General features: G+C 51.8%; 1 protein-coding gene across 3 annotated transcripts; it reads left to right on the top strand.

The window, feature by feature from the left end:
• Positions 1-32,203: 32,203 nt before the first annotated feature.
• Positions 32,204-67,179, top strand: Adcyap1r1 (ADCYAP receptor type I). 3 transcript variants are annotated; one of them, XM_042695059.1, is made up of 14 exons: positions 32,204-32,313; positions 33,569-33,674; positions 44,298-44,405; positions 49,696-49,805; positions 50,334-50,431; positions 50,849-50,981; positions 51,842-51,995; positions 52,340-52,400; positions 52,866-52,935; positions 55,952-56,043; positions 61,032-61,115; positions 64,010-64,139; positions 65,459-65,500; positions 66,934-67,179. In XM_042695059.1, the coding sequence occupies exons 1-14, from the start codon at positions 32,263-32,265 to the stop codon at positions 67,120-67,122; spliced, it is 1,428 nt and encodes a 475-aa protein (XP_042550993.1). In that variant the 5' UTR covers positions 32,204-32,262; the 3' UTR covers positions 67,123-67,179. The 3 variants fall into 3 exon arrangements, with proteins under 3 accessions (XP_042550993.1, XP_042550995.1, XP_042550992.1); XM_042695061.1 differs by lacking the exon at positions 61,032-61,115; XM_042695058.1 differs by lacking the exons at positions 32,204-32,313; positions 61,032-61,115 and adding an exon at positions 58,789-58,872 and having other exon boundaries at positions 33,578-33,674.
• The last annotated feature ends 2,991 nt before the right edge of the window (positions 67,180-70,170 follow it).

Here is a 70,170-nt window from a genome sequence, read left to right as displayed (position 1 = left end):
CCTACCTGGACTCTGGACATTTTTGTTCCTGCAGTCCGAAAGTAAACAAAAGTGTACAAAGAACAACAGAGGCATTCTAAATTCCAGGTCAGAACTCAGCTCCCCCTCCGCCAGCTGTGTCACCTCCCATCACTGCCTGGGGATTAATTTCTTCCTCTGTAAAATAAGGACAGATCTACCCCCCCGAGGTGGCTGGCATGAAAGGCCACCGAGGTCACCTCCCAAAGCCCCCATACAACATCCAGCAATGGTAAGTGGTAATTAGCTATCACAAAATTCAGCTCCTCTCAAACCAGTGTGAACTGAAAAGAACATTAGCTATTCAAGCACTATGCAGACGTTTAATTTTCTTCCTCAGAAAATTGAAGGGTTCTGTGTCAAGGGACTACTTAGATGGCTTTTCCAGAAAAGAAGGTTGTGCAAATGTCTGTTTTCTCTTTGTAGAGGCTTCTCAGCACAGGGCAGGGGCAGCAGAGTCAATCTTCTTTTCTTGAGACCACCCCCAGGAAGCAGGGGAAGCTACCAATCTGGCTACTGGAAAGTCCCCAGATGCCCGGGGCTGCCCTGTGCCGCTCCCGCCTCAGGTCTAGGTGTGCAGTATGTGGAGCATAGTAGAAACCCTGCTCCACATCCCAGGAGACTCAGAGCAATGGCTGTGCCCCTGGTGTGCCCCAGTTAAAATCCTGGTAGAAAACCAAGATGTGGATGCTTCCCAGGATTAGGGAAGAGGGAGTGTTCACTTACTCAGAGTGATCTGTGTAGAAGGCACTGCAGGCTCAGTCCAGCAGTGTCCTCTCAACCACAGGAGTCAGCCCTAACCCTCCACACAGAATGTCCCTAGTTCTTATCAATTGGGCCTAGAGAGAAAGAGGGACAAGTATAACAAAAGTGCTAGACATTCAACCAATGGTTAATGGTATATAAAGATTTCACTGGGTTCTGGATTGGAGAAGTTATTCTAGTTGATATATGCCCCTACACCAGCAGCTCAGCAACCCAGCTAACACTCAGTCTAATGAGATACAGAGAATAACCTATCAGCTAACACTTAGTCTAATGAGATATGGAGAATAACCTATCAGGGAGACTTCAGGCAACTAAAACCCCAAGCCACAAAGAGCCCTTAAATAAGTAAAATCCAACACAGAAGCACAAGAAATATGAGAAAGCAAAGAAACACACCTTTGAAAACAATCACACAACAAGGTATTAGAATGACAATGAAACCTCATGTAATGAGCTGAAAGAACTGCTGATAAAAGAGTTCAATGGAAGAGGACACCTACAAGTAATTACACAAACACAAAAAGAATACGAGCAAAGAGATACTAGAATTCAATGAGAACACAGTGAAGCTAAATGACTGCCAGGTGAATATGAATAAGGAGCTAGCTGAGCTCAAAGAGAATACTGCTAACCAGCTAAAGAGAGTGAAGTAGACAAGATAAGTAAACTAAGGAAGCAAGGAAGTCAATGCAAGACATGAAAAAGGATCTCAAGAAAAAGATAAAAATCCAGGAAAATGATCAAACTGAAAGCCAACAGAAGAAAAGTAAAGTAGAAAGCTTCTCCAGCAGAGTGGATGCTTTAGTAGACAGAATTTCTGACTTGATGACAGAATAAATATAGTAGAAAAGGTAAAAGAAAATACAGAGAAAGAGCAAAGAAATATGAAAAGAACTTGCAAGAATTTCAGGGCTCAAATAAAAGACCAAATGTAAGGGAAGGAAGACAGAAAAAATAGAGAAATGGTTGGAGAATGCAGTCATAATATTCAATGTACACATCTGAAAATGGAACTAAGTAATTTGAGAGGATGATGTACATCATAAGTTGATGACGAGAAGATGTAACAATTCCTAACATCTGTGCACCAGATGCCAGAGCACACAGCCTTGTTAAGCAAACATTATTGAACTTAAAAACACATAGAGACCACAAAACAATGGTGGTTGGAAACATCAATACTCTATTCCCACCAAGAGAATCAATAATTGAATAAAAATGGGCAAAAGAGCTAATCAAACACTTCTCAGAAGAGGTGCAAGTGACCAATCAATACGTGAAAAATATGCTCAATATCCTTGGCAATAAAGGAAGTGCAATCAAAACAACATTGAGATTCCATCTCACTCCATTTAGAACAGTAATCATGAAGAATACGAACGGCAGATGCTGTCAGTGATATGGGAGGGAAAAGGACCCCAATGCGCTGTTGATGGGAATGTAAATTAGTGCAACCACTGTGGATATCAGTGTGGCAGTTCTTCACAAAACTAAAACACAGAATCACTCTACGATCCAATGATAAAGATTTCAACGTCTAGTTAAAAGTCTGCAAGTCACCCATGTTCATTGCAGCACTATTCACTTTAGCCAAACTATGCTAAATGCCCTACAACAAATCATATATTTGTATATATGTATATAGCATGTATACAATTGTATATCTACAGGATGTATACAATTATATACAATACGTATATGTATATATATGAATTTTATTCACTTATTAGGAAAAATAATGTATGTCAATTGCAGGGAAATGGATGAACCTGGGAAAAATGGATGAACCTGGAGAGTCAAGGAATTTATATTTCTTCTCATATGTGGAATTTAGATCTATATCATAAAGCTATATGAGAGCACATCCATACACACACACACACACACACACACACACACACACACACACACACACGAGCGATACACAAGAGCAAAGCTGACTAAAGGTCAGTATGCAAGGGTGAGTTTCCACGGTGTAAGCACTTTGAATAATACCAGGGAGCTGTAATGTATCTTGACTGATGGTAGACTAAAAGAAAGAGGGCAGGTGAATGGAAAGATGAATTGTGAGAGGATACAGTCATGATAGGCAATGAACATATGTGAAAATGGAACAAGGAAATTTATGGGGATGGGTGAGGATGGGCTAGATGGGGTGGAGAGAGAATGTCGGATGGGTGACACTGGTCATGAAGCATTGCACACACAAATGGACAGTTAAACTTAAGCCCCTTTGTATAACTATTTGATAATAATAATAGTAATAATAATAATAAATAAGATAGGAGAGATCCTAAGAAGGTGTCCCTATTTCAGACAGAGGCACTAACCATGGGACAGGAGAGTCTGTGCTTTGTCTAGCTTGCCCCTGAGGGCTCTCCTGGAGGTCAGGGATGACAATCTCAATGCCATTCTTCTGAGATCTTTCCTCTGGGCTGGTTAGTTTCTCATGAGACTTCTCTATGTTCCTCTCACAGGCATTTAGCCTTCTGCAGATGGAGTAGCAGCTGGGAGCTGGTGTTCCATCTTACACAATCCACCATTTTCTATTTGATGCCTGTCCTCTATTCCCCTCCACAATCCCAGAGTCACCAAGCCCTGGGTCTTTGGGTTAATTCTCTGCCCAGCTATGTGGGAAGGGTTCAGGGCCGGGATAGGGGACAGGGGAGGCAGGGCTGGCTCCTTTGTAAAGGAGGTGCTCACCACTGGCTCTATGTTCAGCTCTAGATGCTCCATAGCTCACACTCTTGGGGCATCCAGCTAGGGTGGGCTTGCTCCCTCCTACCAAGGCTTACCTTGGGTAAAGTTGGTGCTGATTTGTCGAACATAAATTAATTCTACAACCATTGTGTGAACTACAAATTGATTCATTTAATGGTACATTAAATGCATGGTGACCACTTATTAAATTAATGAATCCATACATGAATAAGAGAAGTCATGGGATCTGGGCAGGGGGCAGGAAAGAGCCACCTGTGAAGTTTTCAGAAGTCCTGGAAGTTACTCTGTTTTGGCCTCAGTGGGACCCTAGGGAAACCTGGGGGCATCATGGCCTTTCCTCTTTCCAGAGGATCCTGGGGGGTGGGGTGGGGCATCGTGGCCTTTTCCTCTTCTGCAGTTGATTGCCCTTCCCATCTTCTTGTCTCAGCTGCAATGGAGAGGCTGGCAGCCCACCAGGCTGGAGAGAGTAGAGTGTCACCATCTCTACCCATTCCTCTGCCTTGCATCCATTCCACCTGGGCCTCAGAAGGGAGCCAGAGAGTCGACCCCATATCAATGGAAACCAGACAGCTTGGCCAACGCCTCAGCCCTTGACTCTTTGCCACCCTCCTCTTGCTTCCTACTTGCCTTCTCTGTACCCAACACTTATATTCAACACCTTGGATGCCTCCTCAGTTGTCCATTCTCACTATTACTACTACTACTACTAGCTGTAATAGTAGTGAGAAGGGACAACTGGCCCAGGTGGGGGCTTAGTGTTGTTGGGACCAAGGTTTTGGCATATTGCCCCTCCATGGAATGGTGAAGAGCAATGATCCTTGGTTGTCTCCTTGAGCATGCAAGAAGAGTCTTGCACCTCAGTTTTCTTGCCCATAAATGTGCATGCATTTTGTTGCTGTATAGACTAAGTCACTTAATATAAGAAAAGTGCTTGAACGTGTGATTGGCCCACATGAGCCTTGAGAGTGCTGTCTTATCATTAAGTAGGAGCTCTGGGAAGAATTGCTAGGTGGAATTGTATCCCGCTGTCCTATCCACTCTGGACAACAGCCTCCATGACCCTAATCTGCCCTCTGGGGACACCATGATTTTGAGCAGCCTACACTTGTCATGCTTAGGCTGTGATTACTTCTCTGCCTTCTGCAACCATAGGCACATGTATACACATATACTCACATATGCATATACAAACATGCATGTATACAGAATGTGTGCACATAGACATGCACAGGCATGTAGACACCCTTCCCCCTGGGCCCAGTGCTTGGGCTGAATGTGCTCATGCACACAGAATGCACACATATGCAAACATGTGTACAGACAGATACTTTTCCCCTGGGCCTCTTGCTCCTCCACAGCATCTCACTCCTGCAGTCCCTTAGCCCCTCAGCTGTTGGAACATTGCTTATCAATAGTCTGCCCAGCAGGATGAGCTGGGGTACAGAACAAGGTGTGGTTTCTAGCTGTCCTCAGGCTCAAGTCCTTAGTCCCTCAGGCAGTGGACCTGAATGCATGAGGTGGGTCCCAGCTGAGTTCTGGAGCCAGTACCCAGAACTGGCTGGAGGATTTCAGAGTGGGAAATACCCCGCAGTGCCCTACCTGGCTTCCTGAGACTTGAAATGCCACTATTGCATGCCTGTTCTGCAGGTTACTTACTGATCATTACCCTTCACTTACTTCAAGAGACCCCAGATCTACCATGAGCTCAGCTTTGAAGCATGGGGGAATGGGTACAGGAGGTGAGAGAAGGCTTTGTCTGAGGCCATGTGGCCACCCAGACTGAAAGCTGGTACTGGTTTTGAGCTGCATTCCAGGAAGATACCCCTTCTTCTCACATTCTGCCTGTTACCCCTGAAAAGGGACACATGAGGTAGACATGTGACACAGGGTCAGATAGGGGCTGTGAGTGCGTGAGAAATGAGCAGCCCTGGGGCACACACAGTCCCTCTGGGGTTGGCCCTCATCTGCTCTTTGCCTCTGGCCCAGCATGGATCCCACATTCCCAGGCTGTGCTTCTTTTAGGGGTGGAAGAAGGGGCCCTCCTTACCCTAGTCCTGAGCCTGGTCGGTGTCTGCCTTCCCTCCTGAGGGTGGAGTTTTCTGTGTTGTTTTTGCAATGTTTTTGGCATCAAGGGTGAACGCTGGTTGTCATGGCAACTCCAGAAGAAGGAAGAAGGGAGGGGGGCCTAGGGATGAATTTGTTCCACCATCAGCTGGATTTTCAAGTGGGGACCTGTAGAGGGCTCAGCCTGAGGAGCCAGAAAAAGTTTCCTTGTCCAGCACAGTCTCCTAGTGCTCCACATCTCCCCAGCCAGTTCAGTGCCGTGCTGGCTTGTTGTTTTGGAAGCATTCTCTCTTTTGGGGTGCAGCATGGGTTCCCCTCTGTACACCAGGGTACTGGGCCTGGCTAAGGGAGTGCTAGAATGTAGTGGGGAAGGAGAGTGCTGGATGGGAGCCTGTGGGTAGACACCTGTAGAGTCTGTCCTGTTGGGAAGCAGCAAGCAGGACAGGAAGTCCCTGGGCATCCTGAGAACTCAGTGTTTAGGCCTCAAGCATCAGACTAGGATGCCAAATAAAAGCCCATCTGTGGCCACTGGGTAAAATGCTATCACGCTTTGCTTTCCAAGGAAAGACCCTGCCTTTGCTAGTTTGTAGAAACACATCCTTTCATCCTCCTATTCAGTGTTCAGCTTTTGACAGTGATATAGTGACAGAGAAATAGTTCTCTGTTAAGATGACAGGGCAAAGCTGATAGGAGGGATGGAGAGCAATGGGGATCAGTGAGGGTTGTGGCCAAGGGAGAGCTTTTTTTCTGGGGGGGGACATGCTGTCAACTGTCCATGCTGGCCCAATGCTACCAGATTGCCTAACTGCTCAGGATAAGCCAGAATTCAGATCCAAGATTGCAGACAAGGGGACACATGTTATTACTTTGAATATTTAAAAATAGATAGATGAGCCTTTAAAAATGGCCTTGTCTGCCTCATCGTGCTGCCTATGGGGAAACTAGGCCTTTGCCACACAGGGGACCCGGGGGTGTTCTGGGCAGCAGCTGTGTCACCCTTACAGCTGGTGGTCCTCACTGGTTAGATGGGCTTGTGTGGGACATCCGATGCCAGCTTGTTTGTACACAGATGGTCTGGGGGCAGGTAGGCCTCTGAAACTGTGGCCTCCTGGCCTGTTGTATAAGTCTTGAGTCTTATAGGCACAGAGGGAAACAAACGGACCCTGACTTCCATTTTAGCAACTTCTACCCAGAGGAAGGCACTCTCTACTGAAGCTCCTTCCCCAAGGGGCACCCCAAGGGGCTCCCAACCTGGGCTCTAGCATCATTCTGAGATTCTGAGGACTACTAGGCTAAGTCCAGAGCTGAGGCCTGCTGAGGAAGGCCACTAGCAATATGGAAGAGAGGCAGAGTGCCAAGAATGTGTTGTCCTGTGCCAGGCACCTGTGGCTCATGCCTGTAATCCTAGCTGATACTCAAGAGGCTGAGATCTTACCAGATACTCTGTGACAGATGAAAGAAGTCAGTCTGATTGTATTGGGGGAGGGTGGTAGCTGTGGTCACTAACTGACCTCTGTTCCCCTGCCTGACTCATCAGCTGCTGGATTGTCCTGGGGCTCAGAGTAGCATTTGAATACTCCCAACGTCAGCCTCCCTGCATGCTTTGTTTGGACTCCTGTTTGACAGGTAGAAGTCAGGAGTGACTTACACAAGATTGCTGGTGACATAGCCAGGATCTAAACCCAGGTCCTGCATCTCAACCTAATTTCTATCAGCTGCCCGAAAGAACCATCTTCCAGTCTGCTGATTGGATTCCAACAGCCCTGTTTCAAAGAATAATTTTATTGACCTCATTATGCATTTCAATATTCTAAACCACCTTCCATCTGCTTTGGAAGAAGGCAGAGAGGAAACATCATAAATGTATACATAAAATCATTAGACTACCTTGTGTTCAACTCTGGTCCCTGATCCTTGGTGGGGTAATAAAAAAAAAGATGAATCTGAGCCTTAGATAGGGTCACTGAGAGCATGAGAAGTTGGGGGTAGGGATGGCAGGTCCTGTGTTCAGGAGTGGGTGACAGCATGGAGGGGAGAAACAGCATGTCCACCCATGGTGGGCATCCTGGCTGGCTGCAAGGACAGGTGATCTACATGTCCCACCTGCCAGCCTGAGTGCTCAAAGGGGATGGGATGTCATATGATTGCCATGGTCTCTCAAGCTTGTGAACTGTGCACCCCAGTTCCCTCCTGTGCTATGTGCTGATGAAAGCTCTCACTTAAAAGGCTGGTTGTGAAATTTATGATGTGACTGTTTACCTGGCACACTGTAAACTTCTAGAACAGGTGGCTGGTGGTAATGTTAGGGTGGAGGGTGCTGTGATGGCAGGGGTCTGGCAGATGTGGCCCCCAGCATCCCTGCCCACAGCAGCTTCCAGGCCACATGTGGTGTCTAGACGATGCTCCGCTAGGGAGGGTCAGGGTTTGGTTTTGTCTTGTTTTATGGTTAGAGTAGCTAGAAGAAATGTAGGCCTGCCAGATGGATAGAAGGCCTCCCTGGGGAAGGGGAATGGATGGGAGGCTCTCCTGGGGAAAGAGGATGGATAAATGAGAGGCCTCTCTGGGGAAGGGGGATAGATGGAAGATCTCCCTGGGGAAGGGAGCCTATGGCAATTCAGGGGTAGGAAACCACAAGGGTGTGGGGTCAAAGTGGAGGCACACTGGATCTCTCATTAATAGTGACATCCTGACTACATTCCTGGGATACCCCTTCAGCAAGAAAGACTTCTTTCCCCTGGAGCACCAGCCAGTCTCCTGGCTATCTCTAGAATACCTCCACAGCAACCAAGTGCCACCAGTGATCTAGTTTTGAATTGGAGGCCACATCTCTGGGCCACACAGGGAAATGCTGCCCAAAGACTTCAGCAGGGCCTGGGAGGTTGAGTTTGGTGAGCCGATGGCCAGAACGCTGGGAGCAGGTGAGGGCCACACTAAGACAGGAAGTTGACCTTCAGCTTCCCATGGCAGATGGTGAATGAGCAGGTCTTTGTCCTTGAGTTTTCTCTCAGGAAGGAGACAGGCCTCTTCCAGGCACCAGCTGACATGTTTTGTTTTCCCCAGATGGGGATAATCAGCCTGTTTGCTAGTTGGGCTGACAGCTCAGGCTGCAGGCAGCTCCCAGCCCCGCCTGGAGTCCCACTGCTGCCTGCGTAACAACCTTCAGCAGGTGGGGATTCCGCTTAGGCCAGTGAGCAGGCTGTGGAGCAATTTAGCTCAGTTATGTGAACCCTGTGAGCCAGCCCCGCTCTTCTCTCTCTTTAATTTATGCCTGAGTGTCAGCGCTGGAGAACATCAAGCCAGCTGCCTCTGCTCCACAGGAAGATGCTCCCCAGGATCCCTGTGAGCACTGAGCTGGGCATTTCCAACACAGGGTGGGCCTGGCTTCCCTTTCTCTGGGAAGACCGCCCTACATTCTGGTGTCCCCAGCCCCTCCAGCCTTGCCTCACACCCATGCCCTCCACAGAGGCTCTGACAGCTGTCCAGGGAGTCAGGTACCTGAAAAGGGCAAGATTCTTCCCAAGTCCTGTCTCTTCAAAGGCAGGGCCTGTTCTGCAGGCAGACTCCTTGCCAGTCCCCTTCCCTCCACCAGGTCAGAGATGCTTTTCTGAGAGGGCTGACCTCTCTCCCCATCCTCACACACTTGAATTTCCTACTGTATAGAACAAAGGGGCTGGACCGCTCAGCAATAGGCCCAGCCAGCTCAAGGTGTTCTGGTCACCAGGCCCCACTTCCACCTCAGCATTTGCTCACTGTTCCCCTGTATGTCCAGGGCTGGGAATCTGCCTCAGGCTTGGGGCCACACAATTAAGATTGCTCCTGAGAGTCATGTTTGTTAGAACCTGAGCCGCAGAGGCTCTCAACTAGTTACCCCTCTGACATTCTGACTGGGTACCAGGCTGTGGCTCCTCAGGGCCAACAGAGCCAGGATGGCAAGCAGGGATCCTGGTTGTCCTCAGCTATTTGTCACCTACCTTCTGTGTGTCAATCAGTCAGACCCTCTACCCCTCTGTGCCTCAGTTCCCCCCTCCACCGTGGTGGTATGTAGACAAGGTCATGATCCTAAGGTAAAACACTGCTGGAACTCTGGGTCATCTGGCTCTCAGCGACCATGTGTAGCAGCTTTCATCCTCCATCCTCTGTGGTCTCCCGGGCAACGCAGAGCCGCCTGCCAAGCCTGCTGCTGGGGCCTGGCGCCCAAGCAGGTCTTTAGTGCCTCGCAGAGATGGCTGATGGCAGGAGCCAGGGCAAGGCCCAGCCTCCCCAGCTGTCGCAGAGAGCAAATCAGACAAAGGCTGAGGTGGCAGGGGTGGGTGCTAGGGCCAGGAGGGCCTGGGAAAGTAGCTCCTAGGCTCTGGACACACCCCTCCACTTCATCTTCCCCACCACTACCCTCACAGTGACACTGCTTTTCAGAATACTCTCTGGAGAGTTCATAGTCCTAGAACTCAGTTTCCCTATCTATTGAAGAGGAAAGGCTTAATGCCCATCCTTGTAGAAAAATGGCTGAGACAAGTCCAGCCTGAGTGTCCGAGGACTATGGAACAGTTGCCTGTGGCTTGGTCTTCAGTCATTGCCCAAACAACCCTGTAGGTCTTGGAGGTCTGAAGGACACTTATGCAAATGTCTCCAGGACTTTTAGATGCCAGGTCCAGAAGCCACCTTCTGTCCCCTGCACACCACAGGTAAGCATTCCTCCCCAGGCCAAAGGCTTCTGCAGTGCATACCTGGGCAGGTCAAGGTCATGGGGAGGAGATGCCCCCATCAGTAGATCCCTAGCTCTATAGCAAAGATCTGAGCAGTGTTCATCCAGGCAGGGTCCCATGGGTGTCCAACCAGCTTGCAGAGCCAATGGGAGTCCTGGCTGCATCCGGACTGCAGTCTTTTGGACTGGGCAGCTGGCACCAGCAGGCAGCCAGAGTAGCAAGATACTGTCAGTCTTGCGGCCCCTGTGTACAAATTAGAGAAAGAGACCTTGCTTCGCAGACTTGCCCTATGGTATGCATGTTCTAGTCACACCCCTACAGGTGTCACTGAACCTGACTGCATGGCCAGCCATGACAGTTGTCAAGCAGAGTGAAGGACAGTGTCTGAGTACACACCCTTGTGTGTACCCATGGGACTCTTGCTGATGGACAGGGAGGTTCTGTTGATCTTGAGTCTGAGAGGCCAGAACCAAACAGGCTTCCTTTGATTTCTTCAGTAAATATGAATCCAGAACATCTGCCTCCTTCCTGACACTCTTGGATTCTGGAGAAAGAGAGAACCAAGACAGGAAAGATGCCTGTGGTCCTGGGACTTGTGTTTCAGAAGGAAGAGACTAAAAATATCCTAGAGTGAATGCTGAGGGGGTAGATTTGGGAGATAGGATGTATTTGGCAAGACTCATAGAGTCCCAATCTGAGTCCTGTGTGCAAGACCCAGCAGAGGGAGTCAAGGGACTCATGTGGCAAATGGAGAGATGAGCAGGGCAGAGAGAACAAACTGGGCCTATCTAGGAACTGAGCAAGGGGGCTGGGGCTGGTGGGCAGAGGATGGAGGAAGGGATAGACTCAGAGGCAGGAGCAGGTCTTGGGGTGCTGTCAGCCACAGCGAGGAGTTGGGACTTGATGCTCAGTGCTTTGCAAAGCCATTAGAGCAACTTACACAGAAGAGTGCCTTGAGCAGTGATCTCCCCATTCCTACCACAAGGCAGTATTAACAAGGAGAGGTGCCACCAGCAACTAGAGGGTAGAGGCTCCATCTACAACATACAGGACAGCCCTTTCCACAACAGAGAAGTGTCTGATCCCAAAAGTTGACAGTGCTGGCTTGAGAAACCCTGCTCTAAATACTAGTGACCCTATGTGAACTCTTTTGACTTACCCAGTTTCACGTGCCCCTCCTCCCCTTCACTGGTTCTTACAATACACATGTCAAGTTCAAGTTCTTTTTCTATCACTTGCCCCAAATGTGAATGGAACAGAAGTTAAGCAACTTGCTGTGGATGGAATATGAAACAGTGAAACAGTTCAGACCTGTGCTGGCCACTGCAGCCTGCCCTCACTGGCCATGAGTGTCTCTCACATTGGAAACATGGCCAGTCTAGACAGCCAGATTCTGCCAGTCCAAAACACACACCCACATTCAGACTTGGCACGAGAGAAAGACTGCTGAGTAACTCATCATCTTTTATTCTGATGCTACTTCAGAATGATAATATTTTGAATACAGTGGGTTAAATAAAGTACATCATTACAATGAATGTCAAAGGTTTCTTTCTTTAATGTAGTTAGGAGAATTTTAGACATTCACAATATATTTCTATTTTGTTTTATATAATCACATAATTTTCACAAGGACCTCATAAGTGCTATATTGTTCTTATAGTCTTTTTATATAGGAGATGGTATGGCTCAGAGAAATGAACTTATCCAAGGCCACACAGGCAATAAGCATGGAGTTGGCTTTAGATACCTTGCTTGAGGATTGGCAATTGCAAGACTGGTGAGCAGGAGGTAAGAGATGAATCAGAGTCTGTGGGAGCTCCACAGGAACCCCCCCCCCAAAAAAAAAAACATGCACACAGGGAAGCAGAGGGAAGGAAAGGAGGGAAGAATGCATAAGACAATCTTGGTGTGAATAATAGGTAGAGGAAATGGCGTTTACTGATATGGGATTGCTAGGAGAAGGCTTGGAATTGGGGCTCAGGAGTCCTGCATTGGTCCTGCTATATATATGAAGCAACCTTGGATACTGCGCTGGAAATGTCATGAAGGCAGCTGTGTTTCCAGAGAGACCCCAAGGTGGAGCGAGACACTGGGGTCAACAGTGTGTGGACGGGACTTAAATCCACTGAAGGGGAAGGTAAACAGAGTCATCTAGAGAGAGCAGTGAGGAGAGGAGGTTTCTAGGGTGAACTGGAACATACCAGCATGTAAAGCAGGCCACGGGCTAAGGAGCAGGGCAGGGGAGGAGACAGCAGAGGATAGCCAGGCAAACCGAGAAGATGTGTGTCTACTCTCAGGTTCACCCAGATGTCTATGAGCCTCTGGCTGGAGGGAGCAGAATATCACACGAGCTTGACCTAAGGTAGGACAACCAGGAGTGGGGTTCCCTTGGCCTGAGCTGAGCAGACTACCAGCTTCATGCTGTCTTCCAGAGCTAGACATATCTGGTTCCTGAAAATAAGGGAAGGACTCTGGTGAGGAAATCTCTGAGGAGTGACGAGGTGACCCAGGTAACTCTGGCAGCCACGAGGTTCCTCCCTGTGTTGGATCATTAATACTGCTTCTAAGTCTTTTCTTAAAGCTCATCTAAGTGTACTCCCTCCTTGACACCTTCTTAAGGATAAAGGTAAAATTCTTGTCCACTCACCTCTTCTCTTAAACCTATAATTCCCTTTGAGAGGTTCCTATTTTCTTAGCCCATAGAGACATTTCTCTTATGATAGCCCTTTGAGTTTAGCTATGAGTAAATGCTAATAGTGTGGGGCTCGAATCTCTTATTTGAGCCTCTGGTGTCCTGCCTTAGGGGTCTCAAAGACTTCAGTTGGCCTATGTTCCTAATTCCTAATCCCTTCCTTCCTCTCTATCTCCCCCCAGCAAGGTCTTTTTCAAGGAATATGTCCTCAGGACAGCTTGTTTCTGTTCTGTCAGTATTCTCACAGCCACCTGGCTCCTGGTGCAGCTCCACCTGGCTTCTGATCATGGTCTCCATTTGTGGCTCTTATGGTGCACCTTGTCCAGGCCAGGACTGGCTTTGGCCTCTCCTGCCCCCAATCAGAGCTCACTAGGCTCCTATGTACCCAGTTACTAATCTCTCCACCAGTGGCTTCTCTTCACCCACTCTGCCCACAGAAACAAGTGCTTCATCAGTGGAAAGTCCTTTAGGGGTAAACACAGGAAATTAAAGACTGTGCACTGTAAGAAAATCCATTCTTTCTCATGGATTTCTGGAATCCGATTGCTTCAGCTTTTGCTGAGTACCTGGGACCTTCTGGCCATCACTCATACCCACAGGCGTTGGCCAGTGCATGCTATTCACAAAGAAGGCCTCTGTGTGAGATTCTGTCATCCATCGTACAAGTCTTTTGCCTAGTAGACAGCTTTCCCCAGGGAGGGGAATACCTATCCCTCTTGCCTTCCAGTCCCTGATCCTATCTATAAAACCCGAGGTGTTGGGTCTGATGATGTTTGAAGTGCTGTCCCTGGATAACATGAGTACAGCTCCAGCTCAGTCGTAAGTGCTTCCTCTTGTTTTAGGACCAACCATGGCTCAGAGACCACATGAAATCTGTAGCCCAGTAAGCCAGCTCCTGGTCCAGTGTTTGAAGCCCCTTTTAGACAAAAGGCTCAAGCTGCCATCTTATTTGTGGAAAACCCAAAGACCTCATTGAGGACACCTTGATGTGATGGCCAGGATGCACTTAGAGAGGTAGAAAATTGTCTACTGGAAAGGCAACCAAGGCCTGGGCAGAGACAGCTGTTGGGATCCCAACTTGTGAACCCAGCAGAGGCTGGTGGAGAGAACATGGAGGAGTCCTTCAAGTTGTGTAATCCCTATCCCCATGTCCCAGTGAGAGGCTGGGAGCTGACGGTGCAGCTAGCCCTGGAAGAGCCTCCAGACTTCAGGATGGTAGGCACCATCTAGTCAATGCCATAGAGCAAAGTAGACCAGCCTGGCCCCACTGAAGAACAAGTAGGTAGGTGCTCAGCATCCAGATAGCTGAGTTTGCCAGGCCTTGCACTCCTGGACACAGGGAGTTCTGATTTCCCTCACCAACCTGTCCATCTATGCTGCTTAACAAAAATACCAGACTTGGAAGTTTACAAGCAACAGAAATCAATTGATCACAGCTCTGGAGGCTGGAAGTTCAAGGTCGATGAACCTGGAGGTCTGATGCTTGTCAGACCCTCTCTCCACTACTATGCTGATCCCTTGGAATGTATCCTACTGTGTAGGAAGGCAGAGGTCAAAAGTGACCAGACTCCTCACTATAGTATCTCTTAAAACCTGAGTTCCAGGTATGAAAGCTCCACTCTAATTGCTAAAAAATCACCTCCTCAAGGCTTCTTCATTCTCTACAATCTTGTTAGCATCAATTAACTGTTCAAGGCAGTCTCATTCTGACATGTCCATATGTGCATACAATGTACTCACTCTCCCCAGCCTTAGTCTATTCCCTGCTCTCAACAAGCTTCATTGTTCCATTTTCATACATGTACATAAATGTTTTAATCATTCACCCTCTTGGTCCACCCTGCTAGCCCCTTCCCCCTCCTCGTACTCACACTCTGGCAAGGCCTGCTTACAATTCCTATTATTCATTGTTTAACTGTATGATAATATTCTTAGGAGTTCACTGTGGCATGCATGCACATAAAGTAGTACTTTAATCAGGTTGATTAATCCAATGAACCCTCACTTACTTGTACTTTCCCTGTTTTCCTTATTATTGTTAGGTTACAACTTTCAGTGTTCTTGGTTTTGCCACTTCCATTTGCAGATGCAACGTATTTTGGTATTGTTCTCTCTTCAGAAATCTCTTTTCCTCTCTCCAGCACCTCAAACCATCCACAATCATAGACATGCTATACATATATATACACGTATATATGCCTATGTTCTCTTATGTGCATTTCCATACAAGGCCCTACCTCACATATTATCACATTGTCACTGCTGGCCTCTAGGACTGCATTCACACCATATGACCAAGGGGAACGTTTCCTAGTAGATCATCCTTTGCTTCTCCATTCCCATTGGCCTCTTCTTAGCATGCACCTCCATTTCCCAGAATGCACTTCTTCCACCCATGTAGCATAGACACTTACATCGCAGTCTTCTAATGCCATGTCAGGTAGCTCTTCTTGGCTCTATGTCTGTCCTTTCCTATTCAATCTGAGACCCTGGACTTGTCACCTGTGTATATGGGCATCTAGCTCTATTTCACAGAGTCCTTCCACTCCCCCTCCACACAACCATGCTGTAATCTAGAAACTTCCTAGACCCCATCCTCATGGATTCTATCCTTGTGAGCCTCCAGTTTTATTTCTGGTGTGTATCCTGGGTGATACTATTTTTTTCTTAATAGAGATGACAACGGAGCCTGTGTTCTGCTGCTTTCCTCCACTCTGGGGATAAGACTCAAGGCTCAGTGGGCCCCCCACCCAGAGCCCTTTCTATTTGTCCTGGCCTCTCTGGTTCAAGTCTGGCCTCTCTCCCTGGCTGTCTGCTCCCAGTCTATGGTTTGAGTCTAGTAAGGGTATATGATGTCCTAATGCTATCCACAGTTTTTGATTTTATCTCTTTCTCTGATTCAGCCTCTCTTGTACCACCAGGGTGGCCATGCTACTCCAGCCCTTTCCCTTGTTCTCAGATCTATGATTAGGTGACTTCTCTGTGACATCTATCTGGCCCCTGACTGAGACCAGGATGTCCTGCTACTCAGGCTTCTGCTGCCTTATTCTACATTCCAACAACCCAGATTGTATTATATCACACGTGTAAATTCTGTGCCCTCTATCTGATGACAGGCTCTAAGATGACAGTATCTGTCACCGAAGCTGGCTCATGGGAAGTCCTTAGTAAAGGTTGGTTGTCCCCATAAATCATGAGGACTGGCAAAGCTGGAGATGGACTTCCAGGATTGTGCATCACCAACAAAATAGATGTGATAATGCCTGGAGATGGAGTCTAGGGAGACCATGGAGGTGCAGGGGTCTGCATTCTAGATTGGAATTCTGGCCTGGAAGTGACAAGAAGTTGCTGGTGCCACACAGGTAAAGCCAAGGCATGTTCCTCCTTCCACCCACAGAAAATGAGTTTCAGTGGAGAAATTTCTATAAGGCTGTAGACAAGGAAGACTTCAGGGGGATGGTCTTCCCTTACTCTCTGGTCATGCAGGCCAGATGAAGCAGACCACACTGTGTACAACAGCCACAGCATCCTGAATCTGAGCCACCATTTCTCACTTGCTCATCTGGGGGACTGGAGTTGTGAGAAGCCAAGTCCATCTGTCCTTTCAAGACAGGACTCCATTCCTGGAGATGGTGAGCATTTGTTTGCCAGCTGTGTCTCCGTGGGAGTCTCCAGCCTATGTGTTGCCATATGGGCAGGAAGAAGGCAGCTGCCCTTCCACCTTGGAGATGTTAGCAGGAATGGCAAAGAACACACAGACACATACTCAGGTCTACCTGCTGTTTGAGTTGTTAGAGCTCATCCACCATTTGCTCTAGACTCTTGTGCAAAGAGAATAATGGGATGACTTGCTTGGGGCATGAAGCTAATGCCACTTTAGGATAGCCACCTGGATCTCCAGCTGATTTGTTAACATTGCCAAGGGCAGTATACCAATTCCAGCACCCCTAGGTCCCAGATGCACACTATCATTGTGCTCAGGGTCTCCATCTCCAAAATAAGTGACTTTGTCTCTGGCATATATGTCTGGACTCTGGGTCAAACTAACTGCCCACTGGTCTCCTTCCTGACTCATGTTGCCATGCTAGACAGCCCATGTGGGCCTAGGCACAGAGATCTCTAGAACAGGAGACCCCTATACACCAGAGCAGGGATGAGTCTGCTTGATGGATTGTGAGAAGATCAGCCCAGGCTTTTGTCACTGCTGTTATGTCTGTATCATGCTCTTCTGTCAGGATAATCCCATTTTTGGAGCTCCGAGGAGCTCTGTGGACTTCGATGACATTCAAGGCCACTCACTGAGGAGGAATTTGTGGCTGGGGACAGCCACAGTCCTCTATCTTCAGTGAGGACTGAAGGTCATCTGTGGCCTGAGCAGGGCTGACTGTGGACCAGGATTAGACAGGCCAATATGAGACAGGGCTGGGGTCTGGCAGGGTCACAGAGCTGGCTGGTTGGGGTAATAGACCCCACATTTCTTATGAAGTCTTGTCATTCTGGATGATGGGAACCTTCCAGAATCTAAAGCCCTGTGTAGCTTGAGCCTATGATTGGGGGAGGAGACCACAGCCCTGGGGCCTGGTGTCCGGCCAGGGCTGGCAGCTGGGCGAGCAGCTGTAATGGGATTAGGGCTGGCCATGCCCACCTCCCTGCAAGCTGCCCCAAAGTCTTTCTCCCGCTGGAGACCTGATTAGGATGCAGCCTGGGGTCTACCTACTTCAGCCAGGCCCGGCTCATTGTCCTCCCTCCCTAGCTCTGCCAGAGCCTAGCAACTCTCACAGGGGAGCCCTTTCCCACTGCTGTCCTGCCCCTCACCCTGCCCCCTCCACTCCGAGCAACGCAGAAACACTTGCCTTTTTATTGCTAGGGGAAAAAAGCCAGTGAAGGGAGCCAGCTGGTCTCACTAGATTCTCCTGATGACCCATCCTCATCCTTCTGAAATTCTAGACTCCTTTCTAAGATTCCTAGGCGTACCCCCCCTCCCCCAGCAGTGCTTGGATTGCATTACATGTCTGCAGTTTGATTCTGGGGTTCTCTGACTCCAAAAATCCATCCCCGGAAGCTATGAGTTCTAGAACTGTAGTGCTTTGTGGCCAAGGTTGCAGCCCACCGGCTATTTCTAGCATTTGGTTATTGTATGATAGAGGAGCCTGTGCTATGGACATGGGGTCTGTGGAGAAGGATCAGAGTGACAAGGGTTCAGTGATGCTGTGGACACAGTGATTAAGGTTTCTGAAGGTACAAGGAAGGCAGATGGGATTCATTCACCAGTTCACAACCACGGTCTGGCTGGCCTCCATGCTGGACACAGGACAACTAGCAAGTTGCAAGTGCTTAAAAGAGTGCTTAATGCACAGTACGGGGCAACACAGTTGTCCACAGTACTATGTAGCAGAATTTTGGCCTGGTCCTCTTTGACCAGATCTTCTCTCCAGACTCCTACTTCCCCATGAAGATTGAGTGAAGATAGGGCTTGGTGACTTACTGGATTAATCAACAGGAATTTCCTGGGCACAGACAAGTGTTAGAGAGGCAGCAAGATGGGCCAGGCTCTAACCACAGGGAACTCCTGTCAGGTAGTGGCCTTGGACCTAACAACCCTCTCATCTCAAATGCTAGAAGGTGAGGGCTTTGGGGCTGAGGTCTAAGGCCTACACAGTTGCCAGCCCTGGGGCATGAGGTCCTCAGCTTGAGAGTGAGGCAGGACTTTAAATAGGGGGTGGATGTTGGGGATTTTGCCTCTCTGAATTCGGCCAGTTATATGGCAAGAAGGAAGGGACTTTGTGGCTGACATTTAATCGATAATGCATCAACTTTAAGCTTATGCACAGGTTGTTTATCCAGAGAGGGCCTGAACTAAGCCTGTGTAGACCCCTTTGAAAGAGTGTCTAGATATCCAAGCTGGGTGGGCCGCTCTGTGTGTGTGTGTGTGTGTGTGTGTGTGTGTGTGTGTGTGTGTGTGTGTACATGTTTTACAGCAGTGACTGGTGGACAAGCCTTAAAGGCTGAGGTCTTGTTCCAGAATTACAAGGAACTGAGTTCTATCAACATCTCCAGAAATACCCCAGGCCTGGCTGAGCCTTTGATGTCAGCTTTACAGGACTAAGCAGGAGACCTCATTTCTGCCACTTAACTGTTGCATAGACAAAAGCACACTGTTTTAAGCCAGTATGTTGGCATAAGTTGTTGCACCACAGTTTAAACCTACTACTGTACAAACCCACCTCAAATGTTTTAGGGCATTGTGTGGGCCCTGTTCTGTCAGTGCAGGTGCCAGCCCTCGCTCAGGGTCTAGAGCCCAGGTTCTCCAGTGAATTTCTTGCAGACATGTCATCGGCCATGGCAAAGGATTATTTCATCAACTGCCAATCTGCGCCTAAAGTTGATCATCAAAGCATCTTTTATTTGCCCTACTTCTAATGTAATGATCAGCATTTAGTGCATGACACCAAGTCAAGGCTCAGCCTGTTGTCAGCCCTGTATTCTCCTGAGCTGCTTTTCTGGAAATGGCTGTATCTGTGCTTCATGCAAGCTGCCTCCTCCCACACAAATTATCTGTAATTTCCACACCTCCGTGCTTTGCTGAGGCCCCTATGTGGAAGCCAGGGCTGGTGTGGGGTAGGCACTTCTTGTCATTTGAAAGGCAGTCTAGCCAGGCTCTGGGACGCTGCAGAAGCATCAAGAGGTACCTGGATTTGATGATGGATCCTGAAGGAGGGGGCAGATGGGGGAGGCAAGAGACCAGTCTATCCCATTGGGAGCTGGAGTCAGACCCCACAGCACACTTGCCCCCAGTGGAGGGCAGGGTGTGACACAAAGTGGCTCCGAATCATACACTACTCTGTGAGCTGGTTGGTACAAATTGGACCACTCTTTCCTACAGCAGAGGAACCCTGGGCACAAACTCCACAGGGCAGAAGATAGAGGAGCAGTGTTCAGGAGAGAAAAGGAAGGGGGGGGGAGAGGAGGAGAGGGGGAGAGGGGAAGAGGGGGAGAAGGGGAGAGGAGGGGGATAGGGGGGAGAGGGAGAGGGAGGGAGGGGAAGGGAGAGAGCCCATGTACAGGTGGGGCGAGAATGGAAGTATTTCATCCTCCTTCAAGCAGCAGCTCCCCCCTGTCCCCCCCACACTGTAGCACATTCAATTCCCAGGAGTAAATAGCCAAGTCCCCAGGGAAGAGACTACAGGATGAATTGGAAATGTCATTTGCAGACAGACAAGAATTGCCTGACAGTGATGAAACTATACCTGGCAGACAGGCCCACTGCTGCGGAGGTTCTGCGGGAGAGAAAATATCTCTTCTCCCTGATGGAGAAGATGTGCCTTCAGACTGCAGATCTGTGTGCATGTGCATGCATGTGCACATATACACCCTTTATGAGTACAGTGCTGGCATGTATCTTGCATGAAATGCATGTCAGTATTCAGTATTCTCATGTGAGTGTGTGGACATGTGTATGGCTCTCTGTGAGTGCAGCGCTGGCACACATGTTGCATGGAATGCTTGCATGGATGTGCAGCCACGAGCATGTGGATTTGGGCGTTTGCCTTGCTCCTGGTCAGGAGGAAGTCCTTGAACATTTATACGTTCAAGGACATTTATATATGAGGCGATGCAGGGCCTTTGACTCGGCACAGTGTACTTTTACTCTGGGCTTCAAGGAATGACGTCTTTCACCTGCCTCACCCCAACACACTCACATTTTCTGGCTCCCCAGAAGCACAACTTGCTTCCTAAGAGTTACAGTCCAGGAGAGAGAGAGCAGAGGATGAAAACCTGGAGGCTGACCTCCACTTGGGCTGTGGTGAGTCTTGTTCATGAACATAACATTTCTGGTCCCTGAGCTTCATTTTCTTCCTCCAAGAGTGGTGCTAAGTGGTCAGTTCAGTGGTCAGAATTCAGGGTCCCATATTCCTTGTTCCTTGCCCGTTTCTGAGAGGCACAGGCCTGTTCCTGGAGACATGCTGAGCCATGGAGGACAGCACTCTCTCCGTCCTCTGCTCCTGGGCTCTTCTAAGGCAGCTGTGGATAGAACTGGACCCCATACGACAGAGACCTAATCTTCATTGCTTGCTTTCCTAATGTATACCATGGTCCTGTGGACCAGGGTCTGTGGAGTGCCTGTTCTGGACAGAGAGCTTGCCACTTACAGGTGCACATGGGAAGCAGGGATCAGAGGGCCCAGAGGGCTGGCAACAGTGGTTCAGGCTGCTCTGACTACACATTAAAACCCCTGGGGAGCTTTCAAAATACTTTTGCCCAAGCCTTTCCACAGAACAATTATCTAATTATCTCTGGCAGTGAGGCCTGGACAGGGACATTTAAAAAGCATCCCCTGGAGAAGGAAGGAGGGTGTCTCTGTGGTACCAGGATTGGAAATCCCTGGTTGGGGGGTATGACGAGCAGACATTGTGATATCGCACATGTTGGCTTTCTACCATAAAACACCTGTGTCCTGGAAGGTGCTGCTGCTGCTGAGTGGCGCCAGACTGGGGCTGGGCTGGCATCACTGGGGCCCAGAGTCCTGCAGGGAGTTGCTGCTAGGAAGAGATGAATGCAGAGTTAGGGAGGCCTGGCATTCATCTCCCTCAGCCATGTCTCAGAAAATTGAATTAAAACCCATATATTTCAGTTGCTGCCTGCCTGCCTGGCTGGAAGAAGGCAAGGCGGTGAGCACCTCAGGGCAGGGAAAAGTGGGTGAGACCCCAATCTTCTTCAGGGTGGAAGGCAAACCAAGGGGCCTCTGGGAGAAGGCCACTCCCAGGGGCAGACGTGGGCTCCAGTCTGCCAAACGCTTGGCAAATGGGGTAGGGATGGTGGGCTGGCTAGCTTGGAGCATCAAGGTTTACAACTTGACTTTTTGGATGATGGGGACAGAGAAGAGGGCGACCTTGGCCCTGTTTTTAGAGGTATTCCTTTTAGGGAAATGGAATGTATACCTCTTACTCAAGACAAGCCACGATGGTCTGGGAGGTCAGAGGTGAATGTGTGAGAGGCAGCCAGGAGCAGCCAGGGCACAGAAGCCTAGCCTGTGCTGTCAGAGGGGTGGTCTAGTCCCAGGTGGGAGGACACAGCGAGTGTCATGAAAGCCATCTGTGCATCCTTGGATGGTCCTGCTGCCCTCCAAGCTCCTGTGTTCCCAAAGAAGGGCTGTGTGACCCACCATCCTGAATCCTGACATGTCTTCCATGCATTGATAGGTGTTCCATGCACTGATAAATCTTCCATGAATGGATACGTCTTCCATTAGCTGATATGTCTTCCATGCCTGGCTCTGTCTGTGGTTTGGGGGTAGGGTGGGGCTTAGGGCATGTCTGGCTTGGTGGACAGTGGATTTCTACCCCACTGTACCCTTGCTTGTCCCTCTGGGTAGGGCATTGTTATACCAGAGCCTTGCCTGCCATCTAACTATGGTCAGCTAGGGCTTACCTTCTGGCCATGGGCTCTGAAGTCAAGGGAGAGCCAGTGAAGGGTTGGATACTTCCTGAGGATGGCTGGGCTCCTCCCTCACATGATGGACGCTGTCCAGGCAGAGAGGACGGTGTGTTCCAGGTGCACGCACGCTGTGGCTCACCATGTATGTGAGCACATAGAACAGACAAGGATGTGGACCCTAGACTAGGGCCTGGGGAGCCCAGATGACAGAGCAGGGAGTAAACCAGGAAGGAGAGGCAGAGCTGCAGAGTGGAGGGCCTCTCATCAGAGAGCCTCACCATTCACACTTCCAGGGTGCGCTGTGGGAGATCCTGATTCCACCTTTCCAATGGCTCTGTGGGTCAGGTCCTGTGTGCCTGCTCTCCCTGATTCATTCGCCTTCCAGGGCATCTGCATGGTGTACAGAGCATGTTCACCCTTGATCTTCCCAGAATCCTGGCTGAGGCTGATGAAGGAAGCTACCCCCAACCTTGTTTCCAGAGGAGGTCCTGTCCATTTGACTCCAGCTCAGCCTCTGGCCTTCCTCTCTCCACAGAGCGCTTGTGTATTCCTGGGGACTGGCTCACCTCTCCTCTGGGAGCAGGAGACATCTGATTAACAGTCTAACGGTGAGGTGGGCAGCAGCGCTCACTGAGTGGCAAGGAGGAAGCTGGAACTTCCTGTCTGCCTCTAGGGAACTGCATGCACCTTCCTGTGACCTCGGATCACCCTTGCCCGTTCTCTGCATTCCCTTGCTGAGGTTGGAGTCCCCAAGGGAAGGCAAGTCTTCTCTTTCCTTCCTCTTCTTCACTGGGGATTCCTCAGCTAGATGACCATTTAGGGACTTGGAATCGGATCCCAGTGTCCAGTGGCAGAACTGGGGATTGGGGATGTGGAGGGAGCTATGGGGCTACTGTTGCCGTGAACAATGAGTGCAAACAGTGCAGAAGCAGGCAGGTACCCTATGGTCTGGGGGGTGGGCAAGGACTCTTATGGGATGAGGTGGGCTAAGGATTGCATTGCCTGGGGGAGGTGACCGCTCTCAGCTAGACATTGGCTCCTCCACAACTCCCCCACTTGCTCTGCTCGGTCCCCTCATTAAGCCTCAACCCACCCATTTGTGCTAGGAGAATCGAGCAGGACCACAATAATTAACCACGGTAATTTATTCAGCATCAATAGTAAGTGTAGCCTATTATGGGATGCAGTACTACGCTAGTTTAAAGCTGTCAGCAAGACCCGGGGTGTAGATGCCAGTGGGGCAGCTCTAGCCGCTTATCCTAGCTCGCAGTGCTGGTACACCACAGTCTGGTTCATTTCGAGACACCAGTGTCCTATAGACACCCCACCCCCTTATCTGGCTGTAGAAGTGGTCCATAGGACACCACGATGGTGGATGTCCAGGTACCCTCCCCTACCCCGGCTGCTGGCCGAGAAGAGATGGAGGAGGGTCTGGGACTTCCTTCCCTGAGCTGCAGTATGGAGCTCCGGGACACGAGTGGAGGAGCAGGAGCGCTTTCTACCTCTGAGCCTTGGGCCGAGGGGAGGAAGGAGGCGAAGGCCTCACCAGCCGGAAGCTCGATACGGAGCTAGGGGCGACTGTGGCCTCCACCTCCGCGCCTGGGGGTGTGTGTGTGTGTGTGTGTGTGTGTGTGTGTGTGTGTGTGTGTGTGTGTGTGTGTGTGTGTGTGTGTGTGTGTGTGTGTGTGTGTGTGTGTGTGTGTGTGTGTGTGTGTGTGTGTGTGTGTGTGTGTGTGTGTGTGTGTGTGGCGGGGGTGTCCGCGCGAAGCACCCGTGGGCGCAACGCAGAGGACGCGCCGCGCCTGCCCGCAGCCGAGGCCTGGCCCCGCCCCCGGCGCTCATTGGCCCGGGCCCACCCCCAGCCTGCGGGGGCCCGCGGGGTCCGCGGGGAGCCGGTGGTCGGTCGCCTCCCTCCGGCGCGGCCCGACTCGGCGGCGGAGGCGGCGCCTGTCCCGCAGGACCGAGCGCGCGAGGCGACCGCGAGGCGAGGGGCGGGCGCGGGCGGCGTGGGGCGGGCGCGGGGGCGCCTTGCTCGCCACTGGGCAAGCCCTGGCGGCGGCGGCGGCTCCAGATGAGCGCGGCCTCCGCGTGCGCACACGCCACCGCCGCCGCGCAGGGACGCGGACCCTGGCCTTCAGCTAGCCCGCAGCACTCGGAGCCCCGCGCGGTGCGCGCCCCTCGGCTCCCGCCCCATCCATCCCCGCTTCCCCCCCGCGTCCCCGCGCTCCTCCGTTTCCGCTCCATCGGTCCCCGCGCCTCTCGTCTCCCGCTCCATCCATCCCCGCGCCGCTCGGCTCCCGCTCCATCCGTTCCCGCGCCCCTCGGCTCCCGCTCCGTCCCTCCGTGCCCCAGAGGCGCAGGGCGCAGATTTGCCGGCTGCGCGCCCTCCCCTCGGGGTTTGTCCGGTGCCAGCCTGAATTCCCGCGGCCCTCAGCCAGGCCCCGCACGGAGCAGGTAAGAGCTGCCCCTGCCCATTCTCGCCCTGCTCGGGGTCCCCGGACCCGCAGGCACCGCGGATCGGGCCAGTGAGGCGCAGAGCTGCGACCCCGAAATAGGCGTCTCTCGCATCCACTGCCTGCTGCGCCGCGGTGTCACCTCACCAAGTGAAGTGTCCGGAGGCTCCTGCTCGAGAGGTGGCCGGGGGGAGACCATGCCTACAGCCCATTGGAGCGGGATAGGCCTAGCCCGGTGCCAGGAGGGGCGGCCAGGGACTGGGATGGCACTGTGACCCCAGGGACCCGGGAGCCCTGCCTCTCCACCCCAAATCTCCATGCAGACTCAGAAGAGGAACTGGAGGGGTCCCTGAGGCGGGGTGCTGAGTTCTGAGGGGCTTTGTGGGCTGACCAGTGAGGTCCTGTGCAGGGTAAGTGGGGGGGGGGGGGAAGGGCCTCGCAGGATGCACCCCTGTGGTGATCTAGTTGGGATTGTTCAGAAAGAGCTGGTTCCTGGCTTTCCAGAAGCGAGGCATGCAGAGGCTGGAGTCTGATGTCTGATCTTAGGCAGTCCCAAGGAAACGCCTTCCCAGCCTTCCCAGGCCTTCCCAACCTGAACTGGAGACCCTGCCGTCCTCCTTAAATGCCCAGGCTTCTGCAGTCATAGTGGGATGGAAGCCGGCTGAATTCAACCTGGATGTCTTGCCAGGAGGAGGCCTCAGAAAAGTCGGGGATAGATCAGGACCCTAGGGAGGTGGTGGCACTTTACACCGAGCTGGAGTAGAGCCTGGAGCCTTTAAGGTGCTCAGGCCACCTCTGGACCAGCCTAGAGAGGGTGATGGGCCTGCTGATTCTTCAGACCTTTCTGTGTTTTAGTGAGGTGTGCCAGCCTCTCATTCTCTGTCTCCTCCAGCTTCCCAGTAACAAAAACAACACTAAGTGAGCCATGGGCTGGAGGATTGGAAGGGACACTCAGGACGAAGGAGGCAGGGGCAGCCAAGCACCCTGAAGGGCAGGATGGAGGATGTGGACTTGGGATGAGGATGAGGAATCATTTCAGCCTCTGTGTGTGTGTGTGTGTGTGTGTGTGTGTGTGTGTGTGTGTTTACTCAGGAGACTCCTCTCTGAGTTTGGTACTGGAAAAGGGCAGGCTGTTAGAACCCCCAGCCTCAGGCTTACTCTTCTCAGTGACCTTGGACAGGGCAGGCAGAAGCCCCAGTGCAGACACAAGCTGAAATTGAACATAGGAATTAGAGACAGGATGATCTGCCATCCAGTACATCAACAAGTGTGTGTGGTGTGGTGGGCCTTCCCTCTTCCACCCTCAGCCACATCTCCTGGGTCGGGGAGTGTCTGGGGCAATACCATAGGGTTCTTCCCTCTATGCAGTGAGGGGGGGGTGGTTTCCAGGGGAGCTGAGGGGAGCTGGAAGGGCTGTACTCTGGGGACTAGTTGAGGCTAGAGGCCCTGTTGTGTTAAGGTTCAGGGTGGTGAGGGCTGAGTGAAGAAGCATTTTGGGATCCATCCTTCTTCCTAGGCCCCTGTCTCTGCCATGTTCCTTCTTTAAGTGTATGTTGAATACCTGGATATGTATAAATCAGTACCCCTGGTGAGATGCTAGGAAAGACAAGACACAAGGCCACATGAGGGCTTTCCCTTGTCTCTAGATTGCTGGTGTCTGAGGGACAAGCATTTCATTGAGTGGGACTGGCATTGATGAAGTGGAGGACACCTTGTGCTGTCTGTCAGACGACAAAAGCTGCGTATGCCAAGTGCATCCTATGAGCTCAGATCAGTGCCAGGATGGCCTTGTTCACCTGAGAGAGGTTCATTGGGGAGCTGCTGGGGGCCATCTGGTGACAGAGCATGTGCATCTTAGGGAGGGAGCTAAGTAGGGGTACGACCTATATAGGGGAAGACAGGGGTTTTCCTTCCTGGGAGGGCAAGAGGCCTCAAGAAACCACAGCCCTTCCTGAACTAGAGAATCTGCAGCCGCTGGGGCTGATGCATTGGGCCTGGTGGTCCAGCCACCTGGTAACGAGGCTGTAAAATCCTCAGTGGTGTTTGTGCTGAGCTCTGGATGCCGTCAGAGGCACAGTGACAGCCTCCCCCACAGTGACACAGAGAGGGAGTGACACACAGCTGGGAAGCATGCAGGCTTCCGGTGACACCTGCTGAGGAGCTAGGACACAATGGAGATGTATACCAGAAAAATAAGCACCTCTTACCCAAATCTGGGCACAACTAGGGACTTAAGGATGAGCTTGAAGTCAGCAAAACCCTTCCTTAACGAAGGTGCAGATGTGTGGGGTTGAATGGGAGTGAGTGTGTATGTGTGTGTGTGTGTGTGTGTGTGTGTGTGTGCACACACCTGCATGTACAGGCATGGGCATGCATTTGAGTGTGCATGTGCACACTGTATGAGCCTAGAACAAGGATCGGCAGCCTTTTTCTGCAAATCCAGTCAATTTTTTTAGCCTCTGAGGCCATCAGACTGCTTGACAGTGATTTTCTTCTGCGGCTATCACTCAGAAGCAACCACAGATGCCCATAGAGAGGTACAGGCAGACTTTACTTATGGATGCTGGATATTTGAATTCAAGGTGATTTGCATATACCTGAAATAAAGGGTTAAAATAGTTATTCTCCACCATTTAGAAACAGACAAGCCATTCTTGGCTGCTGTACAAAAATAGGGAGTTAACTGGAAAAGCTCGACAACTCCTGGTCTATAAGGTTAAGAAAAAGGCTAGGAAGTAGGAGGCTTGGTGCTGGGGGCTGCAGGTTCCTGAGGATAGCCTGGATGCTTCCTTCCCCACTGGAGCTGAGGTCTCCTGTCGGATGTATTTGTCCCAGAGGGGCCTAGCATTCTGTCCAGGCCAGCTTCCATTGTGTGTCTGGGCCAAGGGCTCCTACTTGGCTTTTCCTTCTGCTTCTTTCCCAAAGGAGGAGGTTTTAGAACTTTCCCACCCTTCCATGAGGCAATGCATATCCTTTATCCTTCTCAAAGTGCTTGAGGAAGGGTAAGAAGAAGTGGGGTGGGTCCTGCCCTGGTTCAATTAGTACAGCCTCAGATGGGAACAGAGGAGATGATGACCTTTTCCTGCATGTTCTCTGTGCCATTGCTTGGGTCTACTCAGAGAGAGATGGTGGGAAGCAGCCAGTAGCCCCCAGCAGAGGGGCTGGGATAGGCACTCAGGGCCAGGAGAGAGAGAGAAGGGCTATCCTTGCCCCTAGTGGAGGTTTTCCCAGGTCAGAGGGACCTGTGCAGCCAGAGCCACTCCAGGGGAGGGATGCAGGGAAATCCCAAGGTCTCATGGAGGCACTGGGGGGTCCTGGCTATGGGGGCCTCTCTGGACAGGACAGTGGCCATGGGGTACGCACTCTCTGGGAAGAGCTGGAGGGTCTGCAGTTTCTCCCCTCCTCCAACATGGGGCTGGTGAGTCACCGCTGGCTCCATCCGCTGACTGCTGACTGAGGATGCACCCGTCACTGCTCACTGTTGGTGGGGGCACCCCTGCCTGCCAGGATCATAGGACCATCTCCTCCCCTATCCTGAGCTGGGTTTCCCTGTTGGAGAGGAGGGTATGCCATTGTTCTGCCTGCCAAACTCTCCTCCATTTCAGGCATCTGTTACATACCCCATTCCTGCCAGGGCCTATGCTGTGACCTGCTCCACTCTGATCTCAGTTTCCCCACCTGTCCCATTGGAGGTGGTCTTTAAAGTTGATTTCAGGATATAGATGTCTGCATCTATACAGGCACAGGATGGAGTAGGAGGGCCACAGCAGGCCTGGGGATAGGGGTGTGATGAGGCATCCGTGGGCTCTGAGCTGGCCTTTATTTTACCCATGTCAGAGAGCAACCATGTAAGCATCACAGCCATATCACTTGGGCACTCTGTCCAGCCCTGCTATGTGCTTGCTGTGGGGCCTTCAGGCAGTCTCTTGGCCTGTCTGTGCCTCAGTCTCTCTTATTTTAGAACAAGGACAGTGCTAGAAACTACCTTGTAGGTTTCAGGAGCTAATGTACATTTATTGCCTGGAAGAATGCCTGCATGTACTAAGAGTACTTAGTGAACACCCCATTGCGAAGAACCTGCCTGTACCGAGTATGAGCACTTAGTAAACACAGCTGGCAAGTGCCTGCCTGTACTGAGTATGAATACTTAGTAAATACACCCTTGGGCAAGTCAAGATGCAGCAGCCATTCTCCCCATGTGAGACAGTGAAACAGGTCTGGGCAGGAAGTGCTGAGGTTAGAGCCATAGCCCTCATTTCCTATGGCCTTGAACTCACATGTGTGAGATGGGAATTGCTATCCTTCCTCATCTACAGGTAAGCCTAGAAAGGTTGAACAGCCTGCTTAGGGCCTGAGGCCAAACAATCTAGCTAAGTGGGGAGTGGTTCCCACATCTATCATGCTAAACACTCAGTGATAGAGTTCAGTTGTCCTCAAAGTCAACTACCAAGTGGAACCTGGACCCACGGGGTAGCATGTGGGAATATATGGAGCCGTCAGGTCATCCATCCAAGCCCAGTGTCTGTCCTCACGGGTGCTGTCTAACCCTAGTTGTGGTTGTCTGGCTCATCTCCTAACAGAGCTGTGGCTGTGGTCACCAAGTTCATCTCCTGATGGGGCTCTGGCTACGATTACCCGGTTTATCTCCTGGTAGGGCCCTGGCAATGGTTGCCCAGCTCATCTCCTGGTGGGAAACCTGGCACCTTGGGAGACAACGGAGGAGGAGACAGCCAGGACGGAGTTGAGCAGCTGGCAAGTGGGCACAGGCCCAGGGCACACATCTCTGAAAGCTGACCTTGGCAAGAGGAGACAGGCCTGTGCCTGGAAGAGCCTGGACAAGTGTGTTTGGGCAGGTGGTCTGGGACAGAGTTGTCCACCAGGCACTGTGCAGGGCGGGAGGGAACAGAGCCTACAGACATTCTCGTGGGCACAGGGAGCCAGGGTGGGGCACCCTAGAGACTGTCTCCTCTCTTTGGTGGGGGCTCTGTGCTGCTGGGTGGTAGTGGACTGCAGTGCAGGGGGCAGGCCTTGGTTCTTGGGCTAGCGCACCTCTTCTGTGCACATAGGTGGTGAGGTGGTGTGACAGGCTGGTGGAGCTCCAGTAGAGCTGCGGTGGTAGATGGTGGTGAGCATCCTGCCTGTGTGCCCATGGGTGCACGTGTGTGTTTACCACTGCCCATGCTGCTGAGTGCATCTGCAGTGTGTCTCAGGGCTGTGATTTTTAAGGGTGCCTCTGCTCGCCACCTGAGGTGTGCATCATGGTGTGCATCCACAGGCTGGCCAGTACATAGGGACATGCAGCTGCCCTGCATTGGCATCTGCACATATCTACCTGTCCCTGGTGGAGTCTTGTGCCCATCATGGATGTTTGCAGCGAGTGTTCCTGTGTGTATGAGGGGTGTGCTCATCTATAAGCTCATCTCTATGGATTTGGGTTGTGTGTATGTGAGGATAGAGAGTGTGTGAGAGCGAGCAAGCGAGCGAGCGAGCGAGCGAGAGAGAGAGAGAGAGAGAAACTTCAGAATGCAGCCAGCCTTCCCTCACCTGCCCCTGCTCCCCCTCCAGCCCTTCCTGCTTTCACTCTGTATTTACCCCATGGTCTTAACAAAGCTTAATATAAAACCTTTATGACCCCAACCCTCCTGATGCTGCCTGGAGATGGAGAACTGGGGCAGGTGGGCAGAGGGCTCTGCTTCCCTGAGCATGGGGATCCAGTGGCCAGCCAGGCCACAAGTGGCCAGGAGATCCAGCTAGGGATAGGCAGTGCTGGTGTCACTGGGGACCAGTAGCTCAACTTTCCTGTGTGTGACCTGATGTTGTCCAAGGGGTCCAGGAGGCACCCTGATCTCAGATGATCTCCACCTTTCCAGCAACTTTCACCCCTGGCTGCCATTCAGCCATTGCTGGGGTACAGGGGACCAGGCACTGCTCCACCCCAGCCAGGCAGAGCCCAGGATGATGGAGATGGCTAAGCCCTCTGGTGCCCACCAGTGCCAAGCTGGAGGCACTTCCTATGTGCCTGACATAGGTGCTAACTGGGTGTTCAGAGGAATAAATCCTTCTGCCCTCCCAGCCTCTGGCTTCAAGAAGCGGCCAGGTTCTTGGCCACCATGCCCAGGATTCCCTGAGCACCATCCTCAGCATCTGCATAGCCCTGTATAGTCCTTCTGCCTCTGTCTTTGTTTCTTCTTTGGGTGCTTGCTTATTGGCAGCCTGGGGAGGCCAGGAGTTGGAGGGAGACAGGCCTGTTTAGGCTGAGAGCCAGGGCCCACAGTAATATTAGGACTGCCTGCTGGGCACGTGTACAAGGCCTCCTGGTCGTTGTGCTAGAGCAGACTCTCTCCAGTTCTGTGTGGCCTCCTAAATCACACTCTGTGGGTTAGCAGTGCTCCCAATGTTAACCCTTTCTTGAGCAATTTAATAATTTAATAGCAACTTGGGCTGTTATGTTCTTATTGGTCGAACAAGCACTGCCCAGCAGTGCATGTAAGATGGCTTCTGTGCTGTCCCCTTTGTCCTAGATCTTGTTTTGTTATTTGTTTGTTTTTGTTCGGGTCCAGGCCTGGGTACTGCCCCTGAGCTTTTTACTCAAAACTGGAGCTCTACCATTTGAGTCACGGCTCTGTATTGCACCTTGTTGGTGGTTAATTGGAAGTAAGAATCTCACAGACTTCCTTGTCTGGTTTTGAACCATGATGGTCAGATCATAGCCTCCTGAGTAGCTAGGATTACAGGTGTGAGCTACCAACACTAGGCTTGTATGCTATTTTAAATGATGCTGCAGGAATAGCTTCACATCCCTCCACCCGCCACCCCCTTTCTTCAGCACTGAGATTTTAACTCAGGGTCTCATTCTTGCTAGGCAGGCACTCTATCCCTGAGCCACACCCTCAGCCTGTTTTCACTAGTGATTTTTTCAGATAAGTTCTCTCATTGTCCACCACTGACCTCACTGCTCTTACCCCCATTACTGAGATGAAAAGCAGCTGCCACCATGCCCAGTTTATGTGTTGATGTGGGGTCTTGCTAAATTTTTGCTGGGGCTAGACTGGTACTGTGAACTTACTGATCTCCATGTCCCCCGTAGCTTAGATGAAGGCACAGGCCACCATGCCCAGCCCTGTGCATATGCTTCTTTCTGTGTCAGTGTGAATATTTTCAGATATTGGAATGAGCTGGCTTGTCTGCTGGAGTAAGCACTCAATGCTGGCACCTGCTTGTGGGTTGGGGGAGTCAAGAACTGGGCATGCAGGTCCCAGAAGGAGACCCCTGGGGGGGGGCTGGGAGTGTGTTGCAGGTGTCTGGTGCCACCCTAGGACTCAACACCTTTCCTTCCCTGCAGCCTGTGTGTGTGGGGCTGAGCTGAGGCTGCTGGGAGCCAAGTTCACTGTCCTAGCTGATCACCATGGCTGGTGTCCTGCAGGTAGTCCTGGCCACTCTCCTCCTACTGCCTGTGGTAAGAACCTACAACCTCCCTCCATAATTCTTCTGGATCCCAGAGACCCTGTCTTTGTGTGCCTACAGTTATGCTCATCCCAGCACCTTCTGGGGACCACCCAGCATCTTTGAGTTAGAGATGGACCCCACCTCTAGAGAGAGGCCCGCATTTTCAAATCTATGGATGGCTACCCTTTCCATATTGTTCAGCATGGCATGTAGAGGCCCTGGGTGGGGTGCAGAGGCTCTGTTAGCTTCCTCTTCCCAGCTATTGGCACTACCAGCTCTGGACTCTAGAGAAGTACTCTGCTGATGTCCCTCTGGCAAGGAGCAAGTAGGAAGTGAAGGCTCCCTACTATGAGCCCCACCACCCTGCCTAGGAGTCTGGGTACCTGTTGTGTTGCTGTCCTGTGTGACTGGCAAACCCAGGGCCTTCAGGGAGCTGCCTATACACCTGTGAGCATGGCCCTCAGCAGCTCAGATGCACAACCCCCTCCACACGCATACACATTCTTGATGGAGCCATCCTGGCCCTTGATTCAAATGACAGTGTCATCGAATGCAGTGGCCATCATTGCTATGTGTGCTGTGAAGTCCCCTGTTCTGAGCTAGAGTTGTTGGGCATGAAAGAGCTATGTAACCTGGGCTGTGGTGTTTTAACTTCTCTGAGATCATTTCTCCTCCTCTGTAAATGAGAGGAGGCTCCTGAATGCCTCCTCCTTCTGCAACTCCAAAGGACAGGAGAGGCATGCTCTCAGCCTAGCCCCTGCTTGCTTGTCTGATCCTGGGGGCCCCAGGCTGCCTAGAATCACACCCTGGCTCCAGTCCTCTAAGCCGTGAGGCCTAGCAAGTTCCTATCTCTATCTGTTTCCATATCTGTAAAATGGACAATGATACAAACTATCTCACATACACCTACACATATGCACACACATGTGCATGCTCATGTATGTGTGTGTGCATACATACACACACACACACACACACACACTCATGACATTCAGAATAGTTGCCTGCCCTGCTGGAGTACTTCATGGGTGTTTGCCAAGGTTATCGACGTGGAAGAGTGGGGTCCATGCTAGCCTCACCGTGTTGGTGACCAAGAGGAACCCCATGGTAATTATGAGAGTGGATGCCCTGGCCCTAGAACAAGTTCTCTGCCCTCTACTTTTCCTGTTTCTTCCCAGCTACCCTCTGGTTTCTGCCCTGGGTTAGGAGCCTTGTGGGTGGTCACCCTTCCCACCAGTCTTACCGTCCATCTGTGTGTCCCGCAGGCCACCACCATGCACTCTGACTGCATCTTCAAGAAGGAGCAAGCTATGTGCCTGGAGAAGATCCAGAGGGCCAACCGCCTGCTGGACTTCAATGATTCCTCCCCAGGTGAGTGAGGTCGCAGAGTAGCTCACTATCCCTGCATGAAGGTGGCCTTCCCCAGCCTCTTCTGTACTCTGCAGCATGACAGAAGGCACTGCTCTGGGGCTGTTGCATCCTGCCTCTGGATGTGGCAGTCCTGTCTCCCCAAGGGGCTAAGACGCAGCTGGAGCCTGGCCTGGCCAGCAGCTGGCCAGGAAGCTTGCTGGGTTGCCACCTGGGCCGGTGGCAGCAGAAATGCAGCTGCTGTGGTGTCTGGGCTGTGAGAGCATTGGTCAGTGTCAGGTGGAACTGTCTCCTCCAAGTGCCGGGGCTGAGGTCAGAGCGGAGAGCAGCAGGTGTCCTGGTCACCTGTGTACCACAGGGCTCCCGGGGGGCTGAGTGCCTGTGGTGGACATGGCCACAGTCTTGGGGTGTTGTCATCCTCAGCCTCTTCCAGGGGGCTCATGGCACCCCAGTCCCAGGCATTAAAGGATGCCCTTGAATGATTCCTATTGCCAAGGGAGAAGTGCTGCATCTGTGAAGCCCAGAGGCTCTAGATAACCTCTGCTTCCAACTCCCTGCTTCAGGTGGGTCCTTGGGACCCATGGAAGCAATGCATCCTCTGCTCCCATCTGTGGGGACATGGAGGCCTGGGGGTTCTGCCCCCCTCTCCTGTGTGGTCACTGGAGGGTGGGCTCTCTTCCCTGGTCAGGGGCTATATGATTTCCTTAGAGCCCTCACAGCTTTTCTGAGCACCCAGTGTCTGAAGGCTTCACTGATCTGTAGCCCAGTTAGATGTAGCGGTTTAAGCTGCCTGTCCTGCACCTCAGTGAAGACAGCCGGGAGAGAGGTGCCCCAGTCAGGGCTGCCTTGCCAGCCTGCCCAGCAAAGGCTCAGCCCCGACCCAGCCCACCCAGCATAGGCTCAGCCCTGTGGACTCTATATAAGTCTGTCCACCTACTAGGGAAATAGCGGCAGGGGCCCAGAGGGGTGCAGATCTGGAGGAGACTCAAAGACTACCCAAAAATTATCTGGTCCAAGTGTCTTGTTTAGGAGATACAAAGTAAGGTGCTAGAATGCCTGCTCAGATCACATGGCTGGGTCTAGATCTTAGATATCTGCCTTCAAGCTCTGTTGTTCCTGAATGTCAGGTCTCTGGGTGGAGCCACTGCTATCCTTCTGTCCAGGAGGAGAAAGGTGAGGTAGGCAGGAGGATGGCAGGAGCTGTGTGCCTTTTAATAGTGCCCCATCTTTTGAGCCCTGGGCTGCAGCAGGACAGCAGAGACTTGCTCCATGAGTGCCCTGTCTAAAGTGGAGGATTGCAAGGCATTGCTGGCAGGAGCCTTTTGCTGGTGTGCTGGAGGGCTGGGGTGAGTGTTGTTAGAGGACAGGAGACATGACCTGCTAGAGAGTCAGATAATATAGAAACGGATGGAGGATCAAATGATGCAGGAACTGCTGGAGAGTCAGACAATGCAGGAACTGCATTGTCTTTGGGGACTTTGAGAAGAATGTACTCCAGCCACCATCCACGCTGATTAAATCAGAACCAAAGGTGGCCACAGCCACTGATGTCTAAAGACTCCAAGTGGTTCTTAGGGCTGGATGGAGTGACAGGGCCCTGTGCTAGGCCCAGGGCATAGGTAGGCATTGAGCAGCAGAGAAGAATGAAAGATGACCCAGAGAGATGACTCCAAACTAGAGGCCACATCTACAAGAGGCCTGGGGTGGGAGCTGGCCAACTCAGGACTCCGACAACCTGTGTCAGAGCCCTGGACCAACTCTGAGGGTGCATATACATTCCAAGTCCACTTCTAGGGGAGCTCTGGATTCTTGTGGCCACTCATGAAGGCTAGACTTAGCTCGGGGCTGAAAGCCTGCCAGCTCAACCCTCAACCCTCCTTTGCTTACTGGATACACAGTGGCCAGGGTACCATGAGGGCCAGGAAGGGCTGGGTCTCAGAGAGATACACTGCCCAGAGCTGCTGTGGGCAGTGGGAAGGAGACAGGGAGAAGGCACTTCCTGTTGGCTGGTATAGTGGCAGGGAACCCCACAGCCTGGAGGAGGGCATGGGATGAGGGTTCCTCAGAGGTGAGGCTGGCAATAGCCTTCCTCTAGTCCTGAGCATCTGGAGGAGAGAGGGAGCTTCACCCTCCAGTGACCTGCCTAAAGAGAGGGTCTCACCCTTGTGTTCTTCCCTCCCATGACCTTGAGTTAGGAAGTGGGGCAGGACAAGGCCAGGCCTCAGAGCTAATATAGCAGAAGCTTTACACAGTTTGCGGGGGGGGGGGGGGGGGAAGAGGAGACTAATGGCCAGCCATGAACTCCATGGCTCTTTCCTGCTCTAGGACCGTTGTACAAGGAGGGGTTGAGATGATCATGTGGATGGCCAATGTGGATTAGACTTGCTGAGTGCCAGGCACAGTGCTGGCAGACCACCAGAGAAACCTAGAGGGCTGTTATTCCTGTTTTTTAGGAAACTGAGGCATAAGGAGGTTCTGCACCTTAACAAGACAAGTGTGTTATGAGCAGACATGGAATTTGAACTTGAACTCAAGGTGTCTGGGCCTCAGCCACTGTGTGTAAGCCTCAGGAGATGACATTGTGTCCTAAAGCTCTCCCTAGCTCCAGCTTGAACAGTATAAGCTAGGGTTACTGTGTTGAATGAGAAACCCATGGAGAAGTGCACAGGGTAGTGGGCAATGTTTGCTAAGTACCTGATAGAGATTCTATGCTTGAGTATGACTGCCTCGGTTTGGAGGGCTATGGGGTTGTCCATATTCTTCTAGGTCGGTGCTAGAGCACACAGAATCTCCAGGAATCAGGCCAGTGCTGTTTGGAACATCTAGAAAGAATCCTGAGAGGAGAAGGATAGGTCTGAGGGCTGTACTTGTGCTTAGGAGAGTGGATGGAGAGACAGGGAAGGGAGAGGCATAGAGGTAAAGGTGTGAACAGGGAAGGGGTGAGGAGAGCAAGGTTGTCCTAGCTAGGTCTTATGAGCTTGTTTCCTGGGCTAGCCTTGAAACGATGACCTTCTGATATGAGCCTGCTAGGATTCCAGACACGAGCCGCCACCTCCAGACACACCTACTGTTTTCTCATACTACTGGTGGCACAGTAGGATTCGTTTCTACTAGCATTCTTGATAGTGTGTTGAGTTATCACCAAGCAGTAGGAATTCCCTACTGCTGCTGTAAGGTTATCAGTGACCATGGTGCTATTGGTCTGCTCTTAGTGTCATTATGCGGCAGATGAATGCATTGCCTGTTTATGTTTCTCCATGTGTATCTTTTGTGGGTCTTCTTGTAATCCTTGTAATCTAGTAAGGTAGTAAGGTAGGTTGGTGGAATAGGAACTATTGGTGTGTTGAGGGGGTGTGGTGGTATGTGTGGGTTGAGGTGGGGGGTTTGGAGGGGTTGCGTTCCCTCCTCCCACTGCTGGTCCTCATTGGTCCTGGGGCCCGAGATGGCAATGTGAGGGAGACAGTGGGAGTGGGAGCAGTGCGGCAAGGAAACGTTTGGCAGCCGGAGGCGTGTTCTCACCGAGTTGTTCGGTTTGCGGCATCCTTGGCTTGTGTCACGGGTGTTTCTTACACAGGAGGTCTGGAGGTGGTTTTGTCCCTCACTCTAGCCCTTATGCTGAATGGAGTTTGAGCCAACCCCAGCCTGGCTCTGTCATGTGACCCAGGGAACAGCCAAGGCCAGAGGTGGCACATGGAGGGTGAGAGCCAGTCCAGCTGGTGCCCAGGTCTGCTGCCCAGAGGGAAAGCTCTTTTCTGCTGCAGTGCCCTTGGGGCCAGAGCAGGAGGAGGGCCGTTGTGCGTGGGAACGGCTGCTCTCCTGGCTGCAACGGGCCAAGCAGTCCCCAGGCACAGTCTGCTGGGCTTAGTTCCTGGGGCCCAGCTCAGAGGCCTGGCTGTCCAGAACCAGGCCAGCCAGTGCCTCCTCTTTGCAGGCCCGTCGGCATCCATCAGCCTGGAAGCCTTCCAGCTGAGGGAGGGCTGGCCAGCCCTCTAGAGGATGTGGATGAGGCCGGCTATGGCAGTATAGGACAGAAAAGATCTGCAGGTTATTAGTCTGTCCTGGGTGCCTTGCTCCAGCCCCCTCTATACTCACCTGGAGGTAGGAATGTCACTCTGGGTTCATTTTCTACCCAGCTGTAGCTTTTCTATTGCTTGGTTATCATTGATGGAAGCACACATCCTGCTCCTAGACAGCTTGTAAAAACGCAGATTGCTGGGTCCCACCTACAGGCTTCCTCATTCTTAGGCCTGGGAGACACTGAGCTCCTGCATTCTGGCAGGTTCCCAGGTGTGTTGTTGGCCTGGGGTCCAAGTTTTGAGATCAGTTCATTCCTAAAGGGAAGGGCTATGTCTTGGATTCTCCCCTACCCCTTCAACATTTACCTCATGGGTGAGTGGGGGACCTCAATTTATGAAAAGAAGAAACCTTTGGCTGTAAAGTAAGTTTCAGTAAATTGAATATTTTTCACCTTTGAATTGTATGCTCAGATGGAGGCCTTGCTCTAACAATACTGGAGCATATCCACAGAAAGACAGTGGCTTTGTCTGTCATTCTGGTGTTCCTGGTCTCAGGAGTTTTGAACATTGTGTGGAACTGGACAGAATTATCACCATGACAACCTGAGATTAGCTCTCCTCATCCGGTTCCAGGCGAGAGCTAATAGCCCTGCATTCCCTCTCAGTTCGGCCTGCCTAAGTGGAATCTGTCCCTCCCACTGTCACGATTCACTGCCACCCCCTGGCTACTTTGTGTTCAAGGTCCTAGGTGGGCACAGCTCAGAGAGCATGCAGTGCTGCTGCCGTCATGGTGCCCACCTTCCTCTGCCCACAGTGAGGCCTTTGCAGGCTAAGCCAGGAAGGTTCAGGAGGGCTGGTGTAGAATTGGGGGCAGGGAGAGGTGAAGAGGGAGGTTTAGGTGAGGAGCCAGAAGTGGAGAGGGCTCTCAAGAGATCAAGACCTCTTCTGATTTTTGGCTTTCTCTGGAAGAGGAAAGGGAAGTGGGAACTTGGTGTTGGCCTCACTTGACCGTCACCCTCCTGAAACTCATTTCTGGCTGCAGTGTTGCTGGCCTGTCCTGGTTTTCCTCTTCGTCTCTTTTGTTAGCCCCGCTTCTAAATGTTGGCATTCTTTCTTCTGGAGTTAGGCCTATTTTTCGCCTTTTTTTTTTGTGAGCTCCACCTCTGGTTGGATGCCCAGGGATTAAACAGAGTCCCTACAGATCATGCCTACTTCTTTCCTCTAGCTTTAACTTGAGCTCTGGGTCCTGGATTTTTGTCCAATTGCTGTTTGGGACAATTGTCTCCTCTTGGCTCTTATCACTACCTCAAATCAAATAATATGGAGACAGAACTCTTGATTTCCAACTTGTCAAGCTACGCCATCATTGCTTCTCACTCAGCCATCCCCACTGTGATAAATAGAACATCTGTCTATCATCCATCCTTCCATCCACCCACCCACCACTCATCTATACATCTGTCCATCCACTCACCCACCCACTCACCCACACATCCACCTCTCCAACCATCCACCTATCCACCCATCCATCTACCCTCCCCCCCACTCATCCACCCATCCATCCAACCTCTCACCTACCCATCCACCTATCCACCCATCCATCCACCCACTTACCCACCCATCCACCTTCCCACCTAACCATCCACCCATCCACCCATCCATCCACCCACTCATACACCCATCCACCCTCCTACCTACTCATCTACCCATCCATCCACCCACCAACTCATCCACCCACTCACCCATCTACCCACCCATCCATTCATCCACCACCTCCACTCACTTAAGCATTCATATATCCATTCATCTACTCACCCACCCATCCACCTACTTACTTACCACTCACTAATCCACTCACCATTCCCACAAATACTTATCCAGCTACCCTTCCTACCACTATCCATCTATCCATCCAAGCTGGAAATCAAGGTGACATCTCTGTCTCTGCTGCATGAGTCAGGACAGCCTATACTATGCTCCAGGGACAAGTCCATTTTAAAATCCAAAGACTTAGGACAGTGACATTTCTTGTTTGTACATGTCATAGGCCACTCCGGTCATCCGAGGAGGGAGTAGAACTTGGCTTCTCACAGCCATCTAGAGACCCAGGATGTTTCCATTTTGGAACACAACTCTGTTTATATATGGCCTGTGTGTGTGATTCTGAAGGAACTGTGAGGGAAGAGAGAGGAAGGCAGTAGATGTTTTGGAGACTAATTTCTTCATCTACTTGGAATATAAGTCACATTATGAGTGAGCACTAAGCATCTCTGTCACCGATCCCCATCACTGGCATCTAGACTGCCCCACACATTTCTTTCCATCTCTTCTGCCATTGATCCACACTCAACTCTTTCATCCTCTTCTGGACCACAATAGGTCTTTTCAGGTCTTCTTTTCTGCTCTCAAAATTAGACCATGTGATTCCTGAATTCCCTTTGTGGTAGGCAGAATAAGTCCCCCTCTCATACCCTGAGACTGCTTAGAGACAGAGTCACACCCAGTTCTCCATACCTGTGAACATGTGACTGTACATAGCAAAAGTGACTTGGAATATGCCATAAGATAAGAACCTTGAGATGGGGAGATTATCCTGACTTAATTAGGTGGACTAACCCCCTCATACATGTCCTTACATGTGAAAGAATCATGAGATCCAGACAGGGGAGAGAAGCTTGCTGATGCTGAGCTACTGGGCTTGATGATGGAGAATGAGGTGGCTAGTTGACTCTGGAAAAGGTGCAATGAAGGGTTTTTTTCCCTCCTGGAGCTTCCAGAATGGTGGCCCTGCCAGCACCTTGATTCTAGCCCAGTGAAGACCTTCCCAGGCCCCTGGCCTCCAGAGCTGCATGACAATAACTTGCAGCATGTGGAGACACTCACTTTGTGTATAAATCTCCAGCAGCAGCAAGAACCTAGCACAGCATCCAGCGGTCTCTCAACATTTAGCATCACATCCTTCCATGTTTCTCCAGACCCTAGGCTTGGTGAGGCCCAGACTGGGTGCTTTCCTTCTCTCCTGTGTGATTCTGCAGTATGGTACAGTCTGACACATATTTCTTAGTGTTTCTTCAGTGAACAAGGGGGAGGAAAAGGAGAAGGAAAAGGGTGAGAAGAGGAGGGAAGGAAGGAAGATGTCTTGAGATTTCCCAGCCACAACAAAACAGAGCTGTGTTTTGTCTGGCATGCAGAATTGTTAGGGATGTAGATGCTGTGTGCGTTCTGTTTGGAAGGCAGGAAAATGAGTTTCTTCTCCAGTTAGAGAAACCCAAGGCTGTGTTGAGAGCCCACTGTTTATCCTCCAGAACCAGGAGGCTGTGAACTCCTCCTGGGTCAAGGGCATGTCTTAGGACTTAAGCCCTCGGTCACGGGTCTTGTTCTGGGTGTTTCTGCTGTCTGGCTTCAGCGACATAAGACACAGACAGAGGGGACAGGAAGAGGTGCCAGAGTTGTGGCAGCTGGATCATTAGGGTTTCCAGGCTATGGGCTGGAGATCTTGATAGATATTCTTAGCAAATCCTAGGGGGATCTTCTCTATACTCTGGTCACTCAAACTTGGGAGTACACATAGACATCTGACCCTCTCAATGAGAATTGTGGTAGAGGAAACAAAAAGCATGTCACAGGGTGCTGGTACAGATGCTGAGGGCTGGCCCCACCCTTTCCCTCACTTCACTCACTTGAAAATTACAGACCTTTGTATATACCCTGTATACCTGGTCCCTAGATGGTCCCTGGCATATAAAAGGCACTTGGAATTATGAGCATGCAACCCCTGCCCTGTCTACACCTCTGCTTCCAGCCCAAGATCTTTCCTTCAAGTATCCTGCCTGGCCCTGGATTCCTCCTTGCCCCTTAGCTCTGCTCACTGGATCTTAAGTTATTCCTGATCTCAGCAACATCTGCTGGCCATGGCAGATGGCTGTGCCAGGGCTTAATGTTCTGCATTACAGAAACATCTGCTGGGCAGGGCTCCTGGGGTGTGGGCTCAAGCCATGCTCCACAGACATCCCAGAGTAGGCACGGGCCATGGTGGCAAAGATTTGCTTTTGGGTGTATTTCAAGGACATGGTGTCACAGCCACATGTGAGTTGGTGAAACAGTGGTGAGCAGGAATCATCCTCAGTGTCCCGACCTGGCTTTGTCTGGCTCTCAGTGTCCCTGCCCTCTCCATGAGCAGTACTCAGAGTTCCTGCAGCATTCCCAGTACTATGAGCCATCTCTCACAGGCCAGTGCTACTGGGAGTTCCCAGGCCTGAGAGATGGAGCTTTCTGTACCCAAGCTGTGGGCATCTTCTGGTCTCAGCAACACCTAACAGTCATGACCTTGACAGAGGGACTGCAACCTCAGGAGAGCCCTCTCTAGCCTGGTGTTGGCCATATGTCCTCCAGGCCTGTCAGCAGCTGGCTACCAAGATGTCATTTCCCCTTGCAAGTCTCTAGTTCCTCCTCCTGCCTGGATCGGTCTTCCCAGGGTAGTGACTCCCAGGGTGCTTATGAAAGTGATGGAGTTAGTGCTGACGACCCAGGGAACTTGTGCTGGGCGAACCCTAGAACTTTCTATGTATGAACTCAATTCTTTGCCCAACAGTCCTGGAATGGGGCCACAGGGGTCCTGTGCTTCCCTGGCATAGAGCCCACTGCAGATTGGCTCCCTGTCTTGATATCTGACTTCTCACTCTACCTCCTCTGCTGTGCCTTCCCCCTCCCCTCATTGGCACTGCTTACCCCACAAGCGTGGGGTCCCCAGGGTCTCCTCCTCCTTGCTCTTCTCACTTGATCATCTTCTTCCCCTGGGTGACTTCTCTTACCACTACCCCTACAGCAGAGAAGGAGAGCTTGGTGGGACTGGGTGAAGGGCAGGAGATAAGGATACCATGTTGAGAAAATGGGGTGCTCAGAGCATGGGAAGCTTTTAATTATTGGTGGTGAAGTGTGTCCATGCCAGATACCGACTGTAGAGCTTATGATCCGTGGGGCAGGGCTGAGAAGACACCTTACAGAGGCAGTGGTTGAGGTCCTGGTAGAGGGCCCCTGACTCTTAAGCTCTGGAGGGTATGGTCCACAGGGCTCTTGGAGAAGGTGCTGGAGCTGGTGGTGGGGTGGTGGGGCAGCTACTAGCCAGGCTGAAGTGCGAGGTAAGGGTTAGTGGGGTGTTGCGCAGTCACAGACTGCTGTGTCCAGGTTGTCTTTGGTGTGAAGAGGGGCATCTCTGCAGGTAGTTGACTGTGGACTGATGGGTAACAGGGGCCGGGCATAGCTGAGTGCTGCTCTCATGTCCCTGGGCAGGGTGAGCTCCTCCAGTGTTGGCCAGGATGTCACCAGCATGTGCCGTCGGTTGTAGGCAGAGCATGATCCAGCCAGGGCTGATTTGTTCTTAGGAGTTTGCATCAAAGAGGTCACTGTTACTGTGCTGAGAATCAATACAAGGTAAGGAAGATGATCAGATGGGAAAATAGCAGTCGTAAGAGAGAGAGGGAACAGTAAGCAGAAGGGGTCAGAGACTCCTGTACCCCAGATCTGAAAATCCAGTCCTCAAGATTCCCACACCCCCAGATCTGAAAATCCAGTCCTCAAGACCTCTGTGCCTTCAGATCTAAAAATCCAGTCCTCAATCAAGATCAAGCTCTTCCTCTTCTTCACAGCCCACGTCCAGCTAGCCACCAAGCCTTATACCTCCCTAATGCCCTTCAGTGTGTACTTCCCTTCCTCTCCCTCAGTCTGCCCCTGTGACATTGTGCTGGCCTCCCTCATCTCTTCCCACTCCATCCCCTTCCACAGTTCCAGCCTTGGCATACAGGCTGCTGCCTGAATGGCTTTCTCCTCCTGTCAGCTCCTCTTCCAAGAGCCAGCTCTGTGCCAGCTCCTGGCTCCAGGCCTTGTGGTAGGCAGGTGGGGCTGTGGGGCACAGCCTCAGGCTGGTTCTGGGTCTCCCTGTAGGTGGGAAGGACCTATTGAGGAAGAGCTGAGGCCAGACACAGTACAGGCAGAGAGAGGGCAGGATGGGAGGCTAAAGAGGAGCAGGGGCAGGAAGATGAGGTTCCAGATATGGCCTCTCACCCTCAGAGATCTAGTACTAGCCTGGCACTTCCCTGTCTCCAGGAGTGTGAGACCAGCCTGGTACCTCCTGGTCCCAGGACTGTGGGGCTGGGGCCTGTGGAGGCAGAGAATCAGATGAGCTCCTGGGGTCTGTATTTCTCCTCTTCTCTGAGAAGTCTTCCAGGTCCATCTCTGAGCCTCCTTCAGATAGGAAATCTGGCTTTCCTTCAAGCTATTAACTGCCAGGACCTTGCAGCGTCTGGCTTGTGAGTGGTGCTCACAAACTGATGTGTATGTGTGCGTGTGCAAAGGGTGCATGTGTGAGTGTACATGCATGGTATAAGCATATGTGTGTGGGGTGCATAGGATGCAGGCATGAAGCACATATGATGCATGTAGAGTATATGGTAAGTATAGGAATGAGCATGCGTAGTACATGCATGAACACAAATGCAGTGTGTATGGATGCCTACATCTATGGACATGTGTGTCACATACCAATGACTGGGCATGGCATATGTGTGTATATGGGCATATGGTATATGTGTGTACCATGATTGTCTCCCTGTAGGCTGCCCTGGCATGTGGGACAACATCACGTGTTGGAAGCCTGCCCACGTAGGAGAGATTGTCCTGGTCACCTGCCCTGATCTCTTTCGAATCTTCAACCCAGACCAAGGTAGGTAGCCTAGTGTCTCTCTGGTTGCTCTGGGCCAACCTGGACTCAGATTTGGCCCAGGCCCTAGGATGAGCTACTCACCAAGGACAGGGCAGATCCTGGGGACCGGACCTTCCTGGGACAGATGGTCAGGAGCCCCTGCTCCAGAGGGAGTATGCTGAAGATGGGAGGTGGAGCCCCTGCTCCAGAGCATGTGTGCTGGAGATGGGACGTAGCTTAGGCTCATGTGAGCATTGCCATGATCCTCTGAGCTGCACCCTCTGGTGTGGGATGGGGGCCAGATCTCCTGTTCACTCTTGTACTCCAAGTCCCTGGTCTGTTCTACCAGATGGGAATGTGGCATGGTGGCTTCCTCCCAGAGGAAAGGTCTCTGGATAGAATGATGTCCACATGTGGACTCTCAACCTAGGACTAGACTCATGTTGCATAGTTAGTGTTAGCTGCCATTAGAGGACACACAGATGACAGGCACACATACTCAGACATCCTCAGATGAACAAGATTGTGGACAGATAACAGGAACACATGATCAGATGTCCTTGGATAAATAGGAGTGTGGCTGGCCAGCATACTTGTTGGCAAATGAAGCATTTTCTTGATCACTGACGGCTGTGAGGTGTCTGTAAGGGCCCAAGATAGGAGGCACTCGTGGTTTTGTTCTCCAGGGACTCCTAGCTGTAGTTTGTGACCCTGGATGCTGGCTTGGCAACAGATTTACAACAATGACATCTTCCTGTGAGAACCCTGGTGGGGGTAACCCTTGAGGAGCTGACTTTGAGCATGTCTGCATTTGGGATCTCCAGATGCTACTGAAATGATGAGGGGAGGAGGTCCAGAGAAAGATTTAGGAGCCTGTAGGGTAGGCACAGGGCTGAGCTGCATGGTGGATGCAGGATGCTCTGCCCAAAGGCAGGGATCACTGATGGTTCCAGACCCACGAGCGGGTCATCCTGTCAGAGTCTAAGAAGCACTGGGAGCAAATTCACATTGACACCTCAGACTCCAGCCTCTAGGGAAAGGGGCCTGAAGGAAGCATGGGGAAAGACAGTGGCAGGTGTTGGGTCACAGGCTTCTGTCTCTGTTCTTCCATCTCAAGACCAGAGAAAGTGTTTTCATCTCCTGTGTACCCTACCCTGCTTTGCTACCCACTACTGCTACTTCTCAGACCTCCTGCCAGCCCAGAAGGTGGGTGACTTCCTAGCTCTCCCAGCCCCGGGGCATGGGGACTGAGCAATTTTGGAAGAGATTGGCAGGGAAGTGCTGGAGAGAGGCCCCATGAATGGAGGCACTGTGGCCCAGTAGCGGCCTGTCATTCAGCTCTTTCCTAAAGCAGTCTTTTACACACTAACTTAATCACTTCTGTGTGAGTTGCTTTCATTCAGCCATTTATTTAAGATTTGTTGAGCATCTACTCTTGGTCAGATTCCCTGCCAAGATTGCTTCTTTTCAACCACAGCCACCACAAAAGACAAAATGAATTCACAGTAAAGTAAGATTTCCTTTACAGGCCCTTCCTCTGCCCCTCCTTCCGCCAGTGCCAGAAATGTTATTTACACCTGTTCCTAATGGCTCATTAAGGCAGAGTCTTTAGCACCTCTGTTCACAGGCTGACTGGAGAGACTTGCCCTCCTCCTGGAAGGGAGGGAGGGAGTGCGACTTCCCATTTGCTTTCTCAGTTCCCAGGAAGTCAGGCAGCAGTGTTAGCTCTGTGGGGTCTTGGAGATGCTGGAGAAGTGGGGACTTTCCTCCCCCTACCCCTCTTCTCCCTTTCCCTCCTCCCCATTCTCTCCCTTTCCCCCTTCTCCTTCCTCTTCCTTCTCCCTTTTCTCCCCTCTTCCCCCTCCTCCTGGAACACAGCTCTGTGCTCTGGAAGTGGAGGTAGAGGTCTCCTCTGCCTGATGGGGCCAGCAGGGCTCTCCTCAGAGTTGCGGGATGGGGAGGGGGAAGAAGTGGTCACTAAGAACAGACCCCAACTCCAACCTCTGCTCACCTCTACATTCTGTCTCTTTTTCTCTGCTGCAGTCTGGGAGACGGAAGCCTTCGGTAAGAGGAACCTTGGTGAGGACAGATCACTGTCCATTTGTCCATCCAGCAGGAGCTCAGCCTCAGGAGGCCCCAGGGGCGGGTGGAGTAGCTGGCCAGGTTCTTCAGGGGTCCTATCTGTCCCTCCTCCCTTTCTTCAAACCAACTTAATCCTCCTGGCAACGGGGCTTAGGAAGAGGGACACAGCCCTTGACTTATTCAGAGGTTGAAAGTCACTGGTACAGGGTTAGGACATGTGTCTGCTTGTCTGCAGAGTGCATATGCATGCACACATGTAGGTCTTCACTGGGCATAGACATCAATGGCTGAGAAGCTAGACTGTGTATTCAGCGAGCAAGAGAACGGAGGGACCTGGTGGCATGGTGCACAGCTGAACTCTGAAGAGGCCAGGGCATGGAGGTGGTGGAAACAAGATTTTAGGTTGAGAGGAAATGTGGGTTTGTTGCCAGAGAAGCATGGACTTGGTGTGAATGGGAATAGAGATTGGTCTTGGATAGGAAGGGGGTATCCAGAGTGACATGGACAGGGAATAAATGGGAATGGAGAGTAGAGAAAGAGAGGAGGGAATTGGGGATAGACTTTGGTATCCTGGGTTCCCTTTGATGAGGAACAGGCTTAGAGCTGAGGTAGAGTGTTGAGTGCCAAAGAAATCCCAGGCCTTGGGCCCACGTTGTTCTTTGTTGTTTTCTATTCCCCCTTTCCTCCTCACCTGTGATCTCTTCCATCCTCCTGGTAATGGCCATGGCAGCTCTCACCAGTGTGCGATGGAGTTGCAGGCCATCCTGAGCACCACATACTCTCAGCCCTAGTGAGACTGGTGCTGGCAGGCCCAAATGTCAGAGGGAGAGTGGCTATTTGTGGGGGGCTTCCTTTGACCCAAGTCCAGCCTCTCCATACCAAGAGAAGGCTTAGCCCTGGCAGGTAAACAAAGAGCAAGGCAGCAAGCCCATTAACCAAGCATTATGATACATGTCCAGTCAGTGTTTTTGCAGGTGTTGGGTTTTGCTGGCTCTGACCCCTTAGTCCTTTCAGATGTGGGAGATGGTCTGGGTGGCTGGAGGCTTCCAGGCTTCCCTTGTAGGCTGGGCTCTGCCTTCTGCAGCTGTGTGCTCCCTGATAGAGCTACAGATTGTGTCCATGGAAAATACACCTGAGTGCACGGGTAGAATGATGTCAGAAAAGCTGAGGTCTTAGGAAATCCCTTGCAGACCCCTAGTAAGGGGTCCCTGGGTTCTGTGGTCCCTGATGAATCTGAACCCCCAGAGGTAGAACACACCTGTTGCCTGTGCCACAGAGCCCCATAGGCTTGCTAGCACACAGAGGCTGGGCCTCACTGTGGGCTCTGATTCAGTGAGTCTGGGTAGGGTCTGAGTATGCCCAGCTAGCCAGGCTCCCAGAGTGGGTGGGGGGGGGCCCGCTCTGGGGAGGATGCCCACTTTGGGGACCACTACCCTGAAATTCTGTGCTCCTCAGAGTTGCCAGGACAAAACTGTCTCCTGAAGCCAGGACTTCACTTCAGGGTTTTGACAGCCTGATGATTTCTGTCAGAGCAACATTCTATAGAGCAGGTCTGGGAACAAAACGTTTATACTTTCCTGAGCCTACACTGGGTTATAAAAAGAAAAAAAGAAAGGAGAAAATAAAAGAAAGGAAATGGCTTTTCTCTGTAGGACACTTAAAAAAATGTTTTCAAAGCAGCATTTCTTTTCTCTTCCAGCTGGCTTGGTGGGTAGGGCAGAGAGGAAATGAGGGGTAAGAGGGGCGGGGAGAGGGGAGAGGGGGGAACTCAGCCGAGGTGCAGGCTCCTAGGACTTCCGGAGGACTGGGACAGAAGTTGCCAGTGGCAGCCCCTGGGGCAGATTCCCTGGAAGGAGGGCCAACCTGGCATGAAGCTGTGGGAGGGCAGCAGCAAGCTCCCTCGTTATTCCTGGGCCTGCTCACTGCCTCCACAGTCTGTGCCCTGGTAGAAGCAATGGGAACCAGGCTCTCCACTCCTGCAGAACTCTCTTGCCTGGCAGGGTCTCTCCTCTTCCTGCTTGCCCCAGGAAGTCTGTTTGCGACTCTCTTGGATGAGGACATCTGGCCTTCAATCTTCTGTCTCAGCGAAGAGAGGAGGCAGATTGGAAAGGCAGAGAGTCTTCCCCTCCCGTCCTTTCCTATGTCCCCCAACCCCCTGCCTGCCTTGTGTTTTGTTTCTTCCATGAGCTCCCCAGAAGCATCCTCTGTCACTGAGGGGACAGGTCTGTTCAGTAGCATGTGTGGAAGCTCCTCCTTCCGCTTTTGGCATGCATCTCCTGTTCAACTCAATTTCTTGTGAGAAGATGAGCCTCCCCTGAGTGGAGAGGTGGGAAGTGCCTGGAAGCTAGATGTCTATCAGGGCCTGTCCACCCTCTCCTTTGGATATGAGAGACGCTCCCTTTTAAAGGCCCTTTGAAGGAGAATGGCATAGCAATCTTTAGAGGCTAAAACTGCCCCTTGAACAGCAAGAACCAGCCTGAACTATGGGGAAGCAGTGCCTGCCTTTTAGTGGCCCATAGTTACCCTCCTCTCATATCCACAAAATGGGCTGGAAGTCAAAAGAAAATTAAGGCATATTAGTGACAGGAAAAAGACCACCAAACTCTGAAAGGCAAAACTTAAGAAAACCTGAACATGCATGTGAATAATGTTGCACTGGGTGGGTGAGTGGGGGTCTGTGCCTGTCAATCCAACAGGCCAGCCACATGACCCACAGGTTTTCTGATGGGAAATCTTGTCTGCAGTGGCTGGGCTCAAGGGCTGCCAGGCACCCAGCCTTGCTGTAACCTTCATGGTTTGTGGACTCACCCTGGATCCCAGAGCCCTGGTGAAAGTCTCTGGACTGGGGGGTGAGGGTCAGCAGTCTGCAGTCATTGTTAGCACAGAGGTTGGTCTGCACACTGCATGATGTGCTAGCTAGGGCTTGGGAGGTCTCTCTCTCTTTCTTGGTGAACATTTGGGAATTTTCTAGAAGGGACACAGGCATGTTAGAAGCACAGGCTCAGAACTTTGCCCTGGTTAAGGGCTACGCCTGCCCTTTGCTTCCTCTACCTCTAGAACCTTAGTGAAGGCTGAGCTCCGGGTTCAGAAACACTGACCCCTAAGCCTTATGTCCCAAGCCTCCCAGCAGGGCATTAGGCTACTTATGAAGGTGTTTTGCAAATGAGTTTCAGGGTTCTCTTTAGTCTTTCAAACCTAGTGCCTTACTGGAGTTTTCCTGTCGACACAGATGCAGGAGTGGTGAGCCGGAACTGCACAGAGGATGGCTGGTCTGAGCCCTTCCCACATTACTTTGATGCTTGTGGGTTTGATGACTATGAGCCTGAGACTGGGGACCAGGTAAATGTCAACACCTGTCCTCCAGAAGTTCCTGCTGTATGTAGACAGTGGTCTGGAGTTCCTTTTGTATACCAAGCCAGAAAGAGTAGGATGTTTATCTACCCCACTGGGGCTGAGAAGCCCTGAGGTGCCACCAACTATGGGTTCCCCACACCTTGGCTGCTGTCATTGGATTTCCCAGAAATTGAGGGATTAATTCTGGGGTATGGGGCTTCCTGAACCCTTCCCCAGGCTCAGCTATTCTCTATTCTCACTAATCAGCACACTTTCCTTCAACATGCTCAGTATGTACTGAGCATGCACAGAATGCCAGAACACAGGCCCTATGCAGAGGAGACTAAGCAGCTCTACCAGCTGCCAGTAGAAGGGGCTTTGGGAGGCAGGGCTGAGGGAGGGGGGCCTGGGCCTGGAGATGGGCAAGCCTGGCTTGGAGGCTGGGTACAGGTCCTGGGGGCCCATGTCTGTCCCCATGTGGTGGCTGGTGGCCTACAGCAGGCCCTGCACAGAACCTTATCCTGTGTTCCCCAGGACTATTACTACCTTTCGGTGAAGGCCCTCTACACGGTCGGCTACAGCACCTCCCTTGTAACCCTTACCACTGCCATGGTCATCCTGTGCCGTTTCCGGTGAGATCCCCAAAATGTTCCAGCAAGTGTGCTTAGAACCCAGCCCCTGTGTCAGCCCTTGGAAGCTCCCCTGACCTCTAGCATGGCAGGTGGAAATCTGACTTCTGTGAGGGCAACTGACCTATCCCAGGTCACACAGCCAGGTGGAGGCTGGGCAGGACACCTGCCTTGCTTGCTTTGATCTTCCTGTTCTACATAGACAGAAGCTGCAGAAGGGAGCTGGAAGCCAATGAGGGTGGAGACAAGAAAGGGGTTTGTTGAGCAAGGTGGGCACCTTATTGAGATGAGCCATGAGTGGACTCCAAGCAGTTCCGAGTGGAACTTCCGGTGTGGAAGCTATGGGCTTGAGGCTGAGGGGGGGCAGTGGCACTGCAGAGGCTTGGGGTCAAGTCTCCTTCCTCCCTGGCCATCACCTAGGAAGCTGCATTGCACCCGGAACTTCATCCACATGAACCTGTTTGTGTCCTTCATGCTGAGGGCCATCTCTGTCTTCATCAAGGACTGGATCTTGTATGCTGAGCAGGACAGCAATCACTGCTTCATCTCCACCGTGAGTGAGCCTGGGACCTCAGGGATGCTGCCTACACTCCCGGATCCTACACCCCCCGGGACCCCTATAGACAGGACCTCTATTCCCAGGGACTCCTGCAGACAGACCATTTACTCCCTTACCTCCCTCCCCCAGCAGCCCCAGTCTCCCTATATTTGCTGTTCCAATGATCGAGGAAGCCTGAGAAAGGAAGCCTGGTGAGGCAGTCATTAGTAGTCAGCCCAGACACATTTCTTCTCTCATACTGGGTCTTGTACTGGGAGCACATTCCAGGAAGGTCAGGTAGGGATTTAAGGTTCACTTCACCAAGGAGGAAACTGAGGCTCAGAGGGGTCTTAGTTGTTAGCCAGCTGTGTGGCCCCTATCATTCACCTGATCATTATCTGTGGTCTTTCCACAGACCTCGCTGTCATTCACTGGTCACTGGCTGTGGTCTTTTCCACAGAGCAGTGTGGAGTCCAGGGTCTGGCTGGGAGGGTATGCTTGAAGTCCCTCTGAGAAGAGATTTCTGGGGACCAGGGTATTTTCCCCTCTACCTGTGGGGGATCCAGCTCTTCATTTCACAAGGAGCCTTCTGTAGGGATCTCAGGCTGCCCTGGTGGGACAGAGGGGCCTGGTGCCCTGTGTCTGCTCTTTAGTGCTTGTCTGTTTTGCCTCTCTGAGAAACTTCAATTCATAGGATGCTGCAGAATCAGGTCTGCCATCCAGGAGCATTGAATCCTCAGGTGTTCATGGTGTTGGTGCATGAGCAGGTGGGAAGTGAGGGGCCCCAGGCCTTGCCTCTGTCCTGCAGGGCCAGATTGCCTGGGTTTGCTTGGAGACAGGCAAGAACTCACCCCTCCTGATCTGTTGCCCTGCAGGTGGCCTGCAAGGCTGTCATGGTTTTCTTTCACTACTGCGTGGTGTCCAACTACTTCTGGCTGTTCATCGAGGGACTGTACCTCTTCACGCTGCTGGTGGAAACCTTTTTCCCAGAGAGGAGATACTTCTACTGGTACATAATCATTGGCTGGGGTAAGTTACCACTGCCCAGCATGGGCTCTGGCTTGAGGCCCATCTGAGGCCTTGGTCCTGGCTCCAGGGGGTGCCAGCTGAGAACGGAGCTCTGCCTGATTTGATGGCCACCTGTCTTAGCTGCACCCCTTTGTTTCAATGCCCATGGGGGTCACCATGGGGAGAAGTTCTACCCTAGAAACACTGCCGAGCAACGAGGCAGCACAAGTCCTGTCCCCAGCTGAGAATGGGAGGTGCACACCTTGCAGAAAGCCTGGGTGTGAGGGATAGTGAGGGCCCAGGAACTCTCAGTGCTAGGGGACCCAGGCCTCTGTTACCATGATGCCCTTTGCTTGTTTTCTCAGGAACTCCTACTGTGTGTGTGACGGTGTGGGCCACTCTGAGGTTCTACTTCGATGACACGGGGTGAGTGTAACCCTGGGGCCTCCCCCCAGGAGGACTGCCTGGAACTGCCTCACAGGAACTGCCTGGCCACCTCTCCAGACTCAGGTCCCCATGGAAGCTCCGTCCTGATATCAGCAGGGAAGCCAGCAAGATGAACAGGATTTCTGAGATTTCTCTGACCTGGCTGCTCAGAGAATCTGTTTTTCTCCTGGGCAATGGGGAGTAAAGTTGAGGGTGGGGCCTCTGGTCCACAGAGGAGACCAAAGACCCCACGACTTCACAGAGGAGTGGAGGGAAAGGGTGACCAGATGAAAGGCTGTACAGCCAGGGCCTGGCCTCTGCAGCACACAGAGCTGTCCTAGGAAAGCCAGCCCCTCCTCAGGAGCTGGATGGAAGACAGAACAGACCCCAGCTAGCTGGGCAGTGTTCTGAAGATGCCTGGGCTGACCCCTGAACACGACTTTCTTCTCTCTGCCCATCTTTCAGCTGCTGGGATATGAATGATAGCACAGCTCTGTGGTGGGTGATCAAAGGCCCTGTTGTTGGCTCTATCATGGTGAGTGTCCGTGGGTCAAAGAAGAGGGGTAGAAATAGACCTGGGCATGGAAGGAGGGAGCTGGAATGGTCAGCACAGACTGGCTTTCTTCTCCTCATGTGGCATCGTATCCTGCAACATGGATAGACAGATGGCTCAGCTCCTCCCCTATGGCGGCATAGGTACTACCTGTATGATTTTTCAGATCGAATCTCAGACTTTACATTCAGAACCAGCCTTGGATCATGATCCTTTACCCACTGCCTAGCTGGGGTTATAGGCATAAGCCATCACACTCAGCTTGCATTCTGAACTAGAGCCTGGCTAACTTTAGTGCGGGCTGGCTTTGAGCTGTAGTCTTCCCATCCCCACTTCCTGTGATGCTGGAATTAATAGAGGTACACACTTCCTCACTGAATGCCTTTGGGACGTTTTTAAGCTTACTTCCTTGTTCTTGTTAGGTTTACATCTAGGAAGTCCCCCAGTTTGGGCTTGTATCGGGTCTAAGGACATTCTTTCATTGTATTTTCGGATGGGTTACTGCACATGTTTAGGTAAATTATTGGCTTTTGTTTTTTGTTCTTTGCTTCAGTATGTTCCTGAAATTTCTTACTAGTTCTTACCCCTTTTAATGTGCTTCACATGGGATTTCTCTGCAGAAAATTATATAACCCTTAAACAAAAACAGTGTTTGCCCTTCCTTTCCAACATTTGTCCCTTTTGTTCCTGTTTTGACTTTGGTGTTTGGCAGTTACTCTGCACTGAATTGGGGAAGTCTCTCTTCCTGGCTGGTTTTAGTATTTTTCAGCCCAATCATGGGCTTGAACTCAGAGTGTGGGTGCTGTCCCTGAGCTTTTGTGTTAAAGGCTAGCACTCTACCTCTTGAGCCATAGCTCTACTTCTGGCCTTTTGCTGGTTAGTTAGAGATATGTCTCATAGAATTTTCCTGCCTGGGCTGCTTCAACCCTGGGTCCTCAGATCTCAGTCTTCTGAATAGTCAGGATTACAGGCATGAGACACTGGTGCCTATGTTTTGTGTTTTGTTTTGTTTTGTTTTTTAAAGTCAAGCAGAAATACTGACTTTTATCAGTTGTGTCGTGGATACACTCACTGACGTGGTCACACTCTTTAGTGATCAACATTTACAATATTTCAGTTATTTCACTGTGAACAGTGCCACATGGAATGCATTTGTGCCTAGCCTTGAGCACGTGTGACTATATCTTTAGAAGAAACTTTTGCAAGTGGGATTTCAGGGACAAAGATGCGTGTGTTTAACATTTTTGAAGATGGAAAATTGCCCTCTGTGGCCCAAGTACAGGACGCTAACTTCTAATAGTTCTGTCTTTGCTGATGTTTCTGTACCAAACTATTTGCTGCCTTCTAGGGGACAATGGAAACTTACTGTTTCAACTCATATTATGACAAATATTTGTAGTTTTTTTGGTGTGCATTCCTTGGATGAAATCTTTGTCACTATGATCTGTTTGCTCTTTTAGTACTTTGCTAAATTACTTACTAATAGGTTGCTTAAAGTTTTTGCATTGATCTTCCTGAATGCTGTGTGTGTGTGTGTGTGTGTGTGTGTGTGTGTGTGTGTGTGTGTGTGTGTGTGTGTGTGTGTGTGGTGTTATCCTTGCTTTTAATTTTTTTTTTTTTTGAGACAGTGTGTAACCTGGATCCTTCTCATGCTGGGCTTATTATAGGCGTGCAGTGCTATGCCTGGCTTTTCTTGTCTGGGTTTTTTGTTTGTTAGCTGGATTTTGTTACCCTTTTAGGTAAATAGAGATTGTCTTTTGATTTGCTCTGAAACAATTAAGCAGCATGTAAATTGCATCTCTTCTTTTGAAGTTCATAAAATTATTCTGGCCTGATGCCTTTTAATGCATGTATCTTTGAGTACTTTTAAAATTTCCAAGGCTATTGCTTCAACTGAGATTTTTGGTCAGCTCCACATTCTCTTACGATGTAAAACATATCTCTTGTCCTCTTTCTCACCCCTAAATTTGTTGAATCGTATTTTCTCCTTTTGGATTGAGAAGCACTTGCTGAGCTAATTGCAGACATGTAGCAGAGAACAAGAGGGACAGAGGAGGAAGTGTGTGACACCTTTCTGAAGGCCTAAAGAAAGGAATGAAACAAACATTAAATATTTTCATGGATCAAGGCTCTTATTTTGTCCAATTTCTTTCTTAGGACTTTTTACCTGTGCTCATTTCCTTCTTGTATATGTTGAATTTGTGGTGAGCTTTTCCTGGCTTTGTTATTTTTCAGCAGCTATTATGTTTTAGTTAGATTGGCTTTAGGTGCTCAGTCTTTTTCTCTAAGGATGGCTTTGGCTGCACCCCAAAGCCATCCCCGTGCAGTCTTGTGTTGTTCCTTGTTTGGTTTCTATTTATTTGCTCCCAGCCTCTGCCTCTCCTTCTCTACACACAGCTTCCCACTTTGTTGAGAAAGCCTTTGTGTCAGATCTCTGGAGCAGGCAAGTGCTGCAGCGTGCAATTAGCAAAGCCTCTGCCTGTCCCCACTGCCTCCCCCCACGTCGTGACTCTGATCTTGGAGTTTCTTTCTGTTTTTATTAGACAAAGTATGGTTGTGTAGCTCAGGCTTGCCTCAAACACATGCTTCTCCTCAAATACGTGTGCACCTCAAGCTCCAAGTGCTAGGATTATAGGTGTACATGACTATGCTCAGATGAACTTGGAGAAGGTTTTCCAGAAGAGGCTGTTACCTCTGAGGTTGCCTCTTCTTCTCTTTCAAGTTTTGGTTTTTCTATCACCCCAGTCCTACTTTCTTTCTCTTTCCAGAAACTGCTCACTTGTCTGGATTATGCATGACAGTCTTTGTATTCCTGGGGACCTTTGGTCCTTTACTTCCATGGCTCTGGAGGAGCCTGAGGTGGGGTATATGAGGGTGCCATCAAGATGCTGCCATCTTGAATTATAAATCTGGGTAGGATCTTGAGTGTCCTGGGGAATAAATTGCCAGGGGGAGCCTTGCCCACAGTCATTTCCACCTACTGCTTTTTGCTCTACAGGTTAATTTTGTGCTTTTCATTGGCATCATCGTCATCCTTGTGCAGAAACTTCAGTCTCCAGACATGGGTGGGAACGAATCCAGCATCTACTTGTAAGTACCACCGTGTGAAGCCATTTCTGACTGCCTTGAGGGTCCCACATGAGGTGGGATGAGGTGTGGGCCTTGCTGACTGGATGCGCTAGCTTCCTGATTAAAGTGCCTCTGAAATAGAGTTGTCCTTCCCAGACCCTCCCAAATTCCAGCCAATCCAGAAGCTTCTCATCCATTACATGGAAGGGAATGGCAAAGAGAAAGAGATGACAGAGCTTGTGTGACTCTTGAAAAATTAAAGTGGAAAACATCACAGTCCCTAGGGTAACTAGGGACTTGGTTGTTTGGAGATGTGTTTCCTTTGGGGATACTGGTTCTGTGGGAAGCTTGTGAGCACCATTGGGTACACAGATGCCTGACAGGGCCCTCACCCCGCCCATTGTGTAGATGCCCATGAGGGCCATTGACCTGTCAGTTGGGTGGTGTCCTTACTGGGGTAGGCTGGAAGAGGATTCATTCTCTCCTTCACTTTTCCTTTAGGCCAGCTTCACCTCCCACTTCCTTAGCTCCCTCCTCCTCAGACTGAGGGATGTCTGCTTCATTTGTGGATATTGGGTTTAAAGACATCTCTTACCATGAGGTGTTCTCCACTTCAACAGCCATTAGATTCACAAATAGTATGTTTGGAGTTGACTCTAGAAGCTTGTTCCCACAGGATGTGCCCCTCCCTTACCATCTTGAAATCAGACAGAGTACTTCCCCTCACATTGCTGTCCTCCAAAATTGGAGCCTCCCCTCATCTTGCTGGCCTTCAGAACTGGAGCTTGCTCTTCACTTTGCTGTTCCCCAGCCAGGATGCTGAGGGGGAAGGCTGGTGGCTCCATGTGGCTGGCTGGAGACGTACCACAGGTGGCTCTTGCAGCTTGACAGGAGCTGTGGGATTCTCACAGAATACTTAGTGCCTGGTTCTGTCTTCATCAGACACCACAACATCTTGATGTCTGTCCAGGAAGAATGAGTTGGGTGGCAGTGAGGCCCTGGAAGAGCCCTCCCTAGTCCCCTAGCCACTCTCTGGGGATAGGTGGGAGGAGGGTTGGATCGCTTAGTGATGAAGACCCCAGTCCTTCCTTGGGCTCCTTAGGGAGCCCTGGGGGAAGTGGAGCTTGCTCTTGGCTTGCCTGGCCAGCCTGGCCAGCTTGGATACCTCTTCAATCCCAAGGGGGCTGGAGGTGAGTAGTGATGGGGACAGTTAGCCTAGCATCTGGGCAGTTTACCACATTTTCTCTGCCTTTACAGTCATACATTGGGAATGATGGATTTCTTTTTCTCAATATACTGTCCATTTTCCTATGCTTTTGTAAGTTTTTACCATCCTTATTTTCTATATGTCTATACCATGGTAGGAAATTGTTACATTAATGAAAATCAGGATGTGTTGGTTGGGACAGCCCTCTGCCACTACCTGCCCTGCCCTACAGAGATGGAGTCTCTTTCCACATCTCAGAGAATCACAAAAGAGGGCCCAGCTCTCCCTCAGTTCACTGCCCAGTGAACTATGAATCTATATCTTTGTGTCCAGATTCAGTTTCTCCTGTTGATTTTGGTCTGGTTCTTCACTGACAGTCTCCTCTGGTATTTGGTCCTGGGGGCAGCTCAGACAGACTGGAACCCTGGAACTCTCTGGAACTCTTCTGGCTTCAGTCTCCTCTCCTTCTAGGGCGGGTTTGTTTTGTCTTCTGAAGACCCCAGGACTTCTTCCCTAGCTGGGGTCTTCTAACTCCCTTTCTACCCCCCTCCCAGCATTTCCAAGGACACACATATAGGGACTCAGCCTTGGTCAAAACAAAGCTGGTTACATTTAGTCAGCTTGGACATCCTGTTCTGGGTAGTATAGAAATATTTTATAAGCTCAGCAAGTCTGTTATATACAGAAAGCCAAATGTCTGCTGGTCTCAAGTTCCAGAGATGAAAAATTCAGATGTAGAAGTATGTAAGCAAGGTGGAGGCTGAGGTTAGATAAGAGACCAGCTTGATTTGTTGAATTTAGCCACATGCCTGGTTGTTTCCAGGGATTGGGAGACCCTGTTGGCAAATAATCCAGTAATGCTAGCAACCAAGAACCCTTGATAGGGACCTACAACACTTCATAGAAGCCAACAACACTTGATAGAGGCCCAGAATACTTGACAGGAACTGAGAACATTTGATGGGAACCAAGAACACTGGATAGGGACCCAGAACACTTGATAAGGATCCAGAACCGTTGATGGGAACCAAGAATACTTGATTGACACTGAGAATACCTGATAGGGACAGGGAACATTAGGTAGGAACCAGGAACACCTGGAAGCACTCTCCACTGATTGGTGCCTATCCATACCCACCAACACCCAGTGAGTCTGGATTGCTGAGTGAGGTGTTGTGAGATAGACACCCCCCCCCCCAGCCTGCAGGAGGGAGGGAGCTACAGCTGTGGTGTGGGTAGCCATGTGCCCAGACTTGCTCACAGCTCCCTCTCTGGCCTCAAGTTCTCCATGCTGAAAGCTGGAACTGACCTAGCACATGACATAGGCCTCTTGGAAGAAGAGACCCTAGTGGCCTTCAGCTCTATGTAGAAGTGTTGAAGTGCCAGTGCAGGGGAGTTGGCCTGAGGAGGGAGGGGCTGCATCTGCATGGGGAGGAGGGCAGAGCCTGGGGGTGGGAGGCTGGAGATGGCAGATGTGGTGGGAAAGGGGGACCCCAGGGCCGTGCATGGGCTCCCAGGTTGTCCCACAACAGTTCTCTGGTTTTTTCCTCTGTTTCCAGAACAAACTTAAGCCTGGGAGTCCCCAAGAAAGCCCGAGAGGACCCCCTGCCTGTGCCCTCAGACCAGCATTCACCCCCTTTCCTGTAGGTTGGTTCCAGCTGCTCAGATAATAAGGGCTTGTCTTCTTTCCATAGACCACTATGACTCAGAAGCACCCACTGGGGTGTTGGGCCCTGCAGGGGCCAGCGGTGCTCAGCTTGCCCTCATCGCACCTGCCTGACACTCTTGGTAGAATGACTGGCCAGCCGTGGGTTCAGGGGCTGTATCAGGGCTCAGGGAGACTTGAATGTGGGCAGAAGTTAGCAGGGAGATTTCAGCCTGGGGCAGCAGGGCTGACTTCTGGTACAGGCAGGGCAGGGCGGGGCAGCTACTGCTTGAGGACCAAGGTTTCCCTATGCACTGCCATGAAGCCCTCCGATTATGAAATGGGAGGATGGAGGTTTTTAGGTGATGGACCTGTGCAGCCCCACCTTGCAGACTTTCTCTGGGAGATAAGCACTGGCAGCCACCTCTTAAGCCTGGAAAATTAAGCTTCAGGGGAATGGAGCCAGGGCCTCTGCCCACAGTCCAGCTGTTCATCTTCTATCTTCCACTGCACCTGCCACAGGCCATCCCTGCAAGTCCTGTCAGGGGAGGTGGTAGGTGTCATCACCCTCATTTTGAAGATGGAGAAACTGAGGCCCAGCTCGGGGCAATGACATCACCTAAGATCACATAGCAAGTCAGTGGCCTGGCTCCCCATGGTAAGAGAACACAGAGCTACTGGTCCAGAGCTCCCTGAGGCAGACTTGAGTGTGGGCAGGGAAGTTCACAGGATCTATGGAGCCTCATGCTGCAGGTAGAGTGCTAAAGCTCCAGGTAGTACTTCCTGGGGATGGGGCGGGGCCCTGGGGTATGCAACATCCTAGCCCCTGGGGCTCCCAGTGGGATTTGTACTTTGTGGACCACCAGAGGTTCAGCCGTTTGCAGATCTCAGGATCAGAGTTGAAGGTGGTGGTGTGTGCCTGCCAAGGGCCTCCATAAGCTTCAGTCTTGCTGGGTGCTTCCGAGAGAGTGTGCCTGGCCACAGAAGTATTCATGGCATTTGGTCACTATAGAAACCTTGTGCTGGATCACTGGGGATAGATGGGAGTGGCTAGGCTCAGCATGGCTTCGACCTTCCCCAGGCACACAGCACAGTTGTCCCAGAGCTGGGCCTGGGACAAGGCTCTGTGATTTGCAGAGAGAGGCTTCAAGGGGAGCAGGGGGCTCCTGCCTCTGATTTAGACTGCTTTTTAGGCAGCTGCACCCGACCCCCTTGTCTGAGGTTCTTGTCTTCCCTCAGAACCAGCTCAGAGCTGACCTCCGCAGCCCCAGGCCCCTCTCTTCCTGTGGATGGACCTCCTTTCCCTTTCTCTAATTGTCCTGAGACTCTCGCATCTTGGTCTTTCTCACGCTCCTGGGTTCCTGGCTCTGCTGCTCTGCCACCGGCTGGTTGATTGCTTTGCAGCTTGTCTCCCTTTGGGTCACAGGGAGGCCTGGGGAGTGGTGGTGGTGTTGTGGGGGCTGCTTTTCTTTTTTCCCTGGATTCAGTTTCCCTGAGAACTCTCCCTTGACTCTTGCTCCCCTGCTCACCCTTCCAGGCAAACTTACAGGTCTTACGAACACTTCTAAGAAATCTTTTACAAAGTCAGAGGCACCTGCGTTTACTGTAGAAATGTCTCAGGTCCAGGAAGGGCAGGCACACTTTGGAGCTAAAGAAAGAGGAGGAATCTCAGGATATAGAGTTCAGGTTGGGTATTGGCATGCCGTCCAGGCTGCAAGCAGAGACATGTACCCTTGTATCCACCATCCATCCAACTGGGGCTGAAGAGTCACTGGCCACCCCTTAAAGTATGGGAATGGAGATGATGGACTAACCAGCCATTCCTGTAAACCCAACCACATTCTTTTAATCAGTGAGCAAAGCATCCTTAATTGCCTCTATCTCTGTGTGCATACAAAAAAGACCTTTTGGCTTGATGCCTAAACTCATGCCTATTATCCTAGCTACTCAAAGAGGTTAAGCTCCAGAGGATCACAGTTCAAAGTAAGCCTGGACAGAAATTCTTAGAGACTCCATTTCCAAGATAACCATGACTGTCCTGGCCCTCTCTCCATCCCTTCAGCTTCTCTGCCCACCCTGGGTCTCCCCAAATCCCTCCTTGGTTTTGTTTCTGCCCAATGGCCCAGCTGACAGAAGTGCTAATCTTGTCACACCCAGCAGCTGCGTGCAGAAATGCTACTGCAAGCCACAGCGGGCTCAGCAGCACTCTTGCAAGATGTCAGAACTGTCCACCATTACTCTGTAAGTGTGCGTGGCCATGGCTGTGGCCGGGAGTTGTGGCCGGGAGGGGGACGCATGCTGCTGCCGCCTCAAGCTTGCGTCCTGCCAGGCTGGAGGAGCATGGAGGCCACTCTGCCTCTGAGCCCACCCTGCCCCACTGTTGCATGTGGATGTTGTGTGTTTTGTGAGTCCTCTGCAGTCTCGTGTATGGGGGGGGGGGATGGGCAGGGGATGGGGACAGGCCTTGGCATTGCAGGAGCATCTGGGGCCTGCCTGGGCCAACAGGGAGGAGAGGCAGGGTGTCTGCCGCCTCTTACATGGTCTTCCCAGATTCCTTGCTTCCCTGGACTTCAGTTTTTGTAGCTACAAACTCTCTCTCAGAGCTTGAATCTGTAGAAGCAGCCCTTCGTACCCCCTGCAGAAGTCAGGGGCCTCCTTCCTTCCTTCCTGCAGAGGGAGCACACAGAACACCTTGTGTGGGACTCTACCAGGGTCCTATGAGGTGGGCCTTTGCCTCCATTTTACAAGGGAGGTGAAGTGACTCACTCAAGGCCACCCAACTGCCAGGATTTGAGGCCAGAGGTCCTAAGCCCTGTGCTCCAGATCATCTCTGACTAGAGTATTGGCTTCTGCCTGATTCATACCCTGGTGAGGCCTGCTTTAATTGCTCGGCCCCCACCACTAGAAGCTCTTTGTGGCATTTTAAGGCTGTCTTCCTCGTGCTGGCTCCTTAGGGGAGGAGGTCCTTGTGTCACCTTCTTTGGACCCATGAGACCAAGTGTGAAGCTCACAGTCTGTGTTCCCAGGTGCTGGGGTCACCAGCTGGCATCCCTGCCTGTGTGGGGTCACTGCAGGTCTGGTGGGGGCTCAGGAGCAGCCGCTGGGCCATACCGTGGGGTATCTGGGTATGCTCATCACCTGCCTCCTAGGAGGAGGAGCAGAGCTGTGCCTGGAAGACCCCAGCTTCTCCCTCTGAACCTGGCTTAATGCCCCTGAGGATGTTGGAGAGGTCTGGCATCTTCATTGCCAAGGGCCCTCTTCAGATTGCAGGAATAAGGACCTAGATCTGAAGGAGAAGAGGATGGGAGGGAGGACTTGGATGGTCTCAGAGCTGTACCCCTTCCTGATCTCCTCCTCTGTAAGCCTCTGCTTTAAAGTTGCCTTTAGGCCAGACCTGCAGAGCCCTAGCACCTAGGCACCGTCACTTCCAGCCCTTCCCCTCTGCTCTTCCAACTCTCATTCTGTCCACAGATCCTCTTCTGCCTTCTGTGCCTGGCCCTGGTGCCCAGCGGTCTAGGTGCCCAGAAGATGTTTAGTTTTAAGGACTCTATATTCTCATGTCCATGTGGCTCACTGACTCCTCCATGGAGCAGGCATTCCTGGTGTCTGCCCTGTGCTTGGCTGTGCTGGCCACAGATAAGCAGGCATCTCCCTGCCTTTAGGGCCTCGTCAGGGAGGGCAGAGGAGAGAAAGGCCAGAAGCAGAGCCTGCTCCGAGGAGGTGCACGTGGGCTCCCAGCAGGGACTGCTCAGATCCTGTTGGGACCTAGAGAACCTGTTGCTTTGAGCAGAATAAGGCAGGGGTGGCCAGCATGCAGGCCCTCCTTCTGGGCTGAGCCTCCTTCTGAAGGCCACCTTCCCCTTTCTGTCTCTTTCCACCTCCTTAGAAGCCAGGACACCGAGTGCCATGCCACCTGGAGCACACCAGGGTGTGTCACAGACTCCGAGTCTTTGACATTTCTAGAAATCTAGAACCCCACATTTATAGAATAGTCTCCCACAGGAAGGGTTGGTGGGAGAGACACACAATGTTGCCCCCAATCAAATGGACACCAGTGACCCACCGTCCATTGCCAAGGGCTAAGCTATGCCAGAAGTGGGTGAGACTGGCAGTTCAGAGGAGACAGGCTGGGCACAGCAGAGGAGTGATATCAGAAGTGCAGTGCAGGGAACAACCAAGGGGCAATGTCTGCAGGGCCAGGCACAGCCATGGGATGATGTCTGCAGGGCCGGGCACAGCCAAGGGGCGATGTCTGCAGTTCAGGGAAGGGCACAGCAGAGGGGCAATGTCAGCAGTGCAGGGCAGGGTAGAGCTGAGAGGCAATGTCTGCAGTGCAGGGCTGGACCACTCTGGAAGGCCCACGGGGAGCCAGAGTGCTAGGGTGGGTAATAGCATCCTTCTCTGGAAAGCCCAGGGAGCACTTGCTCCCTGCAGAGCAGGCCCAGAATGTGTGTTCTCCAATGCTCTCACTGTGGCTTCTATGCGCTGAGCCCTTAGAATAGGGTTGTACCCCACTCTTGGTAGCCTGGGGAATGAGGCCTGCCCCACTTCAGAGCAAATGCCTTCTCTTCTTCTGGCCAGGTTCCTGGGTAGCAGCTTCACCTGTCCAGGTAGAGCTAGGCTGTGTCCAGAGACAGTTCTGCCCAGAGCCCTTCCCAAGTCTGTCTCTGAGGTCCACCCATATCCCCTCTCTGTCATCAGCACAGCCTACATTGGCAGCCAGTGTCCCCAGCTAGCATTGGACTCAGAAAACCTCTGATTCTGGCTCTCAAGGGCAGCCATATACAGGGCTTCCTTCCAGGGTGAGAAGTTTGGCCTGGAGACTCCAGCCTCATCCTATGCTTTCCCTGCCTTCATTTCCCAGTGTATTGTGCACACTGTTCAAGAGAGCCTTATAGATCCTGCCTCTGTTTCTAAGTGGCTCTGCAGGACACTGGCCCTGAAGCCTTGCTTTGGTCAGTGACTTCTCTGGTCAGTGAACTGCTCTTTGAAGCTTCTTGCACTATACTGGGAGAGCAGATCTGGGGATGGGAACTAGGGAAAGCCAGGGGCTGATGCTGGGCTCTCTGCCCTCCACACCTCTGGCCCCCAACTCTGGCAGCACCCAGAGCAGATGCCTTGCTTTCTCCTAACAGACGGCTGGCCCGGTCCACCCTGTTGCTCATCCCTCTGTTTGGAATACACTACACGGTCTTCGCCTTCTCTCCAGAGAATGTCAGCAAGAGGGAAAGACTTGTGTTCGAGTTGGGCTTGGGTTCCTTTCAGGTAGGCACGATGCCCTAGAGGCACAATCTTTGGAGCTGACTGGGCCTGAGGCCTGAGCTTGGGCCTGCAGCTGGTTGGGGGAACTGTGTGCACTGTGCCTAGGGGCTTTGGTGCTTCTGTTCTGAAATGAATCCTAGACTACGAGTGCACGGGGGCAGCCCTGTCTGACACTAATGTCAGGCCGTTACTGTGTCTGGATCCTGAGGTCTAAGGAGACACTAATGTCAGGCTGTCACCATATCTGAGGCCTGAGGCAGGCTTCTTGGAGTGATGGAGGTTGCAACTCTGCAGCAACCTGGGACGATGGATGGGGTGGTTTTGAGAGCCCTGGTGTCCACATCCTGGCTTTGGCCTGCTGGACTGTACCCCATGGAGGATGGACTTTGGCTTTACTCCAGTTGGGGTTCCTGGTTCTTCAGAGATCCTGCTTAGGGCCTGGCCACATAGAGTTGAAAGAGCTGGACAGATGCACTGGCTAGCAGGTGAGTGGTTAGGGGGCGAGGAGGTGAGTGAGTGAGTGATGGGCAGAGACAGAGAGAAGGAGGTGGACCAGAGGGACAGATCCCCTTGGTGTCTTCAGAGCCTCCTTTGTGAATGACCTGTACATCTGCCCCTATTTTTATTCAAGACCATTTTACTTGGCACTTAGCTTCGTGAGGCTCAGAGTTGTAAAGGTGAAGTTCTGACCCTTGAATCAGAACCCAAGTCTCCCATCTTTCAGGCTGAGAAGGAAGGAACCAGGGAATGTAGGGAGCAGACCAGAGGCGTCAGGAAAGTCTTAGTGCTATGTCTGCTGTAGAGGGGGAGTAGCTGAGTTCTTACTGGGTGCCTGGTCCTTGCTCTGCTACATACAGAAGTGTCTGGTCAGGGAGAGCCGAGGAGGAAGGGCTGAGGGGGAAGGGCAGGGGACAAGGGCAATGGTGCTGAACAATACAATTCAGGTGTCTCCATCCTGCGTGGTCTTCTCCCCCTCAGGAGCCTGGGCACTAGTTGAAAGTCTGTTCTGGGTGTTTAAAGTGCACTTCCTGTCAGCAAAGGGGAAGACCAAAGGTGGGCATAATGCTTACAGGAATGGTTTGACTAAGGAGGTTTGTGATGCAAGGCCTTGGGGCACCAGTGGGGGCTAGATTGATCTGGTTCCCTGGGTATACTCTTTAAGGTGGGCAGATGTCCCCTATACAGCACAGGACTCTAGATCCCTGCTGTCCCCTATCCGGCGTGTAGTTTTCTGCATCCAGGTGTCCCTCCACCCTCCTAGCATTGCGGGTGAACACTGCATTGCAGAAGGGCCTCTCAGGTGTACTATCCTCTTTCCCCAGGGCTTCGTGGTGGCCGTGCTGTACTGCTTCCTGAATGGGGAGGTAAGGTACTGGCATTCAACAGGGAGGTGGGACTCATCAGGGAGCAGCTGGGCTAAATGCTCTGTCTGCAATGCTCCGCCAGGCTCCCTGCACTGGGGAGGGGAGGCTGGTTGCACAATTGCCATGCGGCCCCTGGTCTTCATCCGGGTGGGGATCTCTCCATCTTTGCCACTGAGGCCCAATCTGCAGAGTGTTTCTGCTCCCCAAGGGCATCTGTGCTGCTGGCACAGAGCTGCCCAGAACCTCTTTGCCATCAGACGTTCAGTAAGGAGAGGAGTTGTCAGTAAGCAGTGGGCAGGCTGGTGGTGGCTGGGGCTGGGCCAGGAGGCTATGCTGGCTAGAGCTGGTAGCCACCCTCAGCAGACCAGCTTGTCTGATCCAGACCTGCCCCCTGTGGAAGTAGTGGTGAGGGCTTGAAACAGACCCTAGGGAGACACTTGGAACCATCCTAGAGTGCTCCATCTCTAGGGCAATGGCTTGGGGCTTCTTCTCTGGCTTTTTGGAGCCTAGAGCAGAGGTGTGGGGGTGGGGCAGATGGGATGGGGATGTACTTGAGGAATGAGCAGCTGTCTGCCCAGAGCTCCCATCTAACTGCATGTCCTGACCCAGCAGACTTTCCCCTTATTTTTTAACTGAGGCTAGAATGAATATTGGGTTCAGTGATTGCCATGTCAGCCTATAGCAAGGGTCAGATTAGGACAGACGAGGAGAGGTGGAGATGGCCTTGTGGAAGGTATCTGGGTGAGTTTGGGTAGCTGGGCAGGGCCTGCAGAGGAGGTGGGAGGCAGAAGTGGAGAGGTTAGTGCTGCTGGATCCAGCCGTGCAGTTTGCACACAGCACAAAGCTATACGGCAGGGGGAGTGTATGGAGGGTGAGATTCCCTGGGCGTGGCCCCACTCACTGTACCAGCAGCTGTGTGGGCCTGTGTTTGCTCAGGGGCGGATGACACCACTTAGTGGCTGTCAGCCCTGACTGCTGTTGGTGCCACTTGGGAAGTCGCAGAGGTTGCGTCTGCCAGGAGGAGCTGATGTCACTGTTCATAAGGGCTGGATATCTGGGACACGTAAACCGGCTCTGTGAGGGCTGGGACCATCCTGGTGTTAGTGATCAGCAAGGGCTGGGACTATCTCAGTGCTAGTCAGCCAAGGCCAAGACCCTTGCCTTGATCTCTCCGCTCAAGGAGAATGCTTGGTAGAGCCCTGTGAGCCCCAGGACTGCTCTCTGGCAGGCACGGGCAGGCAGGTATCTAGAAGCCTCTCAGAGGCTGTGTGAAGCAGGGTTGCAGGCTGTTCTAGGGGAGCAGGAAGGGCCGGAGGTGGTGGGGGCAGTGGGAAGACTCCAGGTCAGGCAGGGACAATGGGTAGACCCCAAGCCAGGGCAGGCTAGCAGTTGGGGAGAGTGTCTAGGAAGTCAACGGAAATTACCCCTTGCAGGTGCAGGCAGAGATCAAGAGGAAATGGCGGAGCTGGAAGGTGAACCGCTACTTCACCATGGACTTCAAGCAGCGGCACCCATCTCTGGCCAGCAGCGGGGTGAACGGGGGCACCCAGCTCTCCATCTTGAGCAAGAGCAGCTCCCAGCTCCGCATGTCTGGCCTCCCGGCTGACAATCCAGCCACCTGAACCTCCCTTCCTGAGCCTCCCCTCTCCCTCTTCCTGCACAGGCTGGGGTTGTGGGCAGAAGCCTGCACAGGCCTGTGCCTCTCCCCCTCCTTGGGCAGGTCTTGGATGGGAAGCAGGGCTCCTCTCCAAGGGGGAGAGGGAGGCCCCTTGTTTGGGTATAGGCCCTTCCCCATTGTGGTCCCCTGGGTCCTGATTTGACATGTAAATATTCCTCAAATTTGGATAATTGCCCTATCCATCCCCTACCCCATATCCTGCTCACCTTTTCCCAGCCCTGGCTCTGCGACACCCTGCATTCTGGCCTGTCTGGGTGATGGCCTGACCCCAGGCATGACCTTATGAACTGAGGCTGAAGAGAGACCCTGCTTTGGGGAGGTGGGCTGGTGCTCACCCTTGCCCGTCAGTGTGTGACATGGGCCTTTCTCAGCCTGGGCTCAGCCCTTACCAGAGGTCCTGTTCGGGAGGCCCATTGTCCTTCAGTGCAGGCTGGCCCCAGGCCTCCTCATGCTCACCTGGTGTCTTGATGTCCAGATGCCCAGCTACTGGGTACCAGAACATTGGGACAGCACCAATAGAAACTTCGGTTGGGGAGATGGGGCTGATGGTCAGAAAAGTTCTGGTGCTTTTCACTTGATCCAAGAAGAACTGAGAGCCAGAAATGCAACTGGGATGGAGATGGGGAGGTTTGGGGACCCATGGCAGACCTTTGCCATCTCCGTTGTGTTCCAGACTCAAGTGGGGCTGGGCTCTTCTGGTGGCTTCCTTGCTGTCCCTCTTGTCCCTGGTGGTGGCCCAGAGTAGCTGCTCCCACTTCCCCAGAGTCTCCAGTTACTCCCTGTCCCCTCTGAAGTCAAAGCCATGACTAGGATGACCCAGCTGTCTTCCTGAGAGTCTGTGAGTCTGAAGCACTGCTCATCTCCACGTGCCCGAGGCAAGAGCCCAAGGACCGTCTCCCTGCCTCCATAGATGGCAAAGAGCCCCAGACACCTGGGCTCCAGTACCAGACTCTGAAATAGATGCAAAGACTGCCCTGTGTGCCCTAGACACTGGGCCACTGCAGATAGCTACCAGGGTGTTTGGGGGGGGTGCTATGCCCCCCACTGTTAGCAGAGGCTGTGGATGGATAGAGTGGGCCCCCCCATTGTCCATCCTGACCCCCCCCAACAGTGATAAGTTGTACGGCCACAGCCTAAGAATTGAAAGTCAGGCCAGACCAGGCTGGTTGAAGGTAGAGGAAGGTGCTGGAGAGCCAGGGGCTCATGTGGCCCAGTTCATTTTGTGTCTGCTCTTGGTCTTGTTCCTGTCTGTGTTTGTGGACCTGCATCATGGCAGTGTTCTGGAATGCTTGGGGTGCAGGGACTGTTGCTTCACTGGGTTTCATAAAGGGACACGGGGCAGTGCTTCTGGGAGATGTCTGAGTGGCTGGTGGGAGAAAGCACTGGTTGCTCTAATTTAGTGATGAGTCCTGTGTCTTTGGCTGGCTAGGTAAGTTCTTGGGTCTTTGGCAAAGCTAGAGGAAGATCTTCCCTAACTTTTCCCAGGCCTGCTCAGTGACTTCTACTGGCTGAGGGTGTTGGGTGTGCAGTGGCCTTTGCCCTGCCCCGATCCCCATGATCGCCTCCCTTGCTCTGGAGGTCAGGTTGTATCAGCCAACCAAGTGTCTGCTGTCGCCTTGATTTCAGACACTACTAGGGGACCTGAGATGTTTGGAAGGGGCCTGGATTCAGAAACCTGGGCTCTGTCCCAGGTAGGCTCAGACTGCTGGGACTATGGACACAATGTTCCTTGTTCTGAGCCTCAGTTTCCCCATTTGTGAAATAATGTGGCCTCTAATGCTTCTCCAGGCTCTGTACTTTAGTAACTTTCCAGTTCAAAACTTAGGCAGGTAAAATGGCAAGTGTCACTCCTTGTGTGTGTCATGTAAGATTGTGTGTGTGTGTCTGTGTTTGTGTCTGTGTCTGTGCCTGTTTATCTGTGTAGGAGTGGGAGGATGATGTTTATTTCCCCTTTCTTAGAAACCAAACTCCTTTCACTCATTTGGCCAACCACAGTGGAAGCTGTCTGAGCAGAGGAAAGGCCAAGGCCATGGACCTTGGGAATAGCACAGAGACCCAGCCTTCTACCTCTGGTGGGGTCAGATGCCCTGACTGCATGACACCTCAGATCCAAGAAGCAATCCCTAAGGTGTGGACCCTGTTATTTGCAGTCATCCCCATGAGCAGATTTGCTTCACATGGAAGAAACAGTGATGGTCAGACCCATTATCAGGAAAAAGTAAAATTCACCTGGACCCACTGCTCTCAGTGCCCAGGCCTGAGGTATCCCAGAGATTCTAGGATCCTATGGGGGTTTCTGTCTAAATGAGTTTGTGCCAATGTGATATATTTGGAATATTCCAGGAGGTTCTGGCTCTAGGTCACAGGCAGTAGGTGCGCAGCACAATGCCTGGTGAAGCCCTTTCCTTTGGCCTCTTTACAGTTCTGTAGAAGGGGCACAAGGACTGCATGGTTTGCCTAGCCTGGGGTGCTCCTGGGTTCTGTCTAACACTAGCCATCAGCCTCAGGGGGATTGAAGGAAGCGTAGTTGACAGATGAGGATGGCCCGTCTTGGGACAGGGCTCTTGTTCTGTGCAGTCTGAGAGGCTGAATACCCCCTCTCTTGTCTCCTTTCATGAACATTCATCCATGGGACAGGCTGAGCAGACTCAGGAGATGGTATATAGATCTGCAGAATACCGAGTAACAGGAAAGCTGGGGGGGGGGCGGGTTCAGATGGTTGTGGGGTGTTGCAGCTTTGCGTGGCTCCCTGAAGTATGAGCTCGGAACTCTCACATGCTTCAGGCAAGACCCCATTTTCCATTTCAGTGGGAAGCTGATGAGGAGCCTTCAGTGATTCCCCTCAAATCTGGTTATTTCTGTCCTGGATTGTGTGGGGATTAGGGTCAGGGAGTTCCCGCATACCCCAAACTAGAAACACCCGCATCTATCGCCACTCACTTGGTCTCAGCGCCTTGACTTGCCCTCCTGAGGGAGAGCCAGAGGGATCTCA

Source organism: Dipodomys spectabilis, unplaced genomic scaffold (assembly GCF_019054845.1).
Source record: "Dipodomys spectabilis isolate Male_0828 unplaced genomic scaffold, ASM1905484v1 ptg000178l, whole genome shotgun sequence".
Classification (NCBI taxonomy): Eukaryota; Metazoa; Chordata; class Mammalia; order Rodentia; family Heteromyidae; genus Dipodomys; species Dipodomys spectabilis.
Note: the sequence above shows the minus strand (reverse complement) of the source record. Positions and strands in the feature narration are given on the sequence as shown.

Bases quoted from the DNA above. Each gene is read 5' to 3' on its own strand.
- Adcyap1r1 (XM_042695059.1), top strand. From the start codon at position 32,263: ATGGCTGGTGTCCTGCAGGTAGTCCTGGCCACTCTCCTCCTACTGCCT. The intron at 51,996-52,339 runs GTAAGTTACCAC...TTGTTTTCTCAG, and splicing joins GTACATAATCATTGGCTGGG to GAACTCCTACTGTGTGTGTG. The intron at 52,401-52,865 runs GTGAGTGTAACC...CCCATCTTTCAG, and splicing joins TTCTACTTCGATGACACGGG to CTGCTGGGATATGAATGATA.